At 36.6% G+C, this 60,442-nt stretch overlaps 5 protein-coding genes across 6 annotated transcripts; 2 read left to right on the plus strand and 3 right to left on the minus strand.

Annotated features, from left to right (window-relative positions):
* The first annotated feature begins 2,912 nt into the window (after window positions 1-2,912).
* LOC110780916 (zinc finger BED domain-containing protein RICESLEEPER 2-like) lies at window positions 2,913-5,265 on the plus strand. Its single transcript, XM_056835673.1, has 3 exons — window positions 2,913-4,922; window positions 5,011-5,116; window positions 5,216-5,265. Exons 1-3 carry the CDS (start codon window positions 2,913-2,915, stop codon window positions 5,263-5,265), a joined length of 2,166 nt encoding a protein of 721 aa, XP_056691651.1.
* A 25,891-nt stretch (window positions 5,266-31,156) lies between these two features.
* LOC110778137 (uncharacterized) lies at window positions 31,157-37,795 on the plus strand. Its single transcript, XM_021982700.2, has 6 exons — window positions 31,157-32,680; window positions 33,770-34,197; window positions 34,326-34,487; window positions 36,128-36,203; window positions 36,320-36,475; window positions 37,286-37,795. The coding sequence occupies exons 1-6, from the start codon at window positions 31,295-31,297 to the stop codon at window positions 37,421-37,423; spliced, it is 2,346 nt and encodes a 781-aa protein (XP_021838392.2). The 5' UTR covers window positions 31,157-31,294; the 3' UTR covers window positions 37,424-37,795.
* A 2,091-nt stretch (window positions 37,796-39,886) lies between these two features.
* Window positions 39,887-44,453, minus strand: LOC110778134 (uncharacterized). Its single transcript, XM_021982695.2, has 9 exons — window positions 44,089-44,453; window positions 43,382-43,610; window positions 43,208-43,260; window positions 41,633-41,669; window positions 41,468-41,533; window positions 41,236-41,340; window positions 40,972-41,125; window positions 40,392-40,468; window positions 39,887-40,305 (listed from the first exon to the last, which is right to left on the minus strand). The coding sequence occupies exons 1-9, from the start codon at window positions 44,190-44,192 to the stop codon at window positions 40,240-40,242; spliced, it is 891 nt and encodes a 296-aa protein (XP_021838387.1). The 5' UTR covers window positions 44,193-44,453; the 3' UTR covers window positions 39,887-40,239.
* A 2,441-nt stretch (window positions 44,454-46,894) lies between these two features.
* On the minus strand, window positions 46,895-47,748 carry LOC110778136 (uncharacterized). The gene has a single exon (XM_021982699.2). It carries the CDS (start codon window positions 47,672-47,674, stop codon window positions 47,090-47,092), a length of 585 nt encoding a protein of 194 aa, XP_021838391.2. The 5' UTR covers window positions 47,675-47,748; the 3' UTR covers window positions 46,895-47,089.
* A 1,500-nt stretch (window positions 47,749-49,248) lies between these two features.
* On the minus strand, window positions 49,249-52,197 carry LOC110778135 (uncharacterized). Of its 2 annotated transcripts, none has more exons than XM_021982698.2 (5): window positions 52,040-52,197; window positions 51,774-51,930; window positions 50,280-50,432; window positions 49,850-50,025; window positions 49,249-49,529 (listed from the first exon to the last, which is right to left on the minus strand). In XM_021982698.2, exons 2-5 carry the CDS (start codon window positions 51,912-51,914, stop codon window positions 49,373-49,375), a joined length of 627 nt encoding a protein of 208 aa, XP_021838390.1. In that variant the 5' UTR covers window positions 51,915-51,930; window positions 52,040-52,197; the 3' UTR covers window positions 49,249-49,372. The 2 variants fall into 2 exon arrangements, with proteins under 2 accessions (XP_021838390.1, XP_021838388.1); XM_021982696.2 differs by having other exon boundaries at window positions 51,774-51,938.
* Window positions 52,198-60,442: the final 8,245 nt, after the last annotated feature.

The raw sequence follows: 60,442 nt of genomic DNA on the forward strand, positions 1-60,442 counted from the left end.
TGCGTGCGTGTGTGTTTGTGTGCTACTCGAATCCTAAAGCTACCGGGATTTGTCATATGATTAAATCTAATCCTAAAAGATTTAGTTTATTTAATTAGAATCCTAGTAGGATTATAATTAAATAAATTAGTATCCTAATAGGATTCCAAATCCTTTTCCATAACTCTATAAATAGGTGCCTAGGGTCACATATTTACATCGAGAATTCAAGTATTCAAAGTGAGTTTTTGAGAGCAAAATTCAGTCATACATTTGCCTATAAAGTGCCGAAAATTCATAGTACCTTAAGGGCGATTCTAGTTGGTCAATCTTAAGGCGGATCCGGACGTGTTGTGGACTATTTACGGAGGGATGACACTTGGAGTCCTAAAGACTTGTTCTTGTTCGGTTCGGGCGCAGCTAGGGAAGGCACGCAACAAAGAGTATGCATCTAAACTATGCTAAATGATTATGTGTAAATAATATGTTTTCCTGGCTTTATGGTTTTTCCGCATGATTTATGAATTGTCATATGTATCATAACCTAACAGTGGTATCACGAGCCTCTTATTATTTTCATAATCTAAATTGCATGAACATGGTTAAATATTACAAATTTGCAAGAATTAAAAGGGGTGATTAATTTTCGTAATTGTTAATTAATTGCAAATTGCGTTTATTTAATTATACGTACGCAGTTTTTCGGCAGTTTCTTCGTTACTCATCCAAATCGAACGATTTTTGTGTCAATTTCGCATGTAAAAGGCATTCTAAAATTTTGACAAAAATAATTATTTTTCTGCCGAACCCAGAATTCTCAAATTCGAAGCCTAACTATGACTTTTCGGAGGTTTTAGTTTTTCGAATGCAAAATTTCGTAAATTTAAGATGTTAAATTAAATATTTGCGATTCTTGTTGATAAATCTTGAATTTTTGATTGACCTACTGTATATGTTTAACAAGTTTGAATGCCTAGCCTTGTTAATTATGCAATCTAATTTGTAATTATGATTAATTTGTTGAAAATTAGAATAATTTAGAATTAATTTGATTTTCATAATTAATTATAATTTAATTAGATACCTATGATTAAAAACCACCATAAAAATTGTAAATTTATGTTAAATTTTAAATTTTTATGACCTAGACTTTAATCCATGTTAATCGGAAATCAATTGAATAATAAATTTTCGATTTTTCGCCCTAAAATTATGAGATTAATATTATTTATTAATTTGTCATTAATTTTAAGTATAAATTATTAAATTTTTTGCGATTCGTTCATATAACTTGCACGCACAAAGCCATGGACGCTACGTGTTACCCTTAAGGGGTGTTGTATAGTGCGGGCATGTGACGACGAGCAAGGGAGCTCGTCGCCCATGCGGCACGAATGCAATGAGCAAGGCCATGGTGCACGAGCACAAGGCAGCAGCTCTGCCTTGTGTCGTGGGCTGTGAGCAATTGACGAATGGGCGAGGGCGAAAGCAAGGCACAGCAGTCGCGTGTGGGCAGCAAGCGTGCTGCGCCACAGCGCGCACTGCCTCGCGCAAGCGTGCGGAGCCTCGCGCGCAGCGAGCGCAAGCTCGCGTGCCACGAGTGCTACGCCCAGCGTCGATGCCTCGCGCAGCGAGCGATGGCTCGCAGGATCGAGCGCTGGCAAGCGCGCGCAGCGAGCGCTGGCGAGCGCGCGCAGCGAGCAATGGCTCGCATGAAGCGAGCGCTGGCGAGCGCGCGCAGCAGGCGCTGGCTCGCATGAAGCGAGCGCTGGCGAGCGAACGCAGCGAGCGCTGGCGCGCGCGCAGCGAGCACCAGCTCGCGTGATGCCTTGCGAGTAGGGTTGTTCATAATCCGGTCCGGACCGGAAATTTGGACCGGACCGGATCGATCGGTCCGGACCGAACCCGGACCGGAAATATTCCGGTCCGGTCTTCGGTCCTCACTTTTTTTGATTCCGGGTTTCCGGTCCGGTCCGGTCTAAAACCGGAATTTTCCGGTCTGGACCGGATAGACCGGTTTCTTTTTATCGATTAAAAATATATATATATATATATATATATATATATATATATATATATATATATATATATATCAATAACGTGATATTTGAGAATTAGGGTATTTTATAAATCTGTAAGTATATAAGGTATTAATCTGTTAGGTTAAATCACAATTCTGAAGCAGCCTACTGGAATATTCTTTTCATAACCCCTACACCGCTACACAACTACACACATCGGCTCTATCAAGGCATCAAGTCTTCAAGAACTCAAGGTTCGTTCATCATAATCTATTCTTCGTTTATAATGCATGATTATCAGAATCATCTAATTAGTGATTTGCGGCTACCTCAAATCCTCAATGCTCCGCAAGACTGCAATGATAACCATGTTTTTTGTCTACTTTCATACATTAATATTAGAGTTTTAGTATGGTTATGGAGATATTGCGTCTAAGGTTAATACTCTATAGCAGCGTCATCTAATTAGTGATTACACCGATGGGTCCGGTCTAAGGTTGATAATACTCAAAATAGGTACGGAGTAGAGTTTTATAATACTCATATTTTGAGTCTAAGGTTTAGATATTGGTCTATAGTAGTTTCATATTATAACTTTATAAGGAGAATATTCTATATTGAATTATTGATATTTAATACTACTCTGTTGTTGTCATAAGTGGATTAATTGATATGCACTATTAGTAGTTTCATGAATCATGATATATTGATATGCTATTTATGTTCCAAATTCTTTCGATTCTCTGTTCACTTTTTAAAAAAATATGTTTCATAATTGTGTGTATTTTAGTTTTATGGTTTATACTTTGTATTAAATTATATTAATTTCAACAGAGTGATATTTAACTTTAATGCATTATATATGGGTGCAATGTTATATTACTGAATATATTTCCCTTTCCTATATGCTAGATGTCAAGTTCCAAATCCAAAAGGCGTTGTTTAGTATCCGAGTCATCCGAGGATATGAATGAAGCCTCACCGTGGACGGATCCCGTAGATGATGAGGTTGAAGAGAAAAGGACTCCAGAGTATGAACTACACCCTACAAAAAAGTCAAAGGATGGATTCAAATATGTGAGCATGAAAAAGAGTAAAAGGAAGGCACCTTATTGGGTAGACTACTGGATGTATTTGGACAATGCTGATATGATAAGAGCTGAATGCAAATTTTGTGAAAGGAATTTTGCTGCTGATCCTAATACTAATGGCACGAAGAATGTGAAGAAACATTGGACAACTTGTCCAAAAAATCCAGCAAATAAGAGCAAAGGTAAACAAACTCACTTGATTTTTGAGCCAGTAGATGGTGAGGAGGGAGATGCTAAGTTGAAATATAAAGATGTGAATCTTAATGATGTGCGAGATGCATTGGGTCGTATGATCATACTTGATGAATTGCCATTTCGATTTGTAGAGAAAGTTGGTTTTAAATATTTCATGTCTATTGCTTGCCCTGCATTTCATATGCCTTCACGAATGACTATTGCACGTGATTGTTATCAACTGTACTGTGATGAAAGGCTCAAGTTGAAAGAGTTTCTACGAAATTCGTGTCAAAGAGTAAGTGTGACAACTGATACATGGACATCTATTCAAAGAATTAATTATATGTGTCTCACAGCTCATTTCATTGACAATGATTGGAAATTACAAAAAAGGATCATAAATTTTTGTCCTATTTCTAGCCATAAGGGAGATGCCATTGGTAGACCTGTTGAGGATTGTTTAAACTCTTGGGGTTTATGTGATAAACTTTTTACAGTAACGGTTGATAATGCAAGTTCTAATGATGTGGCATGTGGGTACTTGAGAAATATGGTAAGGAGAAAGGGTGGAATTAATGAGGGAAAATATTTACATATGAGGTGTATTGCACATATAATTAATCTTATTGTGTGGGATGGTTTGAAGGATCATGTTCAATGTATTGATAGGACACGAGCTGTTGTTAAGTTTGTGAAAAATTCTCCTGCCGGATTGCTCCTCTTCAAAGAAGTTGTTGAGAAATGTAAAATAGAGAGCAAATCTTCTTTGTCTCTAGATGTACCCACTAGATGGAACTCAACTTACACTATGTTAGACACTGCTCAAAAATTTAAAGGTGTCTTTAGTCGAATGTCACTTCCTAGGGAGTACGAAGGTAACACGAGTTCACCCGATGATGCTGAATGGGACAAAGTTGAAAAGCTTGTCGTTTTCTTAAGGGAGTTTTATGATTTAACGAACCGTGTTTCTGGTTCTTTATATGTCACAAGTAACACACTCTTCTTTCACATTGGTCACATTCTTGATTTACTGAATCAATGGACGGTTAGTGATGATCCTGATTTTAGAACTATGGCATTTCAAATGAAATTGAAATTTGACAAGTATTGGGGTGACGTAGAAAAGATGAACATGTTGATATATCTGGCTGTAATTCTTGATCCAAAATTCAAGTTCCTGGGTGTACAAATTGCTCTTCAAAATATGTATGGAGTAGATAGGGGAACGTCATTAGCTAATAAAGTCAGGGAGTTTTCTAATGTTATGTTTGATGAGTATAGAAAATTATATGCTCCTGTGATTGTGGAGAGTGAGCAAACTAGTGACTCAATGTCAATTATGCAGCCCATGAGTCAAGGAGGTGTTTTGAGTTTTAAAAACAACATCCAGGAGCAAATTAAGAAGCAAATTAGTGGAGCTGATGGTGGTAGGTTTGTAAGAAGTGAGTTTGATCGTTATTTGAATGAGCAAATGGGAGAAGATGAAGAGAAAGATATTCTAACTTGGTGGAAACTTAATGGCCCTAGATTTCCAGTTATTGCACGTATGGCACGTGATGTACTAGCCATACCAGTATCTACAGTTGCATCGGAATCGGCATTTAGTGCAGGAGGGCGCCATGTTGATCAATTTAGAAGCTCTTTAACTCCTAAGGTGATGTTATGATATATACAATACTACATTACATCTTGCATTGTTTGATAATTAATTTGTTATTCATATATTTTTTTCATTTTCAAAGATGGCACAAGCTCTCATATGCGGACAAGATTGGCTTCGGCCTGCAACTGCTACATCTAAAATGAACGTGGAGGAGAAATTGGAGGAGCTGGAGCAATTAGAAAAAGGTTTGACTACTGTTATATTTCATAGTTTATATCTTTCAATTGTTAAATGTAGTATTATTTCTAACATATACATTATTGTTAAATGTATTTACATTACAGATTTGGAGAAGACCAACTTGGAAGATGAAATGGTTTTTGTCACCGAATGAGGAGTTACTGATTTACCGAGTCGTTATTTTATTAGACATTTAGCATTTTGGTTCTTAATAAATACAAAGTATGTATGACATTTTTTAGTTTTTAGTACTTATTACTCCTATAGCCCTACTGCCCTACAGGATTTGTGGTTGATCATTGGTTTTTTTATATATTGAACTATTATAAGTTAATTCATTAATTGTTAATCAAATTTTATTTTTAACGTGTGATCGAATTCAGATTTACGCAGTAGCAAACTAGTATATAATATACTGTTCGATTACTTCTATAATGTTAACAATAATCCGGTCCATTCCGGCCCGGTCCGGTCCGGTCCAGCTTATTATCGGTCCGGTCCGGTCCAAGACCGGATGTAAATCGGTCCGGTCTTCGGTCCATATATTTGGCCGATTCCGGTTCCGGTCCGGTTTTGGACCGGTGTTCACCCCTACTTGCGAGGGAAAGCAGCAGCAGCGATGCGACGCAGCGCATGGGCTGCGCGCACATGGCCAGCGATGGCTGTGTGCGTGTGGCCCATGGGCGTACGTTGCGTGGGGTTGTTGCGATGCGATTAGATCGTTTTGAAATTTTAATTTGAAATTTTCAGTTTACATAATTTTAATTAATTTTAAAATTAATAATTTAAATTATTTTCTTGGATTTTAATTTTGAATATTGTAATTATAATAAATTTTATTTATTCTAATTATTTTACTAAAATTAAAATCATGAATTAATTTAAATACAACTGAAATTAAATTAAACCTTTTGGATTCAATTATAAATTTATATGAGCTTTAAATTTTAATTAAATTTGTATGTTTCCGGTTAGACTAGAAATACATTTTTATGTTTAAAATTAGTAAAGCATATGAATTTATTGGTTTAAGTGGGAGCCCTTTTAGTCATAAACTCTTGATTAGGTCTACAAATCCTTAAGGTTAAAACAACTTGATTAGAATTAATAAGGACTGAATAATTGGTAGATTATTGGTGCCCTTGATTAATTGCTGCAAATGTTTACGTGATGCATAATGTGTTTTACTAACCAGCTATGTGGGCCATTCATGATAATGAATGGGTGAATGGTATATAATGTATATGTACTGTTTTGCAGGTTATGAAGTGACTAGTATGGCCCAAATAGGATAGAAAATATGGTCTGCTTACCATTAATTTGAATGTAATTGGTCTAAAGTACCAAAGTTGTTTTTCAATTCAAATATGGTCTGCGTACCATCAAATAGTTGTAATTAATTTTAATTATAGCATTATCCTATTTGAAGAAAATGGTGCCTCCCTCGGAGATTTTCAAGACGGACTTTGAAGTTAAAGCTTCAAGATGAAGTCGGGCCATACTAGATCACATTTATCTTATGCATGTTTTAAGTTATTTATTGTTTTAAATATGTCTTAAAATGCATGAGATCAAAAGCTTGATTATGTTGCATGATTAAGGATTTTAGTTCACTTAAAATCTAACCAACATAGTAAGAGCCTTAAGTTCCAAACTTAAAAATTGAGTTAAAAGGTGCCATGCCAAAATATACACTTGCTTGGATATCCTTTACATCAATCTAGTAATAGTTTTCGCTCAGCGAGGTGTTACTTATTGGTCCAAAAGGGGCAAGGTACACAAATAATTGTGAGTACATGTTAGTTTTGGTGAAACTCAACGATATAAGTAAGGAGTCCTTTTATGTCGTGGCAAAATCGATAGGTTTACCTAATAAGTTCTTAGACGTACCTATCAACCAAGAATAGTTTCTAGACTATTAGCAAAAGGTTTTTGCTTACCTAAGATGTTTTAGGATTAAGTCGACAAATTGTGCTTAGTTCTTCAATGATTTTAGGATCTTGGAATCATTTTATTCACACCTGCCGGAACACATAACTTGAATAAAATGCTTAATAAACATTGAATTATGCATGTATGCTAGAATTTAAGATTATTAAGAGAAACTGTGAATGGTTATTTATTTGTTTATTCTTTTTAATTGTAGTTTTAAATATGGCAAACAACAATTCATTCAACATTCGATCAATTCTCGAAAAGGAGAAGTTGAACGGGAAGAACTTCCTTGACTGGCGAAGGAACTTGCAAATAGTTCTTATGCAGGAAGAAAAGGAGTATGTCCTAGAAGAGGCGATGCCCGAAGCCGCAGGCGACGGGGTCACTCAGGCAGCCCTCAATCGTTGGATTGATGCCAACAAGGATGTGAAATGTCTAATGCTCACCACCATGAGAGCAGATCTGCAGAAAACGTTCATCAACTCAGATGCTTTCACAATCATCAGTGAGTTGAAGAACATGTTCCAAGATCTGGCTCGAGTCGAAAGATTCGAGACTCATAGGCAAATTCTTGACACCAAGCTTAAGAAAGGCGAGCCCATAAGTCCACATGTTCTCAAAATGATTGGACTCATTGAGAATATGAGTCTGCTGGATCAGCAATTTTCTCAGGAAATGGCTATAGACACCATCCTCCATTCTCTTCATAGCGGGTATGATCAGTTCAAACTGAACTACAGTATGAATACTTGCTAATTCAACTTCTTGGGTATTAGATACAGGTTGTGGCTCACACTTATGTTCCAATCCACAGGGACTAAGAAGAAGTAGAAAGTTAAGCAAGGGTGAAGTCGACCTACGAGTGGGAAATGGAGCACGGATTGCTGCATTAGCTGTAGGAACTTATTATTTGTCGTTGCCCTCCGGGCTAGTTTTGGAACTGTAAGAATGTTTCCATGTTCCAAGTCTTACTAAAAACATCATTTCAGTTTCTTGCTTAGATGCTAAGGGATTTTCCTTTTTAATAAAAGACAATAGTTGTTCGTTTTATTTTAAAGAGATGTTTTATGGATCTGCTAGATTAGTCAATGGACTTTATTTATTAGATCACGACAAATAAGTATATAACATAAATACCAAAAAGGCCAAAAAGGATGATTCAGATCTCACCTATCTGTGGCATTGTCGATTAGGCCATATAAACTTGAAACGCTTAGAAAGACTTCAAAAAGAAGGAATTCTAGAACCATTTGACTTAGAGGATTATGGTAAATGAGAATCATGTTTACTTGGCAAAATGACAAAGAAACCTTTCTCTAAAGTTGGAGAAAGAGCAAAAGAACTATTGGGTTTAATCCATACAGATGTATGTGGACCAATGAGTACAAATGCTAGAGGTGGTTTCAGCTACTTTATCACTTTCACTGATGACTTCAGTAGATATGGTTATGTCTACCTAATGAATCATAAGTCTGAATCCTTTGACAAATTCAAGGAATTTCAGAGTGAAGTAGAGAATCAATTAGGCAAGAAGATTAAGGCACTGCGGTCTGATAGAGGCGGTGAATATCTGAGCTATGAATTTGATGACCATCTGAAAGAATGTGGAATTCTATCAGAATTGACTCCTCCTGGAACACCACAATGGAACGGTGTGTCGGAACGGAGGAACAGAACCTTGCTAGACATGGTCAGGTCAATGATGGGTCAGGCCAAACTTCCAATAGAATTTTGGGGACATGCACTAAATACAGCTGCACTCACTATAAATAGAGCTCCGTCTAAAGCTGTCGAAAAGACTCCATACGAATTATGGTTTGGAAAGCCTCCAATGTGTCTTTTCTTAAGATTTGGGGATGTGAAGTATACGTCAAACGATTAATTTCAGACAAACTTCATCCAAAATCTGACAAATGTATCCTTGTGGGCTATCCAAAGGAAACAAAGGGGTATTACTTCTACAATACATCTGAGAACAAGGTGTTTGTTGCTCGAGATGGTGTCTTTTTGGAGAAAGATCACATTTCCAAAATGACAAGTGGGAGAAAAGTAGACCTCGAAGAAATTCGAGTCGAACAACAAACTCTAAGGAATGCTCAAGATGACATTCAGGATGAAACTCAGAGATCTTTAGAAGAATCTGGTGAGAATCATAGTCAATCTAGAAATTTTACCCCGCGTAGATCGCAAAGATATAGATCTCAACCGGAAAGGTACTTAGGTATTTTGACGAACGAGAGCTATGACGTTCTATTACTTGAAAGTGATGAACCTGCGACTTACAAACAAGCTATGACGAGCCCTAGCTCCAAGCAATGGCAAGAAGCCATGCAATCTGAATTAGACTCCATGTCTGAAAACCAAGTATGGGATTTGGTCGATTTGCCAGATGGCTACCAAGCCATTGGAAGCAAATTCAACTTCTTGGGTATTAGATACAGGTTGTGCGCCACAAACGCACCAGCCAAGGCTGCGCCAGGCCCACCGCAAGGCAGGCCCAGCGCGCGCCAAGGCTACGGCAGCGTGTGGGCTTGCGGCAGTGGGCTGCGAGCACGCGGGCTGCGCGCGCGCGCATGGCGCCCCTCGTGGGCTGCTGTGTGTGCGTGTGTGTTTGTGTGCTACTCGAATCCTAAAGCTACCGGGATTTGTCATATGATTAAATCTAATCCTAAAAGATTTAGTTTATTTAATTAGAGTCCTAGTAGGATTATAATTAAATAAATTAGTATCCTAATAGGATTCCAAATCCTTTTCCATAACTCTATAAATAGGTGCCTAGGGTCACATATTTACATCGAGAATTCAAGTATTCAAAGTGAGTTTTTGAGAGCAAAATTCAGTCATACATTTGCCTATAAAGTGCCGAAAATTCATAGTACCTTAAGGGCGATTCTAGTTGGTCAATCTTAAGGTGGATCCGGACGTGCTGTGGACTATTTACGGAGGGACGACACTTGGAGTCCTAAAGACTTGTTCTTGTTCGGTTTGGGCGCAGCTAGGGAAGGCACGCAACAAAGAGTATGCATCTAAACTATGCTAAATGATTATGTGTAAATAATATGTTTTCCTGGCTTTATGGTTTTTCCGCATGCTTTATGAATTGTCATATGTAACATAACCTAACACGTGTCACCCTTAAGGGGTGTTGTATAGTGCGGGCATGTGACGACGAGCAAGGGAGCTCGTCGCCCATGCGGCACGAATGCAATGAGCAAGGCCATGGTGCACGAGCACAAGGCAGCAGCCCTGCCTTGTGTCGTGGGCTGTGAGCAATGGACGAATGGGCGAGGGCGAAAGCAAGGCACAGCAGTCGCGTGTGGGCAGAAGGCGAGCTGCGCCACAGCGCGCACTACCTCGCGCAAAGCGTGCGGAGCCTCGCGCGCAGCGAGCGCAAGCTCGCGTGCCACGAGTGCTACGCCCAGCGTCGATGCCTCGCGCAGCGAGCGATGGCTCGCAGGATCGAGCGCTGGCAAGCGCGCGCAGCGAGCGCTGGCAAGCGCGCGCAGCGAGCGATGGCGAGCGTGCGCAGCGAGCAATGGCCCGCATAAAGCGAGCGCTGGCTCGCATGAAGCGAGCGCTGGCGAGCGAGCGCAGCGAGCGATGGCTCGCGTGCATCGAGCGCTGGCGCGCGCGCAGCGAGCACATGCTCGCGTGCATCGAGCGCTGGCGCGCGCGCAGCGAGCACCAGCTCGCGCGATGGCTTGCGAAGGGTAGAAGCAGCAGCTATGCGACGCAGCGCATGGGCTGCGCGCACATGGCCAGCGATGGCTGTGTGCGTGTGGCCCATGGGCGTGTGATGCGTTAGGTGTTTGCGTTGCGATTAGATCGTTTTGAAATTTTAATTTGAAATTTTCAGTTTACGTAATTTTAATTAATTTTAACATTAATAATTTAAATTATTTTCTTGGATTTTAATTTTGAATATTGTAATTATAATAAATTTTATTTATTCTAATTATTTTACTAAAATTTAAATCATGAATTAATTTAAATACGACTGAAATTAAATTAAATTTTTGGATTCAATTATAAATTTATATGAGCTTTAAATTTTAATTAAATTTGTATGTTTCCGGTTAGACTAGAAATACATTTTTATGTTTAAAATTAGTAAAGCATATGAATTTATTGGTTTAAGTGGGAGCCCTTTTAGTCATAAACTCTTGATTAGGTCTACAAATCCTTAAGGTTAAAACAACTTGATTAGAATTAATAAGGACTGAATAATTGGTAGATTATTGGTGCCCTTGATTAATTGCTACAAATGTTTACGTGATGCATAATGTGTTTTACTAACCAGCTATGTGGGCCATTCATGATAATGAATGGGTGAATGGTATATATTGTATATGTACTGTTTTGCAGGTTATGAAGTGACTAGTATGGCCCAAATAGGATAGAAAATATGGTCTGCGTACCATTAATTTGAATGTAATTGGTCTAAAGTACCAAAGTTGTTTTTCAATTCAAATATGGTCTGCGTACCATCAAATAGTTGTAATTAGTTTTAATTATAGCTTATCCTATTTGAAGAAAATGGTGCCTCCCACGGAGATTTTCAAGATGGACTTTGAAGTTAAAGCTTCAAGATGAAGTCGGGCCATACTAGATCACATTTATCTTATGCATGTTTTAAGTTATTTATTGTTTTAAATATGTCTTAAAATGCATGAGATCAAAAGCTTGATTATGTTGCATGATTAAGGATTTTAGTTCACTTAAAATCTAACCAACATAGTAAGAGCCTTAAGTTCCAAACTTAAAAATTGAGTTAAAAGGTGCCATGCCAAAATATACACTTGCTTGGATATCCTTTACATCAATCTAGTAATAGTTTTCGCTCAGCGAGGTGTTACTTATTGGTCCTAAAGGGGCAAGGTACACAAATAATTGTGAGTACATGTTAGTTTTGGTGAAACTCAACGATATAAGTAAGGAGTCCTTTTATGTCGTGGAAAAATCGATAGGTTTACCTAATAAGTTCTTAGACGTACCTATCAACCAAGAATAGTTTCTAGACTATTAGCAAAAGGCTTTTGCTTACCTAAGATGTTTTAGGATTAAGTCGACAAACTGTGCTTAATTCTTCAATGATTTTAGGATCTTGGAATCATTTTATTCACACCTGCCGGAACAATAAATTCGAATAAAATGCTAATAACTTGTTGAAATTGCATGATTGCTTTAATTTTCAAGTTATTACTCATGATAAATGTTTAGACTTTGCATGCTTCAATGTATGTTTTAATTATTGTTTATAATTAAATATCTTGCACTGCAGTAAATCCTTTTAGAAAGGTAACAGTAAATTTCCTCGATTGGTAGTGAATCCAAGAACGATTCACGGAAATGAGAGAAAGTGAGCAATTTAAAATGTACGTTTCTTATAGCGACTTTTATGGTTGTTTTCGAACATCAAAGTCGAATGGCAAACCAATTGGTGCTTGTGAATTCAAAATACACTGTAGTTTTGAGATCATAAAGCATTGAGTTTAATACGCTCAGCTTTACCAATGGTTAACAACCTAATATCTTTGTCCATTTAATTCTCGAATGAGTCTAGTCCCTAGACATTCGAATAGATCGATGCTTAGAGAACTTTAGAAGTTTCTGGTAAGATCATCTAGTTGAAACTTAATATTCAACATAAATTAAATGGTAAGAACCTTGTTGGGGTGACATTGGACATGTCTAACAAAGTATAAAAGTCAACACTAAAGAATTCAATTCTTAAGACTATAAGAAAGGGTACAAGAAATAGGAAAACGAGGAACAAATGAAAGGAATTTACGATTCCGTTTCTACCTATAAGTTTATGTTTAAAGAGAAGTGACCTACCAATCAAACTTCCTTGGTATCATATACCGCTTGAGGTTCTTACTTCGGTAATAACTCAGACAATGGAAGCTAGGATACACTAATTAATGACCTACAAGTGGGAAATGAAGCATGGCAATGCTACATTAGTTGTAGGGTCATCTAGTTTGTTTTAAGTCCTTTCAAAGGCTGGAACTTAATGGCTATTTTGTTCCATAATCAACATACCTAAATTTCTGTTTTCAAACACAGAAAGACTCACATTCAAGAAAAACAAAAACAATGTTTGTTTGTTTATTTGAATGAAATGGTCAATTACAGGTTGAGTCAATATGCTTGATTAAAACAAACAACTCTTTAAAGAACTTTACTAGGTTCAAATCAACCCCTTGATTTGAGTTCCACTAATCTTTGGCATTGTTGCTTAGACCATATCAACAAGTTAACATTCAAAATCTCTATTTTGATGGACTTTTGAAAGTTGATTGATTTCTAGATCATTTTAAGACAACTAGTCTTACTTGTTGAAAGTAACAAAAGATATGAACTATTGTTAGAACGCCTAGACAATAGAGTTCAAAGCTAAAAAAAGATTTTATGACTTTATTATTTCACATGGATTTGAGTGAATATAGGTTTATTTACTCAAATGTGATATAAGTTGAATCTGTTTGGCTAGTTCAAAGATTCAGAAGTATAAAATCCACTTGGCAAGAAATCATAAAGATCTAGGTTAGATTATGTTGATGATTACTTGAGACCAAATATGATCATCAATGATTGTGTGTTGTAATTTCACAATCTAGGTCCATAAGATATGGCATATCTTAGTTGGAATAATCGAAGTCAATTAGTACTTGATTGATTAATGATGAATCATAAAGACTTTTCCTATAATTTCTAAAACAAAATGCTCAACTACCACCAAACTAAACCAAATTCGTCAAAGCTATTGAAAAGTAATTTCAGAATAACTTTTCATAAAATATATCTAGAGAGTTGCAAAACTCAGTGGGAGCTTAGTATTTGTCATTCGACAAACTAAGGCGCAAGTATAGATATATGTTTCATTATAATTTATTCAAATGAGACACAAGGGTATTGTTTCTACCACGAATTTTTGAGAACATAATGTTTGTTTGCTCGAAATAATATCCTTTTGGAGATTCGTTTCCAAAATGACAAGTGGGAGAAAATAGACCTCGAAAGTCTTCGAGGCGAACAACAAACATAAACGGACATTCCGGAGGCTTTTCGAAGTGCTTCAGAAAATCCGAACTTATTCTGTAAGGATTTTACAAGTGGCTTTAAAGAATAGACATCTCTTAGAAGACTTTACAAGTGCTTCAAGGAGAACAGAATATTCAAAGGACTTTCAAGTGGCTATTGATATTCTATTGTTTGATGTTCTATACCCAAGTAGGCATAGAATTCAAGTCACTGAAACTATGAGATTCTTCTATTAGATAGTGAAGAAACATAGAGATCAGGTCAATGAAACTATGAGATTCTTCTATTAAATAGTGAAGAAACCTACAACTTGCAGTCAAACTATTATCATATAGATTAATGAGTTTGTGACTTGTAAGAAAGCTATGACGAAATATAGATTCCCTAAAATGGTTAGAGGCCATATATAGACTATATGTTTAATTGGTTAAGGGCCATAAAACATACTCAATGTTTTGATGACAAAATTGAAATTTTGTTGATTTGCAAGAATAGTTTCACACCTATTGGTTGCAAGTTTGTTTTAGGATAAAAACCATCAAACATGGAATTGTGTTCACACACAAAGCTAGATTAGTTGCTAAAGGTTACAAGCAAATTCATGGTGTGAATTGTGTTGAAACCTCATGCATAATCGTAATGCTCAAGTCTATAATTCAAGCAATGATTGCATATTGGTACATATAGCAATTGGATGACAAAACGTATTCCTCAATCAAATGTTGGAATAAACTATGTACATGGTATGTCATAGGATTTGTGGATCCAAATAAATGCTTGAAAGAGAAAGCTAGCTTATAAAATCTAAGTACAGATTTAAGCAAGCAATTGGGAATTGGAATTATATTTTAATGAAGCTAATAAGTATTTTAGTTTCATAAAATATACATGATTCTTATAGATATATAAGAAGTTTAGTGGGAGTACGTAAAACTTATTTGGTCCTATGTGTATCACACATATCTCTCTATTGTGAAATAACATTCAAATGCTAATGACTTAGGTTTGAAATTATTCATCAATGATGGACCAAGGCGAAACTTAGTACATACTGGGTATTAAGATCTATTTACAAAGATCTTATGATATTGTTTAGTAATGGCATTTACTAAATCAAACACGAAAGACTCCATTGGAGATATTCCATCCATATGAATAAATCTAAGTAATGAATGTTTGAACTATGTATAAGCATTTACTAAGTTAAACATCAAAGAATCTAATGAGATTCTTCACCTATATTATATGTCAAAGAATTTAGTTGGATTCAGTATCTACTGTAACTGAATGAGCTAAAGTTACATGAATAGAATTCAATTGGGAATTATTCTGCAAAAGAATTTATCATGTATATAATATAATATGAGGATCGCCAAAAACGTATCGTATGACTTTAGGCATGACGAACATATACCAATCTCTATTGATCTAAGTGAAGATCAACTAGATTGAGATCAAGAACACTTATGGTACTTGAAAAGGTACATAGGAATAGTTCTTGATTCAAGGAAATAAAGATATGCTAAAAATTGATGCTACACGCATAAACACTGGCAAAGGATCAAGCAAGACCCTTTGGAGTTAACCATTGACAAGGACGAGCTAAAGAGCATCGTGTTTTGAAATGGCAACATGGATTGAAGACCATGAGTTGTTGCGTGGGAAATTAAAATAATAATTTCTATGTTCTAAGATATAGTTGGAGAGTCTTCCACATATCTGTGAACTGCTTGGATAAGTAGATCCAAACAAAGCATCACTAGCAACCTATACAGTTGAAGTAAAAGTAATTATTGCCTAAGAAGCAATAAAATAGAGTTGTTTATATGAGTTCTTCATTGAACTTGGGAAGATCACATGTCTGTTGACTTAATGGTTCTTCATTGCAAAATGCGTAGAACCACTAATGTAGCAAGAAAGACTAGATCACAAAATAAACATACTCAAAAGTTCTTATCATCATATCTCGAAGAACATTCGATGAAAAGGATGTTAAGATTGGCAAAGCGTGATAACTAAACCTATGCAACAAGTGAGAAGCAACACTCACGTTGTAGCACTGGAAATCAAGCATAGCTTTGAATTCCATGAACTGTTTTAAAGATGGGTTTGAGGCCCATGGTTGTAAAACAATGGGGTTGAACATTTATCATATATGAAATGTATTTTCATATTCCATTTAATCTTGATTTAGTATTAAATGATGAGTCCCTTCAATTTGACGATATATTCAAGATAGACTGTCAGGACCAGTCCTGTGACTAAGAAATGTCTATCAAGTGAACTTGAATGTCAAAGGTTGAAAATGGTCCCTAGTCGGAGTTTTCTATAAAATTGGACGCATAGAAAACGTTAGACGATTAGAATGCAAGATGACTAGTAGTTCTGTTTCTTGAACTATGTGGACATGGGAATGTCATAATCATTTGCATAGATACTTACTTTGGGAAGACTAGTATCGGACAAGACCTATGAAACTTTACTGTAAGAGATGAAAATCTGTCATAAGTAAATTTCATTAAAATTATTAGACACTAAATCCTCAATACCTGAGTGATTTGAGATTACTTGTTTGAGAACTGGTTGCTTTGACGTTGACCAACCGTCGCACCGTAAAAGGAGGCTATAAAGGCAACGCTCAGGTAATCACCTATCAAACGAAGTCTAATCTCAAGATCTCAAGATTGGGATTGTCCTCCCATAAATCGGGATGAGATGCTTAAAAGTTGTACAAGGCCACTCGGAGAGCTAGAAACTGTGAAATGCATGGCCGTGCTCGGATGAATCATAGGCTATGATTATCTGTTTATTTGATCAGTTGAACTCTGAAACCGAGAAACACCTCTGGACATAATAAGGATGACAACTCTTACCTTATGTTCAAGAGCAAGCATCGAGCGACAAAGGAATTAGGAAATGCACACTTGTCCCTAAGGACAAGTGGGAGACTGAAGGAAATAATGCCCTTGGTCCAAGTATGCATTCAATGTTAAGTCTAATAAATGCGGTTCAGTATTAATTAACAAGTTAATAATTCAGTGAGATCAAGTGAGCTGAATGCCTAGCTAGAGGCCGCTTCAGTTCAAGTGGAATTAATGATATTAATCCACAGCTTACTCTTGACTGAACCCGTAGGGTCACACAAATAGTACGTAAACGGATCAAGTATTTAATGGCATTAAATATTCCATCTATGGATATTCGGAATCGACGGATCTTGGTTTCAGTGGGAGCTGAGATCGTCACAGGCAAGAAATGAATACTCCGGAAACGATGATATTGCCGGAAACGGAAATATGGATCGTATCGGAAATATAAATATTATCCAAGTCGTAGATGTTGCCGGAAACGGAAACATGGTACGTATCGGAAAATATTATCGGAAATGGAAATATTGCCGGAATCGGAAATATTGCCGGAAACGGAAATATTGTCAGAATCGGAAATATTATCGGAATCGGAAAATAATTCCGGAAACGTAAATATTAAATATTTGTTCGAAACGGAAATTGATTCCGGAATCGGAAATGTTGAATATTGTTCGTATCGGAAATGAATTCCGGAATCGGGAAATTAATCGGAAGCGTATTGTACGAATTAGCATCGGACGAGGCCTGCCAGACGAAGGCCCAGCACGAAGCCGGGCCATCGCCCAGCAAGCCAGCGCGCCACAAACGCACCAGCCAAGGCTGCGCCAGGCCCACCGCAAGGCAGGCCCAGCGCGCGCCAAGGCTACGGCAGCGTGTGGGCTTGCGGCAGTGGGCTGCGAGCACGCGGGCTGCGCGGCGCATGGCGCCCCTCGTGGGCTGCTGTGCGTGCGTGTGTGTTTGTGTGCTGCTCGAATCCTAAAGCTACCGGGATTTGTCATATGATTAAATCTAATCCTAAAAGATTTAGTTTATTTAATTGGAGTCCTAGTAGGATTATAATTAAATAAATTAGTATCCTAATAGGATTCCAAATCCTTTTCCATAACTCTATAAATAGGTGCCTAGGGTCACATATTTACATAGAGCATTCAAGTATTCAAAGTGAGTTTTTGAGAGCAAAATTCAGTCACACAATTGCCTATAAAGTGCCGAAAATAATAGTACCTTAAGGGCGATTCTAGTTGGTCAACCTTAAGGCGGATCCGGACGTGCTGTGGACTATCTACGGAGGGACGACACTTGGAGTCCTAAAGACTTGTTCTTGTTCGGTTCGGGCGCAGCTAGGGAAGGCTCGCTACAAAGTGTATGCATCTATACTACGCTAAATGATTTTGTGTAAATAATATGTTTTCCTGGCTTTATGGTTTTTCCGCATGATTTATGAATTGTCATATGTATCATAACCTAACATTCTTCTGTACCCTTCCCGAGGGCACATCCTCCCTCTCACTAGAAGAACCAACGACGAACTTACTTTTTCCCTTATTCTTTGCCATGGTCGCGAATTCGCGGTCTAGGGTTTAGATTGAGGAGTAGAGGAAAGAGCGAAAAAGTAAGGAAAATTCAGAAACAAGTTACCTTTTTCCGAAGCGGAATTCGCCGACAAAGCGAACGACACAAGTTCCCGAAGTCTAGAACTGACCGAATTCCGTAGATCTAAAGAAACTCGAAAACTGCGATCGCCAGAAAAAGAGAGGAAATGTGTTTGAAAGAGAGAGAAAGTAAAAGTTTGAAGAGAGCTAAGCACCCAGTATTTATAGAAAAAAAGAGGACCATCAACTTCTTTTCAAACCCACGATCTCCACGACACAATACAAGTCCCAATACTTGGCATCAATGCAAATCATCCCTTTTCAAAAAAAGAGAGGGAACTTTTGGACTTCTGACAACTGGAAACCCACCCATTTAATTCTAAATGGACCGGGTCTGGGGGGCATGTTGTTTGGGCTCCCAATTGATATTCAATTGGGCCACTAAGTCCAAAGCCCAATGGCTCTAAAACAACAGCATCAAACCTTACCACTATGGCTATTCAGCCATCCATTAAGGCCCAAGGCCCAATAGCAATAAATGACCTATGGGCATTTATTGTGCAAACACTATAAATAGGCCACCAAGGCTCACACCTCAAGGTACGTCCAATTTATCGCCTTAAGACTACTCTTCTAGAGAACTTCTCTCTAGAATCCGAGCATCGTTCTTACTTAGGCATCGGAGGGGCTTTCCTCGGAAACACCCCCGAGGCTAGTGACTTTGCTCTTGTGCAGGTGAATTCGGACTCGACCCATTCAAGCAAGCAAGATCTTCAACACATACAAAAGGGCCTTCATTTGAAACCCATTGTTTCCATCTTTACAACACCGGAGCAGTATATATACCTCATTGTTCATGGAATAATGTACACAATTGTTCTCTCCCAATTTCTCTTATTTGTTCTCTTTGAAAATATACAACACTTCGTTTCTTTTTGTCATTTACGTTTTCCTTTTTGTGTGTCTCAAAATGTTCTTTACTTTTCCTTTTATATTATCACATAAATGCTTTAATATTTTTATCAAAATTTGTGTCAAGTGATTACTTTAACCAATTAAATTCATTGGGTTATTTAATCTCTAACACTTTTCTATTGCGAATTTGCGACATTAAATTTTTCTCATTTTCCCGATATTATAATTTTTATAATAGTGAAAGAATTATAAATAAACTTAATGTTCCCTGTTTAAATAAAAATATAGAGGGATCTCAATGTACATTAATTGGTCGTTAATAAACGTGTAAAAGGCCAAACATAAAGAACAAAAAAAACAAAGAGAGCAATATACTTCAATTTATAACAAAAAAAATATGCCAAAACAAATTTCGGTAAATTCAAATTTAGATAAATTCGGATAAATAGAAAACAAATCGTAAAAAAAAGCATCTGAAATAATGACCATCACAAGATTCACGAATCACAAGTATCTATACTTTGGCGGAAAAAGAAGAAGCTTCTCGTGCAAGTATATCCAAAAATAAACCGTCAAAACCACCCAAAATCCCCAAACTTCCGTGTAACACCCCGACAATTCTCTCTTTTCTAAAATAATCTTTTAATATAAAACGTAGAGAATTATCAAGGCATTATCGCCCGTGTGAAAACATAACGGCTTATTCAGAATTTTGCAGCGGAAAACATAAAACTAACTGTAGGTTTATAAATAATCGATTACAGGTTTAGTCCCAAAAATCATCCAACGAAAATAAGGAAATATAAATAGTACGACAAGTTTAAAGTCCCAATTAACAAACCTAAGTTAACTTAGCAAATCAAAACTAAATACAAGCTCTCTATTCCCGATCCCAATGATGCAACATCTTCAAACCTGCAGATGGACAATGCTTATTGATCCTTAGAGACTGCTCACCAAAGATTGGGTTATCACAGGATCAATAAGGCATAGCCATGATCAACATGCACAAGCAAAAGCACGCAATCAGCAAAGCTGAGTACTACATACTAAATCAATAATAATCCTAACATGATTCTATTAAACGAACAATCCTAACATGGTACTAAATAAAACATAAGCAAGGAAAATCAAGATATACTGACTTGAAGACTATATTTGATTGAACTAGACCTTTGTATCATTAACATTATTTTAATTGAAATAGTCAATGGACTGAGTTGTCTACTAGAAACTTCTTCTTCTTCACTAAGGAAGACGAGGTACGGGCGCGACTCCGTAAACCCCAATGACCTGCGATATCGAGGGACTTTTAAATAAAAATAGAACCGGTGATCAATCCGGCCCAGAAAAAGCCATAGGCTACCCATGACCCCAACTCCTGATTGTCCGTCACTTTAGACGTGCACAGTCTAAAGCTATTGCTACTCATTTTCACTTTACATGACTTAACTTTTAATACTTGGTTATGACTCATCAAACATAAATATTATATTCAACAAGTAAACACAACTTCTTTTATCTTTGAATTAAACCAGTGATCACAACGTTCAACCAAGAGCCAATTCCAACTATTTTAATCCTTCCTTTATCCATATTTAAAAACCTTTATTAGGTATAAGGTTCAACTACCAAACAAGGTCCTCGGCCCTTATAAAGTAGTGAAAATCTAAAGAGGAACAACGATCAATAAAGATCTAAACCAATATTAAATAATATAAAGTTCCACAAAACCAACATGCTTGCATCAATATTCTATGCCAACATGATTCAATTCTTATAAATAAAGTTCTATGCTCATCGCATTAATTCAACGACATTGAACATGAAATTCCAACATAAACAAGTTCATAAATATATTCATCATATTCTCAATACAACACACATCCAAGCACACGGTATGTACGTACCTTGTGTAAACAAACTGATAGGCCACTTTAACGAATTCAAAAGTCACCCACAAAGAATTCTCCGCCTAAAATAATCAAGAAACGTACCCAAATCAATTCCTAATCATTGGCAACCATAACAAAGCATTCTAAAGGCATCCTAAACATATTTAGAACATCCCCCAATATCAAAACTTAAACCTTTGATTTCCTAGCATCATAATTATTGAATTAGAGATTGAAATTCGTTGAAAACTCTTTGCAAATATCATAATTAAATTTTCAGCAATATAAATTCGTTTACAAACTTCCCAAAACCAACTTATCATGCTTAGAACATAAAAATAATAGTTTCAAATATTCATACTCATTCTACCATGATTTAAAATCATTAAAACATTAAACTTCATGCCTTAAATAATTCAAATTCTTGTTTCAATCGAATTATGTAATCTGAAAATTAAATTTTATATTTAAACATAGTATATAATCTGAAAATATAATCTAATCATAATAACTTATAATCTATATTCAAGGAGCATGAATTAAATTAATAAAACTTCATTAAAACCCTAACTTAAACGTAGTAAATAAATCTGAAAATAATTAAATTAATTTCAACAACATATAATCTGAAATTTCATAACTTAATCATAAAAATCATAAATTTAATTCAAGAAACATAAATTAAATTAATAAACATAATTAAAATAATTAGTTACTTAGGATTTAAGAAATAACCAAAAGGAGAGAAGAAGGACTGCCGGCGGCTAGTGCAGGCACGACGACTAGGGAGGCGCGGCTGGTGGCGACGCGACTGGGCGGCGAGGGAGGCGGTTGTGCGGTGGCTGTTGTGCGACAATCAAAGCAAGAGAATGAGGAGAAGGGAATCGAAACCGAACAGAAAAGAACGAAAAGAAGAGGAAGGAGGAGAGGGACTACCGTAGGGAAGGACGTCGGTGGTCCGGTGCAAGGAGGGCGGCAGCGGTGGTTGTTGTCGTGGTGTTGTTGTGCGAAAACCAAACAAAAGGAGGGGAGTGAACGGTTAAGGAAGGACGAAAAAGAGAACGAAAAAAGAAGGAGAACTAAGAAGGAGATCGAAGGGAGGGAGACAAGCTTACCGGCGGCGACTCGAAGGTCCGGCGGCTGGCCGAAGCAAGGGACGCAGCGTGAATGAGGAGGAAAGTCTTGGGGCTTGAGAGTTCACGTGATTGCAAGGGGAGAAGATGAGGGTTTTGCTTTTTCTTTTCTCTTTTGGGTTTGCACGTGAATTAGAGGGAGGGAAAGATTGTTTTGGGTTTTTATGATTTGGGCTTTGCAAAATGGGATAGAAATAGGATTTGGCTTTTATGATTCGAATCCAAAGCAGAATAGGATCGTTTTCTAAATTTAATCGATTTTCGTAATTCAAATTCTTTTCAACTTAAAATTCTAAAATTATTCTTGATTGCACAAATCGTTAAAATATTTAGAATATATTTATATAAAATTAAATATACATTAAATATATAAATATAATAAAGTTCAAAAATCATTAAATATTTAGAACGCACTTAAAATAAAATAAATATACGTTAATTATATATTTATTACTTAAAATTCATAAATTCTATTTAAATATAAATAATATACGTTAAAATATATTAATAAAATTTATAAATTTACGGGGGATTACAATCTACCCCTCTTAAAAGAAGTTTCGTCCCGAAACTTGACACGAGATTTCCCACATTTTCCCCAAAAGCTTTTAACTTATTCTTATTAGAGAAGTACTTGTGCCACCTATGTGCACTCTTTTGCCAACTCAAAGCTGTTTGTGTTACTAATGAACACCTTTTCTTATGCGGAGAGTCTATTTGCTTTGCCTAAACTCGTAAAATATGCTAAAATAAGCATAAAAATGCATAAAAGTGCCATAAAATAGGTAAAAAGCGCGAAATTCTATCACATTCTACCCCCTTAAAGAAAACGAGTTATGCCCTCGTAACTCACCTCAGGGAATAACTAACCAAAATTCTCTTTCGACGAATTCTATCCTCAAAATTCATATTTCACTAAAACTACTAACTTTAGACTTTTCACAACAGATGACGAAACAAAAGAACAAGTCAACACGAATTAAATAATGCTTAACTTGCGCGGAGTTAATAGAAAAGTACCAGAATCTATATCGGCAGATCGTTCATCCTCATTCTGATTCATCATGTACAACTTTCCTGGAGCCTTATTCGGGTTGTTGTTATCATTTGTAGGCTTATTATAGTTCTCTTGATTGCTTTGTGCCCCTCTAGGCTTTGAATTTTGACCTCCAGATTGGTTAAACCTCACTTGGTTTCCACTTCCATTACTATTTTGTTCCGTTCTGTGCTTAGTGAAGCACTCATACTCCCTATGTCCCCTTTTCTGACAATAGTTGCAGGTCACTAATTCTCCTTTGCAGTTCTTGCCAGGGTGATTGTTACTGCACATCTTGCAATGATGCACTCTCTCAGATGGGTTCGAGTTGTTGTGGTGCCCCTGATTGTTTCCTCCTTGGAAATTTCCATTTCCATTCCCATTTCCGTTTCTATTCCTTTTAAAGTTTTCTTGGTTACCCCCAGCATTAAAATCTTTTCTCTTTTCCCCAATTATTACAGTTTTCTTGTCCCTTCTAAACTGCAGACCATAAATATGAGCAGCTCTCCCATACACTATGTCTAAGGATGTAAAAGTTTCCCCACCTAATCCCAGTTGAATTTCATCAGTCAGCCCTTGCTCGAACCTTTGAGCCTTTAGCTCCTCAGTAGCTACCACCTCAGGTGCAAACCTCGATAAAGCTATAAACTTGCTATAGTATTCAGCAATAGTCATATTCCCCATCCTAAGGTTGATGAACTCCTGCGCTTTCTGCTTTCTCATAAAAGGAGGATAAAACTTCCCCCTCAAGGCAACTATGAATGAATCCCAATTGAATCCCTCAACAGCACTTAGTCTATTTCCATTTTCCTTCCACCAAAGGTCTGCCTCATCTTTCAGATAAATGACAGCTTGACTTACTCTCATACTCCCAGGGCAACTCACAGCCTCAAATAGTTTCTCAAAATCCCTAATCCAGTTTTCCAGGAAGGTTGAGTCTGCTTGCCCCTTGAAATACGGTGGCTTAACCTTAGAAAGTCTTTCAAACATTTCCCCTGCAGAGTCGGGGCGCTCAGTTCTCTCCCGGGTTAGCTTTTCCGCCAAGAGGCGAATCGCAGCAGCTAGATCATTGTTGTTGGCCATTCTAGAACGCGACCTGCAATTAGTATACTCTACTTTAGGTTTGAAACATCACTTATACGTTATCCCATACAATTTAATACTTGAATTGACCATAAAGATCGCCTCAACCAACAATGTTCACATTAATACACATCATTTACGAAGGCACGATAATCGTTTACGAAGGTGCAACGATTGTCTACAAGATGCAATAATCATTGAAAAATAATCATCCTCAATAATTCACGAAAGACATTTACACACTGCACATAAGGCATAACATTTTGAATCATATTGGTCATGAGGGTCTAGATTGGCCCTCACTTCCTTTATGTACTCAAATCATTTAATATTTTTGTGGCAATTAAATTGATCCACAATTCACACTGAGTATGCAACCAATAGGAAGATTAATCCACGACGTACTACCTAGAGGTTGGGGTATTATGGAATCCTCAAAATAGAATAAAGAACCATTCCTTGAAAACTTTAACTTTTATTGCTAACTCCATAGAGGTTTATTACATCCTTGAAAATAATAAAGAACATTTCAAACTTCAATAAACTTAAACCTTAAACAGTTGTAGCTTTGCTACTTATTCTTTAAAACATAAAAGAGCTAATTAACTATTTATGACTTCAAAATATTTGTGGCCTCTTGCCTATCCATTTCTCCTAAAACTTGCGGAGTGAAATTTAGATCTCAAGATCATCGAACTCTTCTTCAGGGTCTTCATCGGGGTCTTCCTCAGGGTTTGCATCTTCTCCCATGTCTTCATATTGATTAGGATCACTTGCCATCTCCTGTTCACTTTCGAGCTCTGCATCCGAATCACTAGAGATCTCAATGGTTGGCTCATGAGCCGCTGGGTTAGGATTCTCTGCCTCAACACCTACATTCTCATTCTCCACAGCTACATCATTTTCCTCTAGGTCATTATTTACACTTATTCCCATAGGTTCTTCTGTAATTGAATCCCCAACATGACTCCCTACGATTTTACCGTCTCTAAACCCACTTTCTGCCGCTCCAATAATGGTGGTCAGAATTTCTAAATCATATTTCCATCTACCATCCCAAGTTCCATACTTAGCCAAGTTTGGAGTTCCATTATCAGAATGCATGTCTTTAAACTTTTCCTTGAGTTCTAGGTATGGAAATTTGTTAGGTAAGAAATTAATGATAGTGGCTGCTATGATATCCTTTCTCATTAAGATAGGTTGCCCTTGAACTTTAGCATAATATTCACATCCAAACACAATTTTCTTCACGTAAATATCAGGGGTTTCTATATCAAGTTTCTCGAAGGATCCTATGTTGGTATACTTGGAAAGAAACATTTTATTCCTTAAATAAACAATTCAAGGTCTCACTAACGATTTTCCAGCCAAAACATAAACAAGGTTCAATAATCAATAAGTTTGGTGGAATCAAACAATTCTTTATGCACATGTAAATGTAACACTTAAACAATTAGCACATGCACATACATAACAATCAATTTCTTATCATTGACTAGCTACTAATGCACATATAATTCTATCTTATATGCCCTTCTTATACTACCCATCTCTCATAAACTAAAGCATTAGAATCATTTATATAACGAAATAAAAGAACAAAAATATAATAAAATTATAACATAGAATAATAACATAAATAAAAATATAAAATAAATAAAGTGAAATAAGTTAAGAAAATGCGTAGCGAATAAATTCGAGAATAAAGTTATTAATTCGAAAAGATTTATATTTCCTAATTAACGAATTCTAACTCTTGAAACAACTTTAAAAAATTGAAATTTTTTTAAAAAAATAAAAATAAAAAAATGTACTCATTATTTTTTGAATAATAAATAATAAGAAAAATAAAAATGTCGAAAGTATCACTTTAACTTGAATAATAATTTGATTTCGAACTTAAATAAGGAGTATTATATGCTTTCAAACAAGATAAAAGGAAATCGGCCCCCCAAAAAAAAGTACAATTTTTTTTTTTTTTATCACTATAATATGTAGAATCTCGATTTTTAAGAAATTTATTTTAAATAATTAGATAGTTAGGCGCCTAAAAATTTATTAAAATAAAACCTTAGCTTCTAGATACCACTTTGTAACACCCCGACAATTCTCTCTTTTCTAAAATAATCTTTTAATATAAAACGTAGAGAATTATCAAGGCATTATCGCCCGTGTGAAAACGTAACGGCTTATTCAGAATTTTGCAGCGGAAAACATAAAACTAACTGTAGGTTTTAAATAATCGATTACAGGTTTAGTCCCAAAAATCATCCAACGAAAATAAGGAAATATAAATAGTACGACAAGTTTAAAGTCCCAATTAACAAACCCAAGTTAACTTAGCAAATCAAAACTAAATACAAGCTCTCTATTCCCGATCCCAATGATGCAACATCTTCAAACCTGCAGATGGACAATGCTTATTGATCCTTAGAGACTGCTCACCAAAGATTGGGTCATCACAGGATCAATAAGGCATAGCCATGATCAACATGCACAAGCAAAAGCACGCAATCAGCAAAGCTGAGTACTACATACTAAATCAATAATAATCCTAACATGATTCTATTAAACGAACAATCCTAACATGGTACTAAATAAAACATAAGCAAGGAAAATCAAGATATACTGACTTGAAGACTATATTTGATTGAACTAGACCTTTGTATCATTAACATTATTTTAATTGAAATAGTCAATGGACTGAGTTGTCTACTAGAAACTTCTTCTTCTTCACTAAGGAAGACGAGGTACGGGCGCGACTTCGTAAACCCCAATGACCTGCGATATCGAGGGACTTTTAAATAAAAATAGAACCGGTGATCAATCCGGCCCCAGAAAAAGCCATAGGCTACCCATGACCCCAACTCCTGATTGTCCGTCACTTTAGACATGCACAGTCTAAAGCTATTGCTACTCATTTTCACTTTACATGACTTAACTTTTAATACTTGGTTATGACTCATCAAACATAAATATTATATTCAACAAGTAAACACAACTTCTTTTATCTTTGAATTAAACCAGTGATCACAACGTTCAACCAAGAGCCAATTCCAACTATTTTAATCCTTCCTTTATCCATATTTAAAAACCTTTATTAGGTATAAGGTTCAACTACCAAACAAGGTCCTCGGCCCTTATAAAGTAGTGAAAATCTAAAGAGGAACAACGATCAATAAAGATCTAAACCAATATTAAATAATATAAAGTTCCACAAAACCAACATGCTTGCATCAATATTCCATGCCAACATGATTCAATTCTTATAAATAAAGTTCTATGCTCAACGCATTAATTCAACGACATTGAACATGAAATTCCAACATAAACAAGTTCATAAATATATTCATCATATTCTCAATACAACACACATCCAAGCACACGGTATGTACTTACCTTGTATAAACAAACTGATAGGCCACTTTAACGAATTCAAAAGTCACCCACAAAGAATTCTCCGCCTAAAATAATCAAGAAACGTACCCAAATCAATTCCTAATCATTGACAACCATAACAAAGCATTCTAAAGGCATCCTAAACATATTTAGAACATCCCCCAATATCAAAACTTAAACCTTTGATTTCCTAGCATCATAATTATTGAATTAGAGATTGAAATTCGTTGAAAACTCTTTGCAAATATCATAATTAAATTTTCAGCAATATAAATTCGTTTACAAACTTCCCAAAACCAACTTATCATGCTTAGAACATAAAAATAATAGTTTCAAATATTCATACTCATTCTACCATGATTTAAAATCATTAAAACATTAAACTTCATGCCTTAAATAATTCAAATTCTTGTTTCAATCGAATTATGTAATCTGAAAATTAAATTTTATATTTAAACATAGTATATAATCTGAAAATATAATCTAATCATAATAACTTATAATCTATATTCAAGGAGCATGAATTAAATTAATAAAACTTCATTAAAACCCTAACTTAAACGTAGTAAATAAATCTGAAAATAATTAAATTAATTTCAACAACATATAATCTGAAATTTCATAACTTAATCATAAAAATCATAAATTTAATTCAAGAAACATAAATTAAATTAATAAACATAATTAAAATAATTAGTTACTTAGGATTTAAGAAATAACCAAAAGGAGAGGAGAAGGACTGCCGGCGGCTAGTGCAGGCACGACGACCAGGGAGACGCGGCTGGTGGCGACGCGACTGGGCGGCGAGGGAGGCGGTTGTGCGGTGGCTGTTGTGCGACAATCAAAGCAAGAGAATGAGGAGAAGGGAATCGAAACCGAACAGAAAAGAACGAAAAGAAGAGGAAGGAGGAGAGGGACTACCGTAGGGAAGGACGGCGGTGGTCCGGTGCAAGGAGGGCGGCAGCGGTGGTTGTTGTCGTGGTGTTGCTGTGCGAAAACCAAACAAAAGGAGGGGAGTGAACGGTTAAGGAAGGACGAAAAAGAGAACGAAAAAAAGAAGGAGAACGAAGAAGGAGATCGAAGGGAGGGAGACAAGCTTACCGGCGGCGACTCGAAGGTCCGGCGGCTGGCCGAAGCAAGGGACGCAGCGTGAATGAGGAGGAAAGTCTTGGGGCTTGAGAGTTCACGTGATTGCAAGGGGAGAAGATGAGGGTTTTGCTTTTTTCTTTTCTCTTTTGGGTTTGCACGTGATTTAGAGGGAGGGAAAGATTGTTTTGGGTTTTTATGATTTGGGCTTTGCAAAATGGGATAGAAATAGGATTTGGCTTTTATGATTCGAATCCAAAGCGGAATAGGATCGTTTTCTAAATTTAATCGATTTTCGTAATTCAAATTCTTTTCAACTTAAAATTCTAAAATTATTCTTGATTGCACAAATCGTTAAAATATTTAGAATATATTTAAATAAAATTAAATATACATTAAATATATAAATATAATAAAGTTCAAAAATCGTTAAATATTTAGAACGTACTTAAAATAAAATAAATATACGTTAATTATATATTTATTACTTAAAATTCATAAATTCTATTTAAATATAAATAATATACGTTAAACTATATTAATAAAATTTATAAATTTACGGGGGATTACATTCCGTCTCTCCATTTCTTCAGCCGTTTTCCGGTCATACTTAAAACCCTTCACCTCTTTCTCTCCCCTGTTTGAATCTACCATCAATGTCGGTGCTCCAGTTCCATGTGAATGCCGTTAAGTAAAATCACTTTTCTTTTCTTACTTCTTTCTTAACAAATGGATTTATAATTGTCTTCTTAGATTGAATTAGTTGGATGAATAGGAAGTACACAGTAGGTAACATGATTAATTAAGTCTAAGTATATAATGCCCAAATAATTTGATCATCCAATGTTTAATTCTGTTTGCACTTATTACCTCTTTTGAATGTATCATGTGACACTCAAACATAGTTGGACCTATACTCGCATAACCAAATATTTATATTTTTTTCCACATAAACTTTGTAAGAAAGTACAAACATTGTAATATTTGTGTTATATCCATAATAACAGATTAAGAATAAACGTATGAATAATTAATGACACAAGTTCAACGCGTGTTATACTTTTCGGACAACACCCTGCGATGGTCATCGATTTTAAAGTTCCGGATATTAAAGAAATTGAAAACCATGGAAGTATATATACAAATTTGTGCAAATATATTGTATTTTGGATTTACAACATATACTAACCCAAATTTATTCATAATTAGGAATTTAGAGACATCGTTTTGGAGGACAACTTGAAAGATCGTTTGATGAATATGTTACAAAGCTAGGGAGTGATGATGTCGTAGTTGAATCAGTTTTGCGAGTGAGATCAGAACAAGAATTCTACTATTTGAGGAAACATATCGACTAAAATAATGAATTATTTAAATAGTAGGATATGGTTTCACGAGATATTATTTATAATTATTAACAATTCAACATTGACTATGTACCTCTATGTTATTTGCAACTCTCTATCACCCGTGCTTGTGAACGGGCATATTAGTTTATTGAAAAAAAATAAAAATCGATAAGTTCAAAGTTGTTTGATTAAATTTAAGATAAACTCAGATAAAATGGAAAACCAATCTATACCTAGTCTATAAAAAACATAACCATAGCTTATTAGATGCCACGTGACATCTTCTTCTTTCATCAATTCATTTAGTTTTTTCAATTGCTATTTTGTTGTTGTTTTACAACTCTAACGTCCCTTCCACTTTACTATTGTCATTCAACATCAATTCACTATTTAATACATTTATTCATCAACATTTTCACCTCATCTCCCTCTTTAACACTTGATATGAATTTATCATTAAATTTATTTATATAATATTTCAACCTTAAAATTCTACATCTATTTAAATCATGTATTCCCACTAAAATAACAAACCCTTGCTAAAATTAGAACTTTAAAAGACGATTAAATAATCCTTATATGTATAATTATTGTCGTTTTCTGAACGGGCTCAAGAGCTAGTTGTAAAAAAAAAAGCGCACCCGAAATAATGACCATCACAAGATTCACGAATATCTATACTTTGGCGGGAAATGAAGAAGCTTCTCGTGCAAGAATATCCCAAATTAAACCGTCAAAACCACCCAAAACCCCCCAAACTTCCATCCCTCCCTTTCCTCAGCCGTTTTCCGGTCACACTTAAACCTTTCACCTCTTTCTCTCCCCTGTTTCAATCAACCGTCAATGCCGGTTCTCCGGTCACGCGAAATTCTTCCGTTACCAAACCCCTCTTCTTCTCCCAAGAAAACCCTAGGAATTGGGATTCTCGAACCTAAAACTCCTTCGAAAACCACCGAATCTTTAACAAATCAAACCAGTTCTACCACCAAATTCGAGCCCGATTCAGCACTAATGTCGGCTCCGCCTCCACGCCGGAGTAGCCGTCTCGCTGCGAAGCCGACTCTGTCTGTTAGTCCCGCCACTAAGAGGCGGCGGAGTGGGAGTGTTGTTAAGAAGACGGAGTTTCAATTGCCGGAAGTTGAAAACGTGAGTGTTGAAGAAAGTAGTGTTAGGGTTTCTGATTTGGTGGTGGAAGGAAGTCCGAAGAAGGTGAGGAAGGTAGATGATTCTGATTGTTTGGAAGTGGAAAACAGGTGTTTGAGCTTAAGGTCAGGGACGAAAGTAGTCAGAAAAGAATCCGAAGAGCCCAAAAACGATGCTGAAAAGGGTAAGGGTAAGGGAAAGGCTATTTTGATTGAGGAAGATGATGATGATTGTTTTGAGATTGAGGGGAAAATGGAGGAAGTGAAGAGCCCAAGAAGAAGGTTTAGTAAAGAAGAGAAAGGTAAAAGCGTAATGTCATCAGAAAGGTTGAGTAGAGAGGAGAAGGAGAAAGGTTTGATGTCTGAAATTGATTGTGAGTTGGATGATGTTGAATTAGATTTAGCTGCTAACGTTGATCTGGATAGTGAGATGATGGTAGATTTTTTGAATAAGTTTGATGTTGATGTTGATGTTGATGTTCATGAGAATGTATCTGTTAATGAAACCAAGAATGTTAGGGATAGATTTAAAGATATTGCTAGGAGAAATGCTGCAAAATATGCTCATTTCAATGCGGAGGAAGAAGAAGGGAATCATGTAAACGAAGAGGATGAATCAGTGAGTGATGAGGATGAACCAGAAATGGCAACAGAACAACCAACTGGGAATGTTGAAGATTGGCCTGGACCATTTTCTACTGCCATGAAAATTATAAGAGATAGAGAAAAGAACTTGAAAAGTGGAGTAAAAAACTCGAGTTCTGAAAAAGGAAGATTTCCATTAGTTTCTTGGATTAGGAAAGAAAGGGACCCCGAGTGCTGGAAGCGAGCCCCCCCTTCGTTGCAAATTCTGTGCTTGAAAATTCTTGAAGAGAATGTTGATGCAATCACTTCTCTTGAGAGTGTACCAGATGAATTGAGGAACAGGCTTAGTCAGATGCTTTGTGATTCTAGGAAGATGAATCTACATTTTCTCAGTCTTCTTCTTGATGGGTCTCCTTCAGAGATACACCTTGCAGATTGTTCGTGGCTAGAAGAACACGCGTTTGAGAAATCGTTTGAAGCTTGCAATATCAAGAACTTGAAGGTATATTGAATTGCCTTGCTTTGCCTGTCTCTTATGTTTTCTTATTGTTGGTGATGACTGGTGAATTATGAAGATGACTTTGTTAGCTTTACTAGATTGTCTATCCTTACACTTTTAAGTGCATGAGCTCTGACCTTTTAGAGTAAGGAAGTGAACTGCTTAAAGCTTGAACTGAATCAAAGGCATTTCTCAAGGTATCGTAAGAACGAAAAAGCCTATTAACGAGGATCACATAGAATAGCTATATCATGTTGGTATTTTACTCTGATAATAATAATGTTTGAGCTTGTGTGATGGCCTTAGTGGCCATATAACAATAATTTTGTAACATAGGCTTTCTATCCATATAACAATAATTTTGTAAGATAGGCTTTCGATCCATACAACAATAGTTTTGTAACATAGGCTTTCGATCCATATTACAATAATTTTGTAAGATAGGCTTTCGATCCATATAACAATAATTTTGTAACCTAGGCTTTCGATCCATATAACAATAATTTTGTAGCATAGGCTTCTATATTTCCTATAAGCATACAATCTGTCTTTTGTATATCTAGTCCAGCAATATTAACTGTTTGGTGTTAGTGTCTGCTTGTTTCTTTTGCCTAAGTGGGTTTTGGCGAGGTTTCCCTTGCATTTGTGTATGGAAAAGTTGCTTATGTTACTGCAAGCCGTTTTCTCGCGCTGGTAACAGTTGTCTAGAAGTTTCATTTTGAATGACGATGTTACATGTAAGCCGAAAGGGACTCATGCTGGGGGAAGAATATCTGACTTTGGTTGGCAATTATTTTCCTATTCACAAACTTGTAACAGTTTACTGACCAGCTAGGCAGCTACTATGCTAGGAATCTTAAAGCTATGGAAATTCCATCATTATAACTTAAGATGCTAATGACTTGGCTGGTGGGCTTTAAGCAAACCATCTGTTTTCTGCCTGTATACTTGATGTTTATTTGTTTTGGTCCCAATATACTTTACAGGGGAAGATATGCATTTGTATATTCTTTCTGCGGTCCTGCCATTATTTCATCCTTTTCCATTCGAGCAATATTGTAATGCTAAGTTTTATTTGCCTTATGATATCAGGTTTTACAACTTGACCTTTGCGGACATTGTGTATCTGACTCTTCGTTGCGGAAGGCCTTAGTACCAAAAGGGTTGAAAACATTGACAACTATCTCTTTGAAAGGTGGTTGCCGTATTTCAGATGCTGGGCTAGCTGAATTGGTTGCATCTGCCCCTGCTCTGAGATCTATGAATCTCAGCCAATGCTCTCTTCTGACTGACGTTGGCCTTGACAGCATTGCTGAATCACTGGGGTCGATTTTGCAAGAACTATATCTTGATGATTGTTATACTTTAGGTGCAATGAGTATTCTTCCTAAACTTATGCGGCTGAAAAAATTGGAACTGCTATCACTCAGGGGTGTAGCCACTGTTTCTGACAAATTTATCAGAAAACTAATTAGGGAGAATGGTCAGAACATGAAGGAGCTCGTTTTGGCTAACTGCATGTAAGTCGATTTTTCTGCTCACATTTTTTTTTAAAAATCTTCTTGTAATTGGGTTTGTATCTATATTCTTTAACTCCGACTTTCAACGAATTTAGCATGTCGCTCACAAGCCTCCTTATTTTGTGCAGAAATTTGACTGATTCTTCTTTGAAAGTCATTGCTGATACATGTTCTCAGTTACGCGTCCTTGATATTAGCTGTCTGGGGAAGCTGACTGATATTGGCATGGCTTATATCACAAATGGTTGTCGTAATATTCAACATTTGAAACTCTGTCGCTCTCCGTTCAGGTTGTTTTTTGTGCTTCAGTTGTTTTATCCTTTGACCCTGTTGCTGTCTCATCATATTTGTGTTGACCTGTTAGTGTAATTGGTCAAGCAAATCTCTTTAGATTTAGTTGTACGTCAGTCGCGATTATAAGGTCTAACAATCCAACGATGCAACCTTAGAAAACCATCTATCTGGATAGGCTCAATTTTTTCCCCTTGTTGGTAGTATCTGAGTAGGTTCATCAAAATCTGTTTAGGATTATTTAGGCTCTCAAGACTTGTTATTTCTTGCTTTGCTGCTTGATTTGCTATTGATATTGGTCCACCAAGTATCATAGACATGTGTATTAGAGATTGTTATAAACAATACTGTGGGGAGACCGGATAAAATCTTCAAGGCACGAGATAACACTCTTTCCTAATAGTATTTTATCGATCCACTAAGGAACAATCGGGTTCATGATAACACTATTGAGATATAATGAAGAATCAATTGATCTTGTGTGTTCTCACAAAATTAATACAACAAGGTTTTGTGTTTATCACTTAAAGTCTCAAATGTCTCACATTTAAGAAAAGATTAGCAAGATATTTTGTCAAATGATGCAAGTATAATTGATATGTTCATCCTATATTAATGTGTCATAAGTACTCTATATATAAAGTTCTTTATGAAGAGTCATTGTTGGAAATAATATCCAACCATTACATGCAAAGCAACCGTCACAAAAACCGCTCAAAACGAACATTTGGACCTTCGCCCAATCGGGCCTGTGTGCAACATACAATTTCGTGAGAAATTCACCCGGGCGGAGTCGCCCGATCAAGCGAGCTAATGCAACGCCCAAATCCGTTGCATCAGCCCAAACCGTTGCATTAGACCTAATGCAACGACTCTGAACTGTTGCATCCGCTTGGAATAAACTCTTAAGTATATATATTATACTGCCTCCTCAACTTCTATTATATTATGCACTTCACATTAACACATAGACCCATTTACTCTATAAATGTTCCTAACAGTTTCTTATTTTTAATTCATACTCTAGTATTTGCACACCACCTTAGCACTTCTAAGTTTAGGCTCTATTCTATTCACCTGGTTTTCACTTATTTTTTTCTGAACTTAACTAGACTTATCTTAACTTATTAGAATTTTTCAAAACTTATTTTAGTTATAAATTGTACTTGGTCAACCCTTCTTTTTCCCGAACTTATCTTATCTGAACTAATGTGAAATAGTGGAAATAAGGTGAACAGAATAGGGCCTTAGTTGCGGCTGGAGAGAGAAAAGGCTGGTGAAATTTACTAGAAAAGGCATCTGCAGAATAATATGGGATGGAGGGAGAAAAATTTCCGGTCTGAACATAATTTTTTTGGAAAATCTTAGCATAACTGTGTAAATGATTCTCTACTAAAGGTATTATATAAGATCTTAGACACCCTAAACCCCATGATAGGACGTTCTCTAATCGCATTGTTCTTTTGATGATCTCTAACTCGCACATTTTTCTTTTGATCTCTGAGCATCAACTTTGTTAGCTGTATGCATATTGATTTATAGAATATACGGGTATGCGATATCTTCTAATTTAAATTGTTTAGCATTTTTTGTTGATCACGAGGGAATCCCCCTGATTTTAGCATCCTTTCTGTGACAGTGATGATGCTATTGCAGCATTCCTTGAAACTTCTGGAGAATCTTTGAAAGAATTAAGTCTTAATAACATCTCCAAGGTATCAATCTAACTTCTTGCTGATGCCCACGGTCTGTTTTGTTTCTGTTGTTCTTGGGAAGTCTGAACGGCGGAGCCATCTATAGTTGGATTCTCACAGTATGCTATTTTCTGTAGGTTGGCCAGAATACCACCATTTCTCTTGCTAGGCGTTGCAAAAACCTCGAGTTCTTAGATCTTTCATGGTGTCGTCTCCTTACAGACGAGGCACTGGGATTAATTGCAGACAGCTGCTGGTCTCTCAGGTTGCTCAAAATTTTTGGTTGCACACAGGTACCTAAGTTTTTGTTCATGACTTGTAATGATAAGCAGTTGGCACTATTTTATGCTTTCCTATTGCCATTGCTTTATAACTGATTTCCATGCCAGATCTTTGTTTATAATAATTTGTATTTGTGTTGGTGTGCTTGAACATATGAATTAGTGAGAAAATGTTTCTACGCAAGGCGTTCTTGACTAACATGCATGAGATCAGTGAGCGGAAGTACTTCTGTTGCTTTCATCAGTAAATAAAAATTGAGCTGAAATTCCATAAATATCCTTCTCCATGTAGGTTACATCTCTACCACAAGTAGTCTTCCATTAGATTTGTGTTGGTTAAAGCCTAAAGGTATCCTTACGGTAATATGGGAAAAAAATTAACTTCGATTTAAAGTCCCTGTATTTTAGGGCATCCTAAAATAGAAATGTGCCATAATTAGGAATGGAGAGAGTATGTTTTCAATGATTAAGTTATAAAACAACTCCTGACTGAGCAGAATACTGTATCAAGGTTTTCGCTTACTAAAGAAGAAAGATAATAATCATCCTTCCTAGTTCCTAATAAAACTTTTAAGATTTTTTGCACAAAGATACATGTCTCATCAGAATATGGAAATCTTAGGTTGTGTGGATTTCTATAAATTAGGTTAATTTTCTCTTGGGAGTTGGGGCATAATACCTTCTTAACTGTGTACATCATGCTGTAACTGTAAGACAATGCACTCTCGGTATTCATATGAGCTACTGTAAAAATAAGTTGGTATTGTGGTGTTTCAGATGTAAATGGTTGTTGCTCTAATATCTGCATGATGTTTATGTCAGGTTACTAATATTTTTTCGGATGGCCACTCGAACCCACATCTGCATATTGTTGGGAGGAAGCTGACTCCAATTTTGGAACATATCAAGAGGCCATTCCAACAAGAATCATTGTATTATCCCTCCGCGCCTGGTTTTTGATTCTTGGAAGGGCGACCATTCCCCTAAATGTTAACTGGTTTTACTCATTCTTATGGCAATTTTATGACTTGTATCTGTTGGTCCCTTCTACCTCCCTTTTTTGGTCAAAGACTGGACAATAGTTAGGCTATCGGTTGATTTTGATCAGAAAAATGACAGTATTAGCATAAGCTGCTAACATTTTTGTCAATTTTTTTGGACGTTTGGCAGCTTAATGTCACTTCTTTAACAGAGTATGCAAATGCTTCTTTCCGTTGTTTGAGTATTTTTGTTCTTTTACTATAAACAAGTGTTGGATTTTCTGAGATGTACATGGTTTCGATAGTAATAGTTTAATGGTCCTCTTTAATGAGTACTCGAATTTTGCATTGACTTGGCTATTATAGTCCCTTCAAGTTTATATATGTCCTCGGTCTATCACTTGGCAGTTGGCTACTATAGTCCCTTCAAGTTTACAGAGCCATTTTCCAAGGAAACAGGGGCACAGTTATGTCAATCATACAGAGAGATGCTTCAGTTCTGACTGTAGCCATCAACAAACCGTTTGAGACCCCGTTACATTTTGCAGTAGGTGTGCACAGAGCTGTTACATTGGTGCAAAAAATGGTGCCACCTGCAGATGATACGGCATCCTGGCTTGATGGAGAACAGAAAGCCGTGCTCATAGTGGCTTCTGTTTCGTGGAGCACCTCCTAATTGCTGGGTTCTACTGTCAGTCTCCTACTTTTAACATTTCACTTGCTAGTTGCTACTTCGTATTATTATATACTCTTCGTCCCTTGACTATTACTCCGTTGCACATTATTGGTTCGAAATTTTTAAAGATTCTTTTTATGAATTATGTTTTTTCCTTTGGATAAACTTAATCACCTTTCTCCCTTTGGCTCGCAGATCTTGCTTTGTACGCAATGGAAAGATCCCGGATGCTAGACCCACCATCTACTTCAACTAGTTCAACTTCAACTCGTTCAACTTCAACCCAATCAAACCTCATTCCAGTTGCTATGTATCCTTCCTTGAAATTGTTGCTAGGAAAGCTATTTGCTTCTCGATTTGGCACTTTTGGAACCACGGGATATATGGTTTGTTTTCAATTCTTGTGTACCTTATATTTTAGCTAGTCAGTTCCTTCAAGGGAAAAAGGGCGCCAAAGTCCTTATTCTCAGCAAAGCACATGAGAACTAGGTTAGAGCTGGGGATAAGTGGATAAAACGCCGCCACTGCTGGATCAGTGGCGGCCACACTCATAGCAACAGTTGTATTTACATCTGCCATCAATGTGCCAGGTGGAATCAAGGACGGAAAAGGCTCTCCAAATTTGAGACAGACAGGTTTGTTTCACACCTTTCTCTATGCATATGGGTTTAGGCCTTATTCTCTTCACCTTATCTATTCCAATTTTTCTAGTAATGTTTTTTGTGAGTGCTTTTTTCTTTTTCTGGTCTGATCTGGTTTGATCTAATAATAAGTAAATAAGAATACGGTGAAGAGAACAAAACCAAGCCTATTCCTGTCTCTTTCTGTAGTTTTCATGTTCATGTCAATACTTGCATCACGTGATGATGAATCTGACTACCTATCCACCTTGCCAAACCGGCTAATCGCCGGTCTACTCACTCTATTGTTCTCCCTTACACTTATGGTAGTAACTTTTTGGGCATCATTCCTTCTTGCAACTGAGAGTCAGTTGAGATCTGTCACTGGCTACATATTGTTGCAACTTACCTACATTCCGGGCTTCTTGTTCATATATCTGCTATATCCTTTATTATCTCAAATGATTAAATTAACATGGTTAAACTGTACCTTTCGCCATCAATCTACATGTTCTTTGTCTGCCAACCCAAAAGTTTTGTCATTTCTTCTCTGGTTAGTGTATGTAAAGATAAAAGCGACCAATTTTGTTTGTTGTTTAGAGATTGCTGCTGTACAAGTCAAGGAGACTCTGTTAATTGCATGCTTAAAGTTATGGATATTAATTACGGAACTATTACCGACATTATGGTGTAAAGAGTAGTATTTTACACGAATAAATGCAACCTTATCATCATCAAGAATTGTTGCTTCAGACTTACTGTACTTTATAATGGTAACTTCAACCAGCTATGGTTTTAAAAAAGCTTTCTTTGTTAGACTCCATTGTATTCTTATGCATGGTTGTATAATTTGTCAAACTATAGTCCTAGATGAACAAATGTATTATGTACTCCGCAAAGTATATTTTGGACAATTACATTGTCAGATTTGTCAAATTAGTCAATGTCTGTCTACGCTTACTCCTTGTTCTCTTCACCTGGTCTAGTTTCTGGTTAGGTCTGGTCTAATGTGATCTATTCTGATTTTCCTGGTCTGATCTAGTAAACAATAAGAATAAGATGAAGATAAACACAGACAGATGTTTTCAAGGTTATCTACCATGCCGCTACAGCGTAAGTTATATATTACGGAGTAGTAGTCTAAGAATTAGAAGACATAGAAACAAACTTGTTAAATGATTGATCTAATATAATTACGCCTCTTACATACATCTCATTTGTCATTGACTTGATAATTTCTGCAGTCCTCAGTCTTTCTCATCGATCAGTATGTTTCAATTCTCTGCTTCTGAAACCGCTCGTACTCCACTTATCACAAGTAATTCCAGAATGTTTAGGCATTAAAATGTATGAAAACGATTTCATAGCTGGTAAACTTATTGTGTGAGCTAAGGAATATTGTGACAGAGAATCATGTACACTTGCTTGTATGATATAATGAATACAGTTAAATCTAAATATGTAGGTGGTGAAGAAGATGAATTCCTGTCCAATTCTGTTCTATGTCTTGCAACAAAGAAGATACATCTGCTCTTCTACTAACTGCAGGCTCGCAACATCGACTATCTGATGAGGTAATCCATACAAACTTATAAACTAGATACACAAAATCTTTTAAACAAACAATTTATGAAAAATAACAGAGTTTTTACCTCGAATCCCAATTTTTGATACAATTCTCGAGCTGGTGTATTCTTTCTATGTACATGGACAAATATCATTTCTGCATCTGTTATATGTCACAGATCAACATTCAAGCAAATAAAGGAATTAATATTAGGCAAATTAGTGAGAAAGACCTTTTATGTTACAGATTTTGTGAAAAAACATATTTTAAAACTTTTTCATTTTTTTTTTGAGAAAACACCTTACATGTTAATACTGTTTAATAAGCACACTTTAAGGCATGATTCCGACAAAAAAAGTCTAAGTTTTCGGGCATTGATTTCCAACTTTTCTTTCCAACTATGTGCATCGGTTCCTATGATGATTTTCAATAGTGTAGTGCAAGTATTTGGAGGGAAAACGTGTGAGTCAACGCTAAAAACATGGCCTTTTGGCCGAAATCAGAGATTAAGTGTGTGTATAACAATGAACATAACATATAAGGTGTTTTCTCATAAAAAAAGTTTTAATAGGTGTTTCTTTCACAAAAAGCTGATATAAAATGTCTTTTCTAACAGATTTGCCTTAATATTAAGAAAACTTGATGGAATTAATGTCATTAATTACCTTTTAATTTTGCAGATTCAATAGCAAACTTCAACATGTTGAGGGCAATCCCCTTGCGGCGAGCTGATTTTGCAACGCATACATTAGCAATATAGCCGTATCTGCTTGACTCCTCTCTCTTAATGTTACTGAATAAAGGTGCCTGAACTCTTTCCTAGATTATAATAATTATTTCTTGTTTCTTAGATTATTTCATATGATGATTTGAAGTAATATAGAACTTTTGGATTAATACAAGAGTTTGAAGGCTAATATATTTGTTACCCCAGGAAATGATTCCCCTTGCAACAAGTACCGGATACTGAAATCCAAAGTTCCTACCACGCTTTTGAGTACGGTATGCTTCACGTTCTTTACTTCCTTCTTAACCTGCATATCAATAGAGACTGCTATTCAATTTTGGTTTTGCTTGGAATAACACAAGCTAATACGGAGTATGAATAAGTACAACATATATGAGATTATAAGGTATGATGATAATTATGAAAATAATTACCGCGATGATACATGTAGATTGTTGGCCATGATATCCTCTGCATCTCCTCTTTAAAGCATTGTACTCCTGATAAGAGACATACATATTAAGACAAATTGTGATACATTATACTTAAAACGTTGTATATAATATATAAGGCTTAAATTCTTTGGTTGAAATATATACCTGGTCTGCGAATTGCCTCTTGTAGCTATCAGCATATCTGATTTATTGAAAGTAATCAATGGTGTATTCGTTATCACTTTTTAGCCATTCGGCTAAACTGATGCATTTAAAAGAACGAAGGGAGTATACAATATGTAAATCAAGGCATAAGAATGTTGGGATATGTTTAACACGGAGTAAGCATTTTCAAAGGTATTTTGGGGGAAAGTCTAGTGTACTAATAGAGGGACATTTTAAAGTTAGGTCCCGATGTGTTACTGCTAGCATATCACGGATACTAGCCCTATATGTTGGCGGTGCATGCATAAATGTATGGAAAGCATACCTTAAAAAGTTGCATAAACTATATGAGGTCTTTTTGTTGTGGAAAATGTTGTAAGGAATGAGAATTTATATCCCAATTTGAAACAATTCCCATGTTTATTTGGTGGGAACGGGTAATGGAGGTAGTTTTGGAATGAAAAATGATGGCCTCAATTCCCTTGCATTAATTCCCAAGGAAGAGGGTGGGAGTTGAAAATGGGAATTGAGCAAGGAACAGAATGTCCAAATAGCTGTTAGTGAAATGGAAGGTGAAACTTTATTACAAGGGTATTTGGGTAAATTCAAAATGTGTTCTCGCTCTATTTGTCATCCCTATCCAAACAAGTCAATAGATAAAGGTTAATTGAATTCCTATCCCATTCAATTCTAATCCCGATTCCCATTATCACCTTCCAAGCGTCCCCATAATGATATAAATTGTCTTTACTACGTTAGGTTAGATGAATTCACAAACATTGGTTGACGAATGAGGTACTCCCTCCGTATTTTATTATGAGCACACTTTAACCGTAATAGAGTTTTAGAGGGTTTGAGTTAAATTTAAACTAATTGCAGGTGAGGTAGTGGGTTAATTATTATTTTAAGAATTGCAGTGGGTGAATTATTCATTACGAAAAAGATGGTGTGAGCAAGTGAAGGGATCATGGAAGAGATAAAAAGATTAATATAAATATGGTAGTGGAGACCATGTAAATAGAAGAAAACATACCAAAAGTAGAAAGTGTAATTTATTTTAACCACTTTTAGGTAGTTGTAACCCTTATTTTATACGGGGCGAGTATAATATAAGGGTAGAATGTATAATTCATAATTTTGACTCCACCGCAGGAGTTGACTTATATACAGAGTACTCCATTTGTATTTTAAAAAGAGATACACTTTTCTTAAACGGTTGTATTTTAAAAAAAAGATATACTTTTTTTTTTGGCATATTTTGGTCCCCACTTCCATTATATTAATATTTCTCTATTTCTTGTGGTTCTCACACTTATTCACATCATCTTTTTACTATAATAAATAATTCACTCATTACCCCCACTTTTATCTTATTTTAATAAATTCAACTCTCTCTCCTAAAACTATGTAACCGGTCAAAGTGTATCTCTTTTTAAAATACAGGGAAGTAATAGAGATAAACCGGGGACTTTCTGAATGCATACACATGAGAACTTAATTAAAGGATAAATAGAGGTATATATATAGTTTATGATGTTTCAATTTAATTTCCACCTAAGATTCAGTTAAATGTACCTTTCATTTGGTCGATCTTCATAGTGAGTTTCTGCACGAAGCCAAGCTGCTGTCTACCACAAGAACAAGTGGACAAGTACAACCCCATTAAATTTGAGTTTCCCAAAATATCTCATGGTTAATGATCATGACTTGGATATTAATTAATTAATTAACTTAAAAGTAATTAATTACCCAATATTCTTCATCAAGCTCAGCTTCTCGAGCCACAAACACCCCAAAATGTCTGCTTTCTTGGCTAATCTCTGTATCTAATTGCTGCATTTTGTTAAACTGAAGCTCTGATTTCTCTGTTGATGTATCTAAATGAGGAACAATTCGTGATTGCGGCCTCGTTGTTAAACCGTCTTCTTCTTCTTCTTTGAATTCTACTCCTGTTACAGAAGGTGTTGCCTGCATTTCCCTGATGATAAAACCAACCTTCAAGTTACAACTTACAACTTACAACTTACAACTTACAAGTCTCGTTTTATTATGATGCATAAGCTCTTTTATTAATAAGGTTCATTTTGGAATGGAAGGAGTACATAGAATAAATTTGGTATAAGGTGTATGAGAGGTACTTGTACATAATATATGCTTCAAACTATATTTTATGAGAACTAGTGGGTGCTTCTAATCCATCTCCCCTTAGGTGACACCGTGATAGGGGTTCGATTCTTGTTCGAATAGGAAGATATTGTAATTTACATCACCAAAACATTATTTGGCCAAGTTTTTTGTTAAAAACATGCCACTTTTTGTTTTCTAAGGTCATTTTTGCAATTTTTTTTTTTATTAGGAAAGGACCCTACTGAACCAACACATATCACAAGTGGGTAACAACACGAGGACTTCCCATGAGGTGAGTAGGATGATACATAGAGAAGTGGTTAACTTACACTCTGCAGATCAAATCACGACGAGCTCTTACATGGCATGGTTGTTTGTTATTTGTTGAATACGCGAAGCAGGCGGGTTGAGAGAATGCAAACTTTGAAAACATTGTTCTTCATACAACTTATTAGGATAAAATGAGAGTTGAAGCTATAAAATGGATTTGAAATAAGAAGATTGTCATGCAAAAAGCATCCAGAAAAAAAGAATATGATGGGAGGAAGAAATGGCAACGTTATAAACTGGAAAACCAGTCAAGTATTTGGCCCTGGAGGAGTTATGTGGGACCCAGATGTGATATTATTATTAGATTTGAACAGAAAAATGACCATAAGTTTGAGCTGGATACTGGATTTATGAATGGATATATTTGTATGGGCATGTGGATTGGATTATTGGTGGGGCTGTCATTACTATTACTTACCCATCCAGGATAATTAACAATTTGTCCTAATCTGTTTCCCACTTTATTCAAGTGGAAGTTTCATGTGATCTCTCTTTTGTGCTTTTTTTTTTTCAATCATTATGGACACCTAAATCACTTTAGTATGATCTAAATTTTGTTTAGGATTATTGATTTATTTTCGAACACGTGATGTAGTCCGCATTGAAGGGGTCCTTTGAACCAACACTTATTACAGGTTAGCTAGTCTAGTTATAAAAGGTCTTCGATTGAGCCACTTATCACCGGTGAGCTAACCTGTGATAAGTGGCTCAATCGAGGACCTTTTATAACTAACTCCTCCAACTCGTGTTGATTGTGAAATATGTATATTTGACTTGTTATATCTCATGACAATGACAGTGTATGAAAGTGTATAACGATTTCATGTAGATTGTAGAGTGTTATATAACATTATGATGAGAATTTTCCATTTACTACAATAAAAGGAGGAGGATTGGCTGGTGTTAGGTCAATCATTAACATCCCTTGAACAGAGATTCCTTAACCCTAACTCAAAACATCAAAAGGTTATAAATGCACGCAATAATAAAAGTACATTTAGCTGGCAACATAAAACAAAAAGAACAAGTGAATGATCTATGAACACTTTCGGTTTAGATTGAGGGTGAATTTAGTGTATTTTTGAGTGAATTGGGCTATTAAAAGGCCAAAATTAGGACTGTTAAAAACTGATCCGATCTAACCGATTTCTGACAAAAATCGAAGTGATCCGGAAAAAAATTTACACATTCAATCTGCATAAGCACAATAATCCTGTACAACTACGTTATCCGATTATATCCGAACCGATTATATTCTACCCGTAATCGCCCAATGTTCCGATTTGACACCCCTAGCCCAAAACTAGTAACCTATATGGCTATACAACGGCCTATAGGCTCTATTAAGGAACGGAGCTTCCCGTCACTAGTTCGGTGAAGAAAAGAGTATGGGCTGTCAGAAGCTAACCGCCTAACCTGAACCAATTGACATCCGACAAAAACCGGAGTGTCTGAAAAATAAATACACACATTTGATCCGCATAAGTAATTTTGCACAATCATCCCACACAAAATTTTATTCGATTATATCCGACCCATGATCAACTAATGACCCAATTTTACAACCCGATAATTGATATCTTGTTTCTAACCCAAAACTACTTGCTGAAATGAACATATGTTGATTTTGGCAGGTAGCCGTCACTACCCACCGTATCAAATTTCTTTCAATTTGCTGATATTTTAATCAACCATTAATATGATTGCTTTCACTATTAAGGCGCAATTATTGACCTTATAGTAAGGTGCTCCTAATGTGTCTATTCACCGTATATCAGTTATACACGAATTATTATTATTATTATTATTGATTTTCTTATTTGGAGCTTTCAAATGATCAAATATTTTAGTTGTCCATTGTTAAAGGTGTATTCGGCTATACATAGCTCTTTGATGTTACCTTTTGGCGTCCGGGGGTAAGTAATTCAATTTGGTTTTAACTCAGTTCGGATTATAGTTAGCTTGAATTTCGTCACTTACTCTGTAGTAGATTATTACGGCTAATTAATACGGGTGGTCAATTTTGGTAAAAATCAAATACGAAAATACATGTTCTTCAAACAGTTCGAATTTAGATTGGTTAATTGGATAAGGATTTCGTGAGGTGAATTGGACATCGATAATATACACTACATTCAATATGTCCATAGTACGGAGCATTTTGTATGCCACGTACTAAGCCAAAAGAGCTCAATTGGTGGAGATAGTGGGGAAGTTCGAGCCTCATCTTGTGACTTAGAAGTCACAATTTCGACAATCAACAACTGCTTGTATATAGGAGTGTGGGTTTCTCTGACCTCACGTGTCAAGATCTATCTCCTTACCGATTAAAAGTAGGAAAATTATGCCAAAGTATTTATATACATACTCCGTATATTTTTTCTTTTTCAAAAACACATTTAGACAAACTTTTTATGATTAGGTTGTGTATAAGCTTTGATGTTTACCTTTTGCCCTTTTGGCGTTTGGGGGTAAATAATTCAGTTTGAATTTCACTTACTCCTTAGATTAGTAAGGCGAATTATACGGGTGTAGTCAATTTTGGCTTGGATAGAAATCAGATACTTGTTCTTCGAACGGTTCGAATTTGGATCAGATAACTGAATAAAAAACGATTTTGTGACGTAAATCGGACATCAATAATATACATAACATTAAACATCTCCATAACACGGAGAATTTTGTCATATCAATCTTGTGACATAGAAGTCACAATTTTAAGCCGATTAAAATTGGTTTCTGACGGGCCTAACATGTGAAAGATATTGACGTAAATTGGTTTCTCCTTACCGATTAAAACAATAATACTTCAAACAATCTATACTTATCATTATGCAAAGAACAATTGGACAAACTTTATAAAAAAAAATCATTACAAGGGAAATGCATAAACGGATTTAAGACCACTACAATGTGATCAATATGAGATTACTAGTAGTAATGCATAAATCATTCACTAATTACACAACATAATCTTAATAATAAGTCCCTAATATGTTATTATCTCACGTACCCTTCAAAATCATTCTTACTCTTGACCTTCTCATCCAACTCCTTAGGTTTACCCTCGTCGATTCCGGCGATCTTCCGATTCCGTTTCCTCGACGTTTTCTCCCTCTCCTCCTCCAACCCTTCATACTTTCTCACCCAACACTTATGCACACCACAACTCAACACCAAAACTACCACTTGCAACACAAACATGACCATCAATATCCCACATTCCAACATCACCAACACCTTCGCCTCCCTCGGGTCCCTCGGTGACTTGAGCATCGAGAGGCTCGCCTTCTCCCTCGTAAAGAGGACGAGGAAGCTAAACACCTGGCTAGCGAGCGAGGCGAGGATGAAGGATATGTGAGCAGTGAAGCATAACTCAGTGAGTCGAGAGTAAAACCCGAGAAAGGAAGATAAGAGAGAAACCAAACCCGGGACTAGAAGAGCACAGCCTAAGGAAGTTGGAGGTGTCTTGAGGAGAAATATTGGTGCAAGTGATGCAAAAGAAAGTAAGAAGAGTGTCAAGTTTAGACAGGAAAGTAGGAGATTTGGGAAGGAAAATGAACTTCTTAGCTTAGATTTTGCCATTTCTGTAATTTTGCTACAACTTAAATTATAGGGAGGGGTTGAAGATGATCATGGGGGTAAGTCTATGAATTGTTTTTATAGTATTTAAGATTAATTAAGATTATAAAGTTTTGAAAATTTGCCGTTGTAAGTAGATTTTGTGTAACGTTTATTCCCTCCTTTTTTTGGTTTGAAGTGGCAGTTAGGATTATCCAATTTAAATGTCTTTATGTCGTTTTATGTTTTAAATTTTGAAAGGAGAAAACATTTTAACAATTTGTTAATACTATTTGTACTGCTACGAGATACTCCCTTGAGCCCAACTAAGGGTCCCAAGGCCAAAGGACCCAAGCCCATGAATCTAATATTGGTTCATGAGCCTACAAATCAGAATAAATACCCACTTAGAGGATAAGGTAAAAGACACTTGACTCCTCCATTCTGACTCCCTATCTACTTTCTCTCTCCATAATCTTATTTGGATACTAATTTAGGCATCGAAGGCCCCAATTCAAGGAGCCTCTCCCGGAGCCTGGGGTTCACCTTGCAAGCACACAACATCATGGTTAAGATGCAAAGGGCCCAAGACATCGATTCCCAGCAGGAATTATCCTTAACCAAGCTGGTCCAACGTGTCAGTTGGGTAGGGTTATAATAAATTACTTTGATCACTATCGGATTCGGCTACAAATGCTTGTTCATGATCCGGCGTATTCGGATTTGGATTGACCCGATGGGTTGAGAGATTATAAAACGCATAGTATATTTTAATTAAATAGCGTAAATCATAATGAATATAACCGTATCGCAATAACGCATACAAAAATATCACATAATAAAACAGTACCGTGCACAGGTTCAATTCAACCATAAAATAACGTGTAAGTCAAACACAAATCATATTACACCTAACAATAGTAATTATGACATGTTTAGTGTGCTTACAATTAGTCATAATCTCAATTATAACTATAATTATGTCACTTAATCATGAAGATAAGAAAAGTAGAAACAAGACAACAACCAAAGACAAGAACAGATCAATTCTTCTGGAGGATTACCAATGGTTAATTCTCGCTTTAGCTTAGCAATGATCATTGACATCATTACTTTGAATACTCGAAACCGTTTGACCGGCACAAATTTTAATGCATTGTAATTGGCTTATTATTTAATTAGATGGTAGTGGGTATTTTTTTTAATATAGGTAGCGGAATGTGTGTCAAACTTTAATTTTTTAATGTTTTTTTGTAGGGAGTAGGGATGTAGGTGAGTCCTTGGGTAAGTTAGAAATTGATATAATATTACTAAAAGTTTTCACTTTTAGAAACGTTACAAGTAATCTGGGACGGCCTTATAAGGAAAGCGTTTCGAGTATTCCGGGACAGAGGAAGTAATCTTGACCCGAAAGAGGCTCCCCACATAAAGAGTTTGGGAGCTCATAGCACTCCACACACTCTCTTTCAAAGGAGGGACTAAAAGCAACATTTGTGGTTTGGTCTAGTCCGGTCTGAATGTTTTCTGTGAATGTTTTTTGCCTTTTGCTGATATGGTATGATCTAATTTTTTTTTAATCTAATCCAATAAGCAATAAGTACAAGGTAAAGAGAACAAATAGTGGTATTTAGTACAAAGTGCTTTCTTTTATTTTGTAATCTTCTTCATTTTACGCGATGTCAAAAAAAATAAAAAATAAAATAACACGACATAAAAGGATTTTCATACTTCCCCAACATTTTCCTTGAGGAAGTAATCTTCCTTCTCTTTGGGGAGATACTCTAAATTTCCATGTGTGAAGATAGCCTCAACTCTGTCTAGTGATGCTTCAAGACGTCCTGAGTTCATGTTAAACAACGGTTCACCGGTGCCTAGAGCCCTATTATAATGCAAAAGATAAACCAAAGTGGCTATTAGCACAACAAGTTAACCTACATAAAGAAAAGGATTTCTCTTCTCCATTCTATTCAACTTATTTTGTCTGAACTTGTATTATCTAAATTTATCTGAGCTTATTTTATCTTAAAAAATCCTTATATTGTCTGAAATACACTTATTTGTGTGTGAAGATGTATGAATTTATTTATTTATTTTCTAAACTGAACTTATCTGAAGTTATTTTGTCTGAAAAAAGTCAAAATATGTCGAACAGGACAGAACAGAGCCTTACGGTGTAATGCAGAAAAATAATGAACTCACCCAGTAATCTCGGGAAGAACATAATCAGCCCTCCAGCCAAACCGCAAATCCACACCCTCACACAATCCAACTGATGTCTTATTCCGAATTCGAGACACATTATCGCCCCCCAAACACGAAGTAAGCTTCCATTTCCACCCAATAGCACCTAAAGAAAAGTTATGACCAACGCCTACCTGCATAATTCAAAGACTTACTAAACTTTCCTACAGAATCTCAATCACATAAGACTACTGATGCTTAAGGTCTAACAAAAGATGAAAATTTGCATGGAGGAAGGAAATAAAAGCTGCAAATAGATGATGCTTAAAGTCTAACAAAAGATTAAGATCTGCTGAACAGGAGCAGAAGAAAATAAACATGAAGAAAAAATATGCTTAAGATTTATAGAACATTAAAGTATTCTCAGAGGAATTGAAGGAAATTAAACCTGAAGATTAAGGAATTTAGTTAAAGGAATCTTCTTAGTAAGCACGCGCACATCTTGATGTATGGGTTCGTATATGAACTTCCATCTTCTGTCGTGTGACAAAGGCTTTAGTACAAGCTTTGTGTGGAAATCATTGATTGGTGAATTATAGAACTGCATCAAAATGTCAATGCGTTAGCCATGCTCTTTCGGGTGAATCAAAATATTATTTTATGCTAAAGATGAGTGTAAATTCTGATCCAATTTTTTTTTATGGCTCCACCGTTGGCCACCAATGACGTAAACTCGTAGTGTATCTCTATCCAAAACTCTAAATTACTAAATTGAACCATCAAGTTAGCAAATTCTTCAATACTAACTCAACTTCTATGTTTCATTCCACAATACAACTCCAAGAAAAGCATAATTAACCATTCTTTAGAGCTCAAGGAAGGATACAGAGGTAAAACCTATAGAATAGAATTGTTCCTGCTCAAGTGTGGTCGTCTTAGTTAACCATATTTTGTACTGTATAACTCAAGCAAGAGCAGAAGAAAAATTATGATGTCATTATTATTAGCCCTGAGATTTGTTAAAAACCAACCTAGTAGTACAAGATGCATCAATTTATCATTTTGGCATATAATCTCTAATTGTTTACATATCAAGCATAATTTAGGCTCCGTTCTATTTGACTTATTTTGTCTAAACTCATATTATCTGAACTTATTATATCCATTTTTGTCTGAAATAAACTTAATTATGTGTGAAAATGTATGAAAAACCTTATTTTTTTATGAACTTGTATTATCTGAACTTATTTTGTATGAACTAAGTGAAATAAATCGAACAGGGCCTTACACAAATCGAGAATCCATCAACCAACCACTTACTAAATGTTAAGACAAGAACAACAACAATAGCCAGAAATCCAGAATGTTATTCTTCCTTGCACAGAATACCAACAATAATAACAACACAGCTCCAATTACCTTGTTATTGTGATCAAGTGATATTATGAATATTTTTTATATTTTTTTTGGACATAGGAATTACAGTGTAAAGATGATTCCGGTGTTTGTACTATGTTAGGAAAGTTTCATATTGTTAATTGGTTTAGGAGTTCATGTGGTGTAATGGAAGCCTCAACCTGTTGCATAGAGCAATAAGACTGAGCCAAACCAGAATTCGAAACATTCAGCCTCGAAGATTAAATTCCCAAAGGAGACAGTTATTAAACAATCAATCTAAGCACACATTACACATTTCAATGGCAATCAAATTACATTACACAATTCAACATCTTACTACCCAATTATACCCACAACCACAAAATTCATCTTTTTTCATTAGTCATTACCATATCATTCATAACATTCCCATTCAAATACAAATACAAAGAAAACTAAAACATATTCATTGTTTTTCTCATTTGAATACGAAAACATACAATTCAACATGTAAAATTGGTGAATTGAATTGAAATAAATCACACAAAAAAGGGAGTAAAAGTACCTCTAAATTAACACCAAGTCTGAAACCCTCCATTTCTTTGCGGAATTTGACAAACAATTCCGAGGGGACCAAATTTATGTTGTAAAACTCATCCCATGAAGCTGGTTCGTCGCCATTTACAAGACCCGGATTCGTATCCATTTTCAAGTGAACAAACCTGAAATTCTGGGAAATAATTGAGCCATAATTAAATTAACGAACACCCCATTTTGAATAATTGATTGCAATGCGAAGAAATTGAAGCAAAAAAATGTAAAAATGTGCACCTTTTATCACCGATTTTCAGGAAACATGCAGAGGTGGGCACAGAGCATATTCTGGTTGCTGTGACTTGTGTCACCGTGTGTGGAGGTTGGCTTAGCCTGTGAAAGAACCGACCCGATATACTTTGAGAACGAGGAAGTGTTGTTCTATGCTCGGTATATCATTAATTAATGTGTATCGCTATTCGACGTCCGCATACGCTAAAAACACCCGCGGAATCTAATATGAAAGTACGAATTTACCCTTATAAAAAGTCACCCCTCTTCTTCACTTTTCACCTCATGTTTTCACCTCTTGTTTTTACTCTCAAATTTCCGGTATCCCTAAATAATTTTCCGGCGACTTTCCGGCAACAATATTTATTGTCCCCAACACCTCCTTGACCTGCACCTCCATCACCTGCCGCCCAAGCATCACCAATACCTGCCGCCCCAGCAACACCATCACCTGTCGCCCCACCACAACCATCCCTTGGTTGGTGCTCCACCATCAATCTAACACCACCATAACTTTCCCAAGCACCGCCGCACCTCCGTCACCATCATGGACGACGACGTTCCTTCAACGTCGTGGTCGTCGGCCATGATGCACGCTTCGTCGCTGGAGGTATCATTTTTTTTTGTTTTTTTTATAGTAAAGTGCCGCCATCCGTGTGAGGCCCCCACATGGTCCGGGCCGCCATCCGTGTGAGGCCCCCACATGGTCCGGGCCGCCATTCGTGTGAGGCCCCCACATGGTCCGGGCCGCCATCCGTGTGAGGCACCCCTGTTCGAACAAATATAAAAAAAAAAAAGCAAAAACACTACTTTCCGACGAGCAGCCGGCGCCGGTATTGAAGGAGGGGGCATGCTTGACTTCTTAGGCGGCATCGTCTCCGGCACGTTCTGCGCTTTGCTCCTCCCTTGTACGGTGGCGGCGATTTCTGGTGGGTGTCCGTTATACGGCGGCCTTTTTGGAGGAAAGAATAAAGGGGTTCGCAAAAACGGGGAGGGAGGAGGTGGTCCGACAGAGTGTGGTGGTGGTCCGACATAGGGGAGGGAGGAGGTACAGAGGAGGGAGGACGCGTACAGGGGAAGGGCAGAGGTTAAGGACGGTTGAAGGCGACGTGCAGTGTGTGCAGTGGTGGTTGGCGGCAGATGGTGGTGGTGGTCGCCGGCAGAGTGTGGTGGTTCAGTGAAAGGGGAGAGGTAAAATGTGAAAGTTGGGTGAGAGGGGAGGAGGAGGGAGGGGTTAATTTTTATAAAGGTACTAATGTACTTTCACCTTTAAAACGAGGGCGATTTTAGCGAAATAGGACGTCGAATAAAAACCCCCTTAATTAATTCCATCGTATATTAATATTCTGCGTTTTTATTTAGTAATAAATTACGGTATAAAACGAGTAGTTGTGGCCTAAGCCCACGTTGCTGCGCCGAGCTTGGCGTCCTAGCAACAGCACGCGGCCCACGCTAGGGTGCTGCTGCCTTGCTCTGGCCCAAGCGCGCTTGGCGTCCAGCAACAGCACGCGGCCTACGGCTGGGAGCTGCTGTCTTGCTCGGCCCAAGCGTTGCTGCTCCGAGCGGGCTTGCTTGGCGCTGGGCCTGGCGCTTGCGCTGGGCCTTGCGTCTCGCAAGCTCGTTCTTTGAGCATTCACACGTCGCGCTTCCGATTCGTTTTCCGATTCCTAAATTTATTTCCGATTCGAACAAATATTTACGTTTCCGTTAATATTTCCGATTTCGGAAATAGTTTCCTTTTCCGACAATATTTCCGATTCCGGTAATATTTCCAGTTCCGGCAATATTTCCGATTCCGACAATATTTCTATTTCCGATAATATTTTCCGATACGAGCCATGTTTCCGTTTCTGGCAACATCTACGACTTGGATAATATTTATATTTCCGTCATCATCCATATTTCCGTTTCCGGCAATATCATCATTTCCGGAGTATTCTTTATTTTTCCTTTTGACGATTTCAGCTCCAACTGGAACCGAGATCCGTCGTTTCCGAATGATCATAAATGGAGTACTTAATGAATAATATATTCACTTAAATACTTGATCCGTCCACGTACTATTTGTGTGACCCTACGGGTTTAGTCAAGAGTGAGTTGTGGATTAATATTATAATTCCACTTGAACTGAAGCGGCCTCTATCTAGGCATTAAGCTCAATTGATCTCACTGAATTTATTGACTGTTTAATTAATACTGAACCGCATTTATTAGACTTAGCATTGAAGGCATACTTGGACCAAGGGCATTATTTCCTTCAGTCTCCCACTTGTCCTTAGGGACAAGTGTGCATTTCCTAATTCCTTTGTCGCTTGATGCCTGCTTATGAACATAAGGTAAGAGTAGTCATCCTTATTATGTCCAGAGGTATTTCTCGGTTTCAGAGTTCAACTGATCAAATAAACAGATAATCATAGCCTATGATTCATCTGAGCACGACCATGTATTTTTCAGTTTCTAGCTCTCCGAGTGGCCTTGTACAACTTTCAGCATCTCATCCCGATTTGTGGGAGGACAATCCCAATCTTGTGATCTTGAGGTTAGACTTCGTTTGATAGGTGATTACCTGAGCGTTTCCGTTATAGTCTCCTTTTAAGGTACGACGCTTGACAACGTCAAAGTAACCAGTTCTCAAACAAGTAATATCAAATCAGTCAGGTATTGAGGATTAATGTCTAATAATGTAATGAAATTTTCTTGTGACAGATTTTCATATCTTTCAGTAAAGTTTCATAGGTCTTTCCGATACTAATCTTTTCAAGTAAGTATCTATGCAAATGATTGCGACATTGCCATGTCCACATAGTTCAAGAAACAAAACTACTAGTCATCTTGCATTCTAGTCGTCTAGTGTTTTCTATGCGTCCACCTTTATAGAAAACTTCCGATCAGGGACCATTTTCAAATTTTGACATTCAAGTTCACTTGATAGACATTTATTAGTCACAGGACTGATCCTGACAGTCTATCTTGAATATATTGTCAAATTAAAAGGACTCGTCATTTAATACTAAACCAAGATTAAATGGAATATGAAAATACATTTCATATATGATAAATGTTCAACCCCAATGTTTTACAACCATGGGGCTCTAACCCATTTTTAAAACAATTAATGAAAGTCAAAGTTATGCTTGATTTCCAGTGCCACAATGTGAGTGTTGTTTCTCACTTGTTGCATAGGTTTAGTTATCATGCTTTGCCAATCTTAATATCCTTTTCATCGAATGTTCTTCGAGATAGGATGATAAGATCTCTTGAGTATGTTTATTTTGTGATCTAGTCTTTCTTGCTACAATAGTGGTTCTACGCATTTTGCAATGAAGAACCATCAAGTCAGAAGACATGTGTGATAGGTTATGATACATATGACAAAACATAAATCATGCGGAAAAACCTTAATGCCAGGAAACATATTATTTACACATAATCATTTAGCATAGAATAGATGCATACACTTTGTAGCGTGCCCTCCCTAGCTGCGCCCGAACCGAACAAGAACAAGTCTTTAGGACTCCAAGTGTCATCCCTCCGTAGATAGTCCACAGCACGTCCGGATCCGCCTTAAGCTTGACCAACTAGAATCGCCCTTAAGGTAGCTTAGGAATTTCGGCTATAATGGTGCAAGTGTATGGCTGATTTTTCTTCAAAATCTTACCTTTAGAATACTTCAATTGTATCTATAAATTATGACCCTAGGCACCTATTTATAGAGGTATGGAAAAGGAACTGGAATCCTACTAGGATACGAATTAATTAAACTAGAATCCTAGTAGAACTCTGATTAATTAATTTATCCTTTTAGGATTAGGAATTTAACCATATATCGAACCCTGATAGCTTTAGGATTCGTGTATGAACACAAACACACACACGCACGCACAGCAGCCCACGACGGGCGCCAGGCGCGCGCGCGCAGCCCGCGAGCACTCGCAGCCCATTGCCACGAGGCCCACACGCTACCTCAGCCTTGGCGCGCGCTGGGCCTGCCTTGCGGTGGGCCTGGCGCAGACTTGGCTGGTGCGTTGTGGCGCGCTGGCTTGCTGGGCGATGGCCCGGCTTCGTGCTGGGCCTTCGTCTGGCAGGCCTCGTCCGATGCTAATTCGTACGATACGCTTCCGATTAAATTCCCGATTCCGGAATTTATTTCCGATACGAACAGTATTTAATATTTCCGATTCCGGAATTAATTTCCATTTCGAACAAATATTTAATATTTCCGTTTCCGGAATTATTTTCCGATTCCGATAATATTTCCGATTCTGACAATATTTCCGTTTCCGGCAATATTTCCGATTCCGGTAATATTTCCATTTCCGATAATATTTTCCGATACGTACCATGTTTCCGTTTCCGGCAACATCTACGACTTGGATAATATTTATATTTCCGTTTCCGGTAATATCATCGTTTCCGGAGTATTCATTTCTTGCTTGTGACGATCTCAGCTCCCACTGAAACCAAGATCCGTCGATTCCGAATATCCATAGAGGGAGTATTTAATGCCATTAAATACTTGATCCGTTTACGTACTATTTGTGTGACCCTACGGGTTCAGTCAAGAGTAAGTTGTGGATTAATATCATTAATTCCACTTGAACTGAAGCGGCCTCTAGCTAGGCATTCAGCTCACTTGATCTCACTGAATTATTAACTTGTTAATTAATACTGAACCGCATTTATTAGACTTAACATTGAATGCATACTTGGACCAAGGGCATTATTTCCTTCAATGTGATCCACCCAAGTTCAGTGAAGAACTCTTTAATGTAAACAACCATGTTTTATTGCTTCTTTAGGCAATAAGTACTTTTACTTCAATTGTGTAGGTTGCTAGTGATGCTTTATTTGGATTTTACTTATCCAAGCAGTTCACATATATGTGGATGACTTTCCATCTGTATCTTAGAACATAGAAATTAATATTTTAATTTTCCCAGGCAACAACTCATGGTCTTTAATCCATGTTGCCATTTCAAAACACGATGCTCTATAGCTCATCCTTGCCAATGGTTAACTCCAAAGGGATCTTGCTTGATCCTTTTCTAGTGTTTATGCGTGTAGCATCAATATTAGCATATCTTCATTTCCTTGAATCAAGAACTAATCCTATGTATCTTTTCTAATACCATAAGTTTTTCTTGATCTCAATCTAGTTAATCTTTACTTAGACCAATAGAGATTGGTATATGTTCGTTATGCCTAAAGCTATACGATACATTTTTGGCGATCCTTATATTATATCATACATGATAAATTCTTTTGCAGAATAATTCTCAATTGAATTCTATTCATGTAACTTTAGCTCATCTAGTTTCAGTAGATACTAATTCTAGCTAAATTCTTTGACATATAATATAGGTTAAGAATCTCATTTAGATCCTTTGATGGTCAACTTAGTAAATGCTTATACATAGTTCAAACATTCTTTACTTAGATTTATTCATATGGGACGAATACCTCCAATGGAGCCTTTCGTGTTTGATTTAGTAAATGCCATTACTTAATCTAAAACAATATTATAATATCTTTGGAAATAGATCTTAATACCCAGTATGCACTAAGTTTCTCCTTGGTCCATCATTGATGAATGATTTCAAATCTAAGTCATTAACATTTGAATGTTATTTTACAATAGAGAGATATGTGTGTGATACACATAGGACCAATTAAGTTTTAAGTACTCCCACTAAAATTCTTATATATCTATAATAATCATGTACATTTTATGAAACTAAAATACTTATTAGCTTCACTAAAATACAGTTCCAATTCCCAGTTGCTTTCATAAATCAATACCCGAATTTCATTAGCTAGAATTCATTTTAAGCATTATTTGGATACACAAATCCTATGACATACCATGTACATAGTTTCTTCCAACATTTGATTGAGGAATTCGTTTTGTCATCCAATTGTCATATGTACCAATATGCAATCATTCACTACAAGAAAACTATACAAATTTAGACGGAATTGCTTCGACGCTACGGGAGAGGGTCGCAAAACTTTGGGAGGCGCAAATTTACATTTTACATATTTCGACGCTTCCAGTGGCCAAAATATATAGGGACGAAATAAAGCGTCACTATAGTGGAAAATGAACACGTGTCGTACAACTGAAAATCTATTTCACCGCTAACCTAAACCTTTTAGCCTAAAAACATTCTAAAATCCCGCTCTACACCAACTCCCAGTCTCCCACCCACCTCCCACGAATTCCTTTAACGGTTGGAATTCAATGGCGTGGAAAGAGGAGGGAGAGGAAAGAGAAACACTGGCGTGGTTACCAGATCTTCTTCAACCCGACCTTCAACCGCAATCCTTCACCGCGTATCCTGATTCTCGCCGCCTCTCTTTCACGAACCCTAGGTACCAATTCATCCTCGCAATTTTCAATTCATTGATATCCCCAATTTTTCAAATTGTTTTCTACAAATAGCAACCTATGTGAATGCTGCAATTAATCAGAAGCCTTGACGTATTCTCGGAGGATTCGTTGGTCACTCCTCACCTTTGCTTTGATAATTTAGTTGGATAAATTTCACCAGCTTTGTGGGTTTGGGATGATGTCGTGGATGAGCTCCCAGTTGCTGGACAAAATGGAGAACTCTTAGGTATTGTTTTTATTAACTTCTGAATTTTCTGCACTCTACAGTTTTCTGCAGATTCATAAAGCAATTACTCAGATCTATAGTGTCTTTGGTGTGGCTAAATGTGATTTCGCCCTTCCAATCTTCTCCCGCCTCTTTAAAAAACTTGCTTACCTCTGTATTGACTACCTGTTTTAGTTTGTATTATCATTAGCATTGATTTTCTGATACTCTAAAGCCTCTCGAGTGTTCTGATCATGCGTTGTTTCAAAGGTGTTTTGGCAATTAGGTGTTGTCACTAGCGTAACATGCTTTTTTTTATTTGACATATCTTAGCTGCCCCCGTGATTTCCATTGCTGATAGGATGATCTTGTCCTTAGGAAACTAAACTAAATCTTTAGAAGCCTGAAAGTAGAAAAGTTATAGCGGTTTGTTCACTTGTTTGGGTGCTAAGACGTTCCTTTAAATGCAGGGGAAACATACATTTCGTTCAACAAACAGACAGGGCTAACTAAATGGAGCAGATTCAGCTTGGTGTTCCAATATTTGGACAAATAAAAGATGAGACAGCCCCTCAACATCAAAAGAGTAAGAATGAGATTTAATAGTTGCAGACATTTTCTTACTAAGTAGCAGTCCCGAACTCTGCTAAATTCATCAAACCTATGTTTATGGGGGCATTTCTGTCAATATCTGCAGCTAATATCGATGGCGACTGCCGTCTCCAGGCTTCAAAGACAAGTTTATGGCTGGTATATATCCTAGTTAATGTTGATACTCTTCTCTAAATTAGGCTATATATTGTGCTATATACTATATTTCTATAAATTGTTTATTTGTCTACTTGATGTGTACTTCTCTTAGCGGTAATGTGAACTTTGTATTTACGTTGTCTTGTGCATTTGTGACTATGTCCTACATTCTCTTGTTTATAAGAAATTCAACAGAAAATGGTGAGAATGAACAATCATGTATAATTTAGTTCTCTTTTTGCTCTTGTTTGAGCATATTTTACGTGACATAAACAATTTGACAATATTAAGGGAGTTATCATTTGTATAATATAACATTATAAAAATCATAATCCATATATTTATTTTATTATTCTTACAAAAATAATAATTATAGATGTCAAAATATATAGAATATCAATTAACCTACTAAAAATTTCAGGTACTTACAAAACTAGTTCTACCAAACAGATAATATAAACAACTACTTTATCAGTTTCAGCACCATAATAATAATAATAATAATAATAATAATAATAATAATAATAATAATAATCTCGAAAATTCTCTCGAAAGGGGCGACTAGGGTTCTGGCCATTTAGGGCAGGTTCGACGTGTGTTTCCGGTGGATTTTCCGGCGTTGTTAGGTGTGGTGACGTATTCTCAGCGGCGGGTCTGGGCTAAGCCGGGTTCAAGTGGTGGTTTCATGTGGTTTTTCAGGCAGTTAACTCGACGTTTGGGTGCAGTTTTGGTGTAATTTCTGGTGTGTTTTCTGGTGTTTCTGGTGCAGTTTTCCGGCGTCGATGGTTGTAGCGTTTTTCAGGCGGTATTTCAGGTTGGTCACAGGCGGTTATTCCGGTTTTTAAGTGCGGTTTCCGGTAGTTTTGGGGGAAGTATTTGGTCAGTTTTCTCGGCGTTACTGGGTGACCTTTCAGGCGTTTTCCCGGTGGTTCAACCGACGGCGTTAGACGGCTTAATTGAGTCTATTTCGGGGAGGTTTAAGTCGAATTTTTTGGGTGGCTGTTGATCAGTTTCCGGCGGTGTGGGTGTTGTATGATTGTTGCAGGCAATGTTCGTTTTCCGG

Source organism: Spinacia oleracea, chromosome 2 (genome assembly GCF_020520425.1).
Source record: "Spinacia oleracea cultivar Varoflay chromosome 2, BTI_SOV_V1, whole genome shotgun sequence".
Taxonomy (NCBI): domain Eukaryota; kingdom Viridiplantae; phylum Streptophyta; class Magnoliopsida; order Caryophyllales; family Amaranthaceae; genus Spinacia; species Spinacia oleracea.

Coding starts and splice junctions, on each gene's coding strand:
- LOC110780916 (XM_056835673.1), top strand. CDS start 2,913: ATGTCAAGTTCCAAATCCAAAAGGCGTTGTTTAGTATCCGAGTCATCC. Junction 4,923..5,010: donor GAAGCTCTTTAACTCCTAAG/GTGATGTTATGA, acceptor TCATTTTCAAAG/ATGGCACAAGCTCTCATATG. Junction 5,117..5,215: donor GCTGGAGCAATTAGAAAAAG/GTTTGACTACTG, acceptor TTTACATTACAG/ATTTGGAGAAGACCAACTTG.
- LOC110778137 (XM_021982700.2), top strand. CDS start 31,295: ATGCCGGTTCTCCGGTCACGCGAAATTCTTCCGTTACCAAACCCCTCT. Junction 34,488..36,127: donor CTCTGTCGCTCTCCGTTCAG/GTTGTTTTTTGT, acceptor TTTCTGTGACAG/TGATGATGCTATTGCAGCAT. Junction 36,476..37,285: donor AAATTTTTGGTTGCACACAG/GTACCTAAGTTT, acceptor TGTTTATGTCAG/GTTACTAATATTTTTTCGGA.
- LOC110778134 (XM_021982695.2), bottom strand. CDS start 44,192: ATGTTTTCAAAGTTTGCATTCTCTCAACCCGCCTGCTTCGCGTATTCA. Junction 41,126..41,235: donor AAGGGGAATCATTTCCTGGG/GTAACAAATATA, acceptor ATTATAATCTAG/GAAAGAGTTCAGGCACCTTT. Junction 40,469..40,971: donor TGAATCTGCAAAATTAAAAG/GTAATTAATGAC, acceptor GACATATAACAG/ATGCAGAAATGATATTTGTC.
- LOC110778136 (XM_021982699.2), bottom strand. CDS start 47,674: ATGGCAAAATCTAAGCTAAGAAGTTCATTTTCCTTCCCAAATCTCCTA.
- LOC110778135 (XM_021982698.2), bottom strand. CDS start 51,914: ATGGATACGAATCCGGGTCTTGTAAATGGCGACGAACCAGCTTCATGG. Junction 50,433..51,773: donor GACTTGGTGTTAATTTAGAG/GTACTTTTACTC, acceptor ATTTTGATGCAG/TTCTATAATTCACCAATCAA. Junction 49,530..49,849: donor GTTCTTCCCGAGATTACTGG/GTGAGTTCATTA, acceptor GCATTATAATAG/GGCTCTAGGCACCGGTGAAC.